Source organism: Squalius cephalus (genome assembly GCF_949319135.1).
Source record: "Squalius cephalus genome assembly, chromosome: 19".
In the NCBI taxonomy this organism is placed as follows: Eukaryota; Metazoa; Chordata; class Actinopteri; order Cypriniformes; family Leuciscidae; genus Squalius; species Squalius cephalus.
In genome coordinates, this window is record NC_137140.1 from 17,872,065 (window position 1) to 17,941,693 (window position 69,629).

At 38.7% G+C, this 69,629-nt stretch overlaps 1 protein-coding gene across 5 annotated transcripts; it reads right to left on the bottom strand.

The window, feature by feature from the left end:
- Positions 1–11,232: 11,232 nt before the first annotated feature.
- hectd2 (HECT domain containing 2) lies at positions 11,233–58,095 on the bottom strand. 5 transcript variants are annotated; one of them, XM_079850627.1, is made up of 21 exons: positions 57,642–58,095; positions 56,812–56,938; positions 55,870–56,008; positions 55,669–55,771; positions 54,666–54,755; positions 54,461–54,525; positions 54,303–54,348; positions 52,446–52,555; positions 51,929–52,077; positions 51,686–51,809; positions 48,036–48,132; positions 47,560–47,667; positions 47,141–47,273; positions 46,623–46,711; positions 43,869–44,027; positions 40,742–40,816; positions 40,483–40,570; positions 40,260–40,366; positions 36,846–36,961; positions 36,614–36,757; positions 11,233–11,544 (listed from the first exon to the last, which is right to left on the bottom strand). In XM_079850627.1, the coding sequence occupies exons 1-21, from the start codon at positions 57,717–57,719 to the stop codon at positions 11,292–11,294; spliced, it is 2,400 nt and encodes a 799-aa protein (XP_079706753.1). In that variant the 5' UTR covers positions 57,720–58,095; the 3' UTR covers positions 11,233–11,291. The 5 variants fall into 5 exon arrangements, with proteins under 5 accessions (XP_079706753.1, XP_079706754.1, XP_079706757.1 ...); XM_079850628.1 differs by having other exon boundaries at positions 56,812–56,941; positions 57,642–58,092; XM_079850630.1 differs by lacking the exon at positions 11,233–11,544 and adding an exon at positions 34,861–36,530.
- Between the last annotated feature and the right edge of the window lie 11,534 nt (positions 58,096–69,629).

Consider the following 69,629-nt stretch of genomic DNA (forward strand, 5'->3'; position numbering starts at 1 on the left):
TTTGGTATTTTTCGTAATGATCACAATGATTTTGGCATGGTAATTTTGTTAAGTAAACATTTCATACATAAATGTCGTTTTTTCAAGACAAATCCTAACATTACTCATTGGAGGAATGAGCTGAAACTTTTTTATAACTCTTTATTATTGATTAATAACAAGAATGCTGAGAAACTGGCTTCTTTTATAAACAATCTTAATGAATAATTGCCCTTTTGATTCATTTTCTTTTGAATATGTAAATGCCATTTTTGCCATTTATAACATGCTCCATGTTCTTCTGCTCTTTTTTTTTTTTTTTTTTTTTTTCTTCTAGGATGTGCACTGTAAGTTCGTAGTAAGATTTTTACATTGTACCTGATTTGTTTGTATTTGCTTCGTTAATAAAAAAAAAATAAAAAAAAAAACAAGCCCGGAGCCCTCTCCTTGGACAGCACGCCAAATATGCATTTATTCTATCTGACTTATTTGTGTGAACTCATGAAATCTCAATTCTCCAGCAGCAGTCATCTTTGTTGTAAACGAATTCAACCCAAGCGCTCTTTGGTGACATGGATGATTACGTTACTGTTGATCATCTGTCCATCATCGTATAAAGCTCGCCCTGACAATTTGATTGGTCTGAACAGCTTTTGTTCGGGCATAATAGCTCATCAACGGATCAAGTCCAGACCGAACTTCCTGACCTAAAAATTTTGTGGGCGGGGCTAAGTTCGGCTGGCATCCAGGCTAGCCTTTTCTAGAATCTTTGACAGAAAAGGTAGATTCAAGATCAGCCTGTAATTAACTAATTCTGTAGGATCAAGTTGTATTTTTTAATAAGCGGTTTAATAATAGCCAGATTAAAAGTTTTCGGTACATATCCTAATGACAAAGATGAATTAATCATATTAAGAAGAGGATCTATGAAAGAAGCATCTCTTTCAGTAGCTTAGTCGTAGTCATCTAACACACATGTTGTTGATTTAGATGATTTAACAAGTTTAGACAATTCTTTCTCTCCTATAGCAATGAATGAATGGATTTTTTTCAATACAATGCACTGTCTGATGCGATACTGTAGTAGACAGTTGCATGGTTATAATTTTCTCTCTATATAATATGATCAATCTTGCAAGTAAAGAAGGTCATAAAGTCATTACTCCTGTGCTGTTTGGAAATGTCTGGGGTTGAAGCTTTATTTCTCGTTAATTTTAGCCACTTTATCAAATAAATACCTAGGGTTGTATTTTTCTTCTAAGAGGGTCGAAAAATAAGCAGATCTAGCAGTTTTTGAAGGGGATGTCTAATGCTTTTTCATGCATTCTGACTTATTTACACTGTTAAAGAGTTGGATTCTCGTGCTGAACATGACCAAAGTTAAAAAAATAATAATAATAATAATGAGTTGGACATATGACAGAGTATTTCTTTGCCAAATATACTCCTTCAGGATTTCTATAGGAAAAAAGTTTAGAGTATGGCCTTGTATGATGTCATAAAGGGCGGAATTCCTTGTATGGGCACTTCTCCTGGAAGAGCACTTGCACTCATAAACGTGAGCGACGGCACACATAAACGTGAGCGAGGGCAAGTAGAGTAACGCCCATCAACGTGCTTCGTTCATGTTACGGAGGCCGTAGGCAACGCTGTCATTTTGCTTTTAGACCACGAAATCAACAATGTCACCAAAGAAGTGTTTTTGGTTATGAGGGAAATATAACCTTGTTCAGTTTCCCAAAGAACCCAGCGTTAGGGGAACAGTGGATGCAGTTTAGTTCCCTTTCGAGGGAACTCGCGATGTGTTGATGACGCTTTGGGAACGCCCCCAGCGTGATTGCATCTGAAGCATCTATGACAACTAGTCCAATGGAAAGAATGAACATCACGGGCGGGTGACGTCATGACCAGGAAGAGATAAAAGCGTATCCGGTGCAACCGGCATTAGCTTCTGTTGCCTCAGCAAGCGATCTGTGTCTATACTGTCTGTTATATTTACTGTTGTCTGTCACGTTACAAACACTATGGCAAAACAATTATACAAGCCGTGTGCTTCTCCCTTCCCACACTATTTAACGGGTGGGGATACACACAAACTTTGTGTGATGTGTTTGGGAGTGGAGTATGCGGTATCAGCCTTCGAGGGGGCTGATTGCCAGCATTGTGAGAAGCTTCCGCTTCGCATGCTCCGCTCCCGCCTGTCACTTTTTGAGGAAAGTGTCCAGGCTCGCGATCCTCAGGGTGCTGGACCCGCTGCTGCCAAGGCAGCACGGAGAAAGCATTCCTGGGGATCGCAAATGGATCTCTCAGCGGGGTTGGAGACGGGTCCGAGGGCCTTATGCGGCTTCTCCCGCCCAGGAACAGAGCCCAATGCTTCGGTGCTCTAGCTCCGAGGAGGTAGATGTACTGAGCATTGGCAGTGACACAAATAAGGGGGAAGAGGATTCGCCATCTCTTTCCCCAGCATATGAGGAGCTGGTGGAGGTGATTACTCGCGCTGTAGATAAATTACATATTGAATGGCCAGCAGAGAAAAGAGGCGCTCGTCCCAAAAGCAAATTAGACGAGCGCTTCCTCCCATCTAATGTTTCACCTCCATCACGAGGCCTTCCATTTTTTCCAGATCTGCACAGTGAGCTGTCTAGATCGTGGAATAAGCCATACTCGCCCCATGTTTTCAGCCCCCAAGTTCACGTATATTCACAAATAAGGGGGTTGAAAGTGTATGGCTATGGGACGATGCCACGGGCAGAACAGACGCTTGCGAGCTATCTGTCTCCCGGTTCAGCATCGTCCCTGAAGGCCTCGGCTTTGCCCACTAAGCCGTTGAAAACAAGATCTAATCTAGTGGGCAAAGCGTATACGGCTGCAGGTCAAGCCGGAACCTGCCTTCACACTATGGCAGTGCTTCAAGCATATCAGGCTGACCTGCTGGGGGATTTGGACAGAAGTGAGGGGGTGGGGCCCGATGAAATTTGAGAACTTCGTCGGGCCAAAGATTTATCTCTCAGGGCTACTAAGGAGACCGCCAGAGCAATTGGGCGGTCTATGGCAGCCCTTGTAGCCACTGAGAGATACCTCTGGCTCAATCTAGCAGAGATTAAAGAAAAAGATATAACTTTTCTGCTAGATGCTCCTGTGGATCATTCTAGCCTCTTTGGCGACGCCGTTAATTCGATCGTCGAGAGGTTCCAGGAAACTAAGAAGCAGGCAGAGGTTTTCAAAAAAATTCTCCCTCGCCGTGTCCAACCCCAGCCGTCTAGCTCCTCATATCGCGAACAGCAAAAGGAGAGTGTTGATTCTCGTGCCCCTCTGCAAAAATATTGGAAACAGATGCAACACTCTCAGCCGAAACCTAAGCAGAAGCCGGATCTGAGGGCCGTTCTTCAGGCTAAGAAGGCTTAGGCTCAAAAGAAAAGGTCCTGATGCCACCAGCGTCAGACCAGTGAGGACAGCCCCAACCGGGATGGAACGGTGTACACCTCAGTATACGGTGCCCGTTCCATCTCAGTGCCCTCAGGGGGCCGTTATGCCAACCCCGCCACCCTTGGTGTCTCGGGCCGCAGCGGCCTCCAGCGAGCTTCTGGCGCAGTGTCAACTCGACATTGCGTCAGACTCGCGCCTTCTGAGGGGGGTTCAAAAACAGTCAGTTCGGGTATTTCCTGCCAGTATGCTTCAGGTTCCTGAACTGGCTGTCTCAATTACACCAGAGGCCAGCCTCGAGAGGCTGGTTCCCTTAGTAAATTTTCTGGCAGAATGGAAGAATCTGCCAAACATATCTCAATGGGTCCTGCATATAGTAGAAAGAGGTTACAGAATCCAGTTTGGTTCTCGTCCACCACGCTACAACGGGGTGTTGCTCATGATAGTGCATCCCGAGCAGGCTCTGGTAATGGAGCAAGAGGTGAAAGCTCATTTAGCAAAGGAGGCTATAGAGCAGGTGTATTCACCCGACAGAGAATTGGGTTTTTACAGCCGTTATTTCATTGTTCCAAGTTCAAGATGCTGCCACTCAAACAGATCGTGACTCAAATCAGTATCAGACGCATACTTCCATGCCTCCATCCTCCCTCAGCACAGGAGGTTCCTGAGGTTTTCTTTCAGGGGCAAAGATTACCAGTATCGGGTACTTCCATTTGGTCTAGCTCTATCACCCCGCACATTCACGAAGTGCGTAGATGCAGCTCTGGCCCCGCTCAGGCTGCATGGCATACGATTTTAGTGGAATTTTTGTGGATTTTAGTGGAATCAGAACAGTTGGTGGTTCGGCATCGAGATGTCGTCCTTGCTCATATGCAGAAATTGGGGTTGAGGCTCAATGCCAAGAAGAGTGTGCTTTCTCCAGTACAGAAAACCACTTTTCTTGGTGTGGTCTGGGATTCGGTCACGATGCGAGCCGTTCTATCGCCCGCTGCTATCCTCACAGCCACAAAAGAGCTAAAGCTAGGCCAGTCACGCACTGTGAAACAGTTTGAGAAACTGTCATGAGAGCAGCGTCCAATGTGATACCCTTTGGCCTGCTGTACATGAGACCTTTGTAGTGGTGGCTCAGGACCAGAGGGTTCTCCCCGAGGGGAAACCCACTCCGTATGATCAAGATCACGCGGTGGTGTCTCCGTGCCTTGGTTATCTGGAGGAAACATTGGTTCTTGTCCCAGGGTCCGGTGTTGGGTGCCATCGAGTTGCGATCTCGACAGATGCTTCCCTCTCCGGCTGGAGAACGGTAATGGAAGGCCGCTCAGCTCAGGGTCTGTGGAGTAGTCATCATCTCATTTGGCACATAAATTGCCTGGAGATGATGGCCATCTTCAATGCGTTGAGACATTTCCTCCCAGACCTGAGGGGCCATCATGTGCTTGTTCGGACGGACAACACATCGGTGGTCTCTTAGATAAATCATCAGGGGCATCTGCGTTTCGCGTCCACTATGCAAACTGGCGCACCAGATCCTCCTGTGGTCCCTAGGGAAAATACTCTCGCTGAGGGCAGTGTATATTCCAGGGGGCCAGAATATAGGAGCAGACACCGAGGCAGTGGCTGAGGCCAGGGGATTGGAGACTCCACCCCGAGGCGGTGGAGCAAATTTGGGAGTTTTACGGCCAAGCAGAAGTGGATCTGTTTGCATCTCAGCACACGGCCCTGGGGCTGGATGCTTTGGTGCAGACGTGGCCGAGGCTACATCTGTACGCATTTCCCCCTGTTGCTCTGCTCCCAGGAGTTCTGGAGAGAGTCCGCCAGGACGGAATAAGTCTATTGCTAGTAGCACCATGCTGGCTGAGTCGAATTTGGTTTGCAGACCTAATTCATCTCCTCGACGGCCCTCCCTTGGAGATCCCGATCAGGAGAGACCTTCTGTCTCAGGCAGGGGGCACAATATTTCACCCCTGGGCAGAGATTTGGAAACTATGGGTTTGGCCTCTGAGGGGGCCCAACTTATAGAGAGTGGTCTCTCAAGCGAGGTTGTTGAGATCATTTTAAGCTCCAGAGCTCCTGCTACGAGGAAACCATATGCATTGAAATGGAGAGTTTTCACTTCTTGGTGTCACCAGCGTCAGTGGGATCCTGTTAACTGTTCAGTTAATACAGTCCTTGAATTTCTGCAAGATCGCTTTGCATCAGGTTTATGTCCATCCACCCTTAAGGTTTATGTGGCGGCCATTGCGGCTTTCCACGCCCCGGTGGGTAGTACATCTTTGGGTCGAGACGTTTCCTTCATGGCACTTTGAGGCTGAGGCCTGCAACTCGCACTAGGGTGCCGGCTTGGGACCTTTCAATAGTTCTAGAAGGCCTGTCTGGAGCTCCCTTTGAGCCCCTAGATTCGGTTTCAGAAAAATTTCTTACATTTAAGACCATCTTTTTGCTAGCTATTTCATCCCTCAAAAGAGTCGGAGACCTTCAGGCCCTTTCGATATCTCCCACCTGCCTTGAGTTTGCACCCGGGATGGTTAAGGCTTTCTTATACCCTAAACAGGGATATGTCCGTAAAGTACCGACCGACCGTCCCTAAAGTACCAAGGCCTATTGTGCTGCAGGCTTTCTGTCCTCCTCCATTTACCTCTTCAGACCAGGAAAAGCTGAACCTCTTGTGTCCAGTGCGAGCATATGTTCATCGGACTTCTCCGTGGAGAAAATCCGATCAGTTATTTGTCTGCTTTGGATCACCCAAGAAAGGTCTTCCAGCCTCTAAGCCAAGGGTGCCCAACCAGTCGATGGCGGACTGCTTTCCAGTCGATCACGAGAGTAAATTGTACTCTGGTTTGCCCTTTCTCTCTCTTCACCGCTCCCGCATCTCAGACCTCAAAAACATAAAATATTAACCTTTATAGACATAGTATTTCTTGAGTAAAGAAAACGCTGTACTTATTTTAAAAAACAGTTCTTAATTTAATCTTACAAGATCACTGATTAGCCTACGTTCAGCTATGCGCTGGCCGGAGGAGGAGGGGCAGAGCTACGAGGAGCTATGAGCTGTAAGGTTTTGCTTGACAGTCTAATCGAGTAACAAGATTTAACACAAGCTGTTTTAATGCTTTTCATTGGTTGTTAAATATTTGTAAAATTCACTGACATACATAAAGTTTGACCAATAGCATTGATTTATTAAAAAAATAACAGCGAAGAAATGATGGGCTGAATTCGAAATCGCATACTAACATACTCATACCAGTGGCGGATACAGAACGTCATAAATAGGTGGGCCTGGTGAATATACGGAGGGGCCTCGGGTTTTTTAAGCTTATACACACCTGATTCCCGGGCTCCGTATTAGAGCTTTCACACTGAGCGTGGATGCGGTCTGGCGATGCGTTCCATGTGCGGTGCGTAGAGGCTACAGCAGTGCAGAGATCGTTTCCACAGCGAGTCTATTTTTGCTGTGCTGCACGCGCTGAATTAAAGTGCCAGCGCATGGTTCGTGGTCAAAATGAACACAGATTGACATGAAAATATAATAATCTCACCATAAATGCGTTTAATTAAATAAAATGTAGTAATCTCACCATAAATGCATTTAATTTAATTATACTCTTTTTCACAGTCATCTTTTTAAGGCTAGCCAACTTTAAGACCGGGGTAAAGCAAGGAAAACTACAATTTACCTCAACAAGGCGACATAATGAACACTTGTCTCATTTGTGGAGGTGAAAAAACAAGTTCTTTGTGACATTCAAGATTTATTGTATTAAAACTTAAATGCAAAAGAAAAGGCATGAGAGACGGCTGTTTTTGTCAATTTTAAGTTTTAATTTAAAATCTTTGCGATTTTAATATAAGTACATGGTTAAATATTTTACCACTTGCTTGAGCAACTTAAAATATTTATAGAAGTAGCACTGAATGATACGTTGTTTAAATTGCGTTTATTAAAGAGTGTATGTGAACAAAGAGAATCGCAATGCTGACAAAACTTTTTTTAAATAAAAGTTGCTGAATAACTTCTGGATCATTTGAAATACAAATAGTGAGTATGTTTTTGATGAAAAAGCCACTAACGTTAAGTGTCTCACGACCATCCTCCTCCTCCTCCTCAGGTATGACATGGTCCAGAAGTAGCCTATATCATCATCTAGACGTGTTTTTTTTTTTTAAGTGTGTCAATGACAGCTGTTTAGCCATAGCTCAGTTAGGTTGCCGCTGCGACGGAAAACTTTTGGTCCGAAACGCGCCCGCGGTGTTGCGTGATAGCATCACTGGACTGACACGATATGTCAACATAATATTTTTATTTTGTAGCTATTTTTCGTAGTTACTGTACATCAATTGTTATATAAAAAAAAAAAAAAAACTATTAAACATTCTAAAAAACTATTACAATGAAATTATTTCATTGTATTATTTTCAAATTATTTCAATTATAATTCATTATTATTAAAATTAAAAATGTAAATTGTTTTTATTAATCTGATTGGGTGGGCCACCGATCAATCGTGCCCACCCATAAATCCGCGCCTGATACTATTTCAAATACATATCAGAAATAGCAAGAGTAGTATGTTAGGACGCTAATCTGAATTCAGCCAGGATTTTAGCTAGGCACGTTACATTATTAGTAGGGACTCCCTGGCATTCCGGCTCGTTGACTCAGCTCACTGAAAATATCTTTTGGGTCACAAACGGCTCTTTAGAAAATAAATGTTTTAACTATGACTTTGACTATGAAAGGTGTAAAAAAACAATTCTAATTAAATTATTAAACGAAATCAGACTCACAATGTTTAACAATTTTTTTTGTAATGCCTTGATTTGTTTTTTTTTTTAAAACTAAACCTTTCCATTTAAATTACATATTTTTAATGTATAGAAACAACATTCAAAACAATAATATAATAGAACCCATACTAAAGAAAAAAAATAATAAATATTCAGAAAAATAAATAGGCCTAGGCCTAACTGAAAGGATTAAACTGGTTCCGCTTTTTCTCTCTTCTTTATTGCCATGTTATAACCAGCACTCTAGCATTATAACTAGCATGAACACACACTATTATTTTAAATAAAATTATTCAATATTTAATTATTACATAATTATTTAATTTCTATATAGGCTATATTTTTAAAAATAGAGTCGGCTCTTCTCCATTATATATGGATTACAGCTACTTTTCTGTTTGTTTTGTGCATATTAAATCTGCAGATGCGCTGTGAGTAGCGACTGGCTTTCTGTTTGGACTGGTAGATCTTGGCACACTGATAAATCTAAAAGTAGATCTTTGTTCAAAAAAGGTTGGGCTCCCCTACTCTAAGCAGACAGTTAGCAAGTGGATAGTTGAGGCTATTTCTCTTATCTTGCTTATGTGTCCTCTGACCAGCCGTGCCCTTTGGTGGTCAGAGCTCATTCCACTAGGAGTATGGCGGCCTCTAAAGCCTTATTATCTGGGGTTTCTCTCCAAGACGTTTGCGATGCAGCGGGTTGGTCCTCACCGCTCACATTCATGAGGTTTTATAGCCTGGACCTGGATGCTGCCCCAGGGTCTCAGGTGCTTAGTGCTTAGTGTTAGTTCTGACAACATGCTGACACTCAGGCATTTGTAAGTTTGGCGATTTGGGTATTCTCGTTCCCAAAGCGTCATCGACACATTGCGAGTTCCCTCGAAAGGGAACGTCTCAAGGTTACGACTGTAACCCTAGTTCCCTGAGTAGGGAACGAGACAATGCGTTGCCCTGACATACTTCCTACATCCCTGTGATCGACTTGCTTCGGCAATTTTGAAGCTAATGCCGGTTGCACCGGATGCGCTTTTTTCTCTTCCCAGCGCTGTTGTCCCAGCGATAAAATATCCCAGTCATGAGTCGGAATTGCATTCAGCGCGTAAGTGCATATAATGTAAACGTATAGTGAATCAAAAGTTATCCAGGGATAATGCAACGATGTATTGTGCGTGACTCTTTGCTCCGCCAATCGCACGCCTCTAGGAGCACGGCTATTTTCGGAAAGAAACAGTGTATCTGTCTTTTATAAATCTGATAAAACTAAAGACTCTTCGGATAAATGAAGGATGCAATACTACTCTATAGATACTCAAGATTAACATGAGAGTGGCAAAAACTGTGTGTGTTATGTGCCCTTTTAAGGCCTTTCTGTATGCAAAATTGCTGTCTTTCCATGAAATGCGAAAAACCTGTAGTTTTGTTTTCTTAGAGCTGCGCTCCATTTTTCTGGCTGTTCTCTTAAGGGCCCAAATGTGGTCGTTGTACCACGGCATTGGACTATTTTCTTTAATCTTCTTTAAGTGCATAGGAGCAACTGTGTCTAAAATGCTGGAAAAGAGAGAGTCAACAGAGTTCTTCTAAGCTATATGGTGTGCTGAGGAGATTAAACTGGTTAGAAAGATTATTTATAAAACAATCTTTAGTGGTAGAAGTGATAGTTCTACTATATTTGTAACAGGAAGTTGGTTTTGCAGCCTTGGCTAAATGGAGAATACACGAGACTAGATAATGATCTGAGCAGCCGGAGCTCGTCTGTATGGGCAGAGCCCGACCAAAATATTTATCCAAACATAGACCTCTATTAATTAATTATTAACTGAATTAATAATAAATTATAAATGTGTTCAGCATACTGCAACAAATATTTTTCGGATTTTCTAGACTATTTTAAAGGAGAACTCGGCAACTCTAGCGAACTCTAGTCACTTCTTCGCTGATTTTTCCGTTTGTTGTCGCATGTTTTCCCCACGAGCTCCCCCTACAGCTGTGGTGGGGCGTATATTTCACAACACGGTCGTAAAAAACTCACTTGCGGCGGCCTCCTCCCCCTCTCTACCGCTGCTCATGGCGTTTGTTATGATCGGAGCAAGCCAACTGTATCGTGTGGAGCTATGTCTACCGAGGTGGGTAATCTGGTAATACATCATACATGCATGTGTGTTTATGTCGAATTGCCGTAAAGCAATTCTTGTTTCGCGCTCGTTCTCGTTCTCGTTCTCGCTTCTCACGAGACTTCCAATTTCTATCTTGCCGGGACGGTAGTCCCCAAGTTGCAAGGTTGGTTTTCCGCCTGGGAACGCTGGGGGGAGTGGGGAAAGTCACCAATATCACCAGAACAGGTTGTTTAATCATCCAAATGAATTCTAGACAGTTTTATTAAGTTAAAAAGTTACCAAGTTCTCCTTTAAGTCGTAAAAGTGAGCAGGATTTATTGAAATGTTCAGCAATCCGAGCTATATCATTTGTTCATCTCTATTACATCTGTTTTTTATTTGTTGATCAATTACATTTTTACCCGTAAATGGGTGAAAATTGTCTACTTTTGGGGAATTCATTACAAAGCCCCTAAAGGAACATGGAAAAAAAATATGAAATGGGAGGGGTATATACCTGTATATATATTTCAATACTTTTGCATTCTCTTGCAAAAGCTTTGTGAAAAAAATGTAAAACTATATTTCAATGCTTTTCAGAGCAAATGCAAAATGTAGGAGGAATGCAGCATTTTGTTAAGAGAATGCAAAAGTTCTGAGAGCAACTGCAGAATTTCTAGGGGGAAAAGTGGCTTCATGGCTCCAGAGACGGCCTATTCAATTCTGAGGCCCATCTCAAAGAGACAGTTGGAGGGAAAAAAACAAACAAAAAAAATTCACTGTATTCAATGAAACTGCAATTACTTTATCTCTGCTGTATGTTTACAATGTTATCTCAGATTTCACTCTTAATAGTCCATTTATAAACACATTGTCAGGCTTTGTCACAGCAGTCTTATGGAGAAAGAGGACTCAGAGGCAGAATGACCAAGATACTGAATTTTATTGACAAGACAAGGCACAATAGTGATGGTTAGGAGTGAGGATGATCCAAACAGTAGGACAGGGCAGTCAACAGGAGAAAGGGAAGACAGATGAGATCCGACCCGGGCAAAGGTAGGCAGGAGAACCGCAGAGATGGAGTAGCACCAGATAATGACAACACTGGAAATCAGGCAGTAGTTTGAGGAACCAGAGGCTGGAAACTTTGAGCTGCAACTGAAGCTGTATCAGTCTTACTGCCTGGTCTAGGGAGCAGAAGCCAGGGTGGATCAGGATGGAGGACATGAACAAACACAACAAGACAACAACAGCAGCACAGCAACTAGAGAAAGGAAAAGAAATAAGCTAATTTAATAGTAGATATAAAACAATGATACACAGAAAGGAAAATACTAGGAAGAAATAACTGGAACAACAAACAGAGAAAAAAATAAATAAAAATAAAAATAGAAAGCAAAAATAAGGCTTGGGAAAACAAAAGACTGGAACTAGACTACAGCAAACTCAGAAGAATAAAATGTAAAATCATAGAACTGGCAGGGAACACTGTCTATATTATTCTAAAAAAAATAATTAAATAAAAAAATAAATTAAAAAAATATCAGTAGACAAGCAAAAAAAAATCTCACACACGCAACAAACCAGCAAAGACACAAAGACAGGAGCACAATATAAAGGGATCAGAGCACATGAGGATCAGGTGAGCACAATTAGTGAAACAAGGACCAGACAAGGACTAAACAAGGGGGTGTGGTAAAGGGAAACAAGGAGGCAGTACAAGAGGAGCAAATGGTCAACACAAACAAAGACAAAGCCATGTGCTCAGGCACAAGACAAACAAAGAAACATTGAACAGAGACAAGACAAGACTGACAAGACTCTCAGGGCAGAACCCTGACACACATATTTACCACAATTCCACACATTCTTGTCATTGGTGAAATAGAGCAAAATTAGACAAATTTCCAAGTCTAAAATATAATATTAACTTGTTTATTAAAATGTCTTAAAAAAAATTATATCACATTTGAAAACAGTATTCTTGCTCGTGTGGTATTGCCTAACTATTTTGTCCCATATCTTGAATTTTGGGGACATTTTTATTTATTTTGGTGACATTTTTACTCCAGTAATTTGCGACCCTGGTGTGTTTGCGACCCTGGCATGGTGGCAGAGGGAGGGGCTCTTTTTTGAGAGCAAGCTGAAGCCCCTTCTGTTGCAAGACCCATTTCAAGTGAAACGGGTGGAACATAGAAAAGGCTGCTAGACCTTATTCAGAGCATCACCATGACAGGTATGAAAGCGAGGCTGTGAGGGATAGACTTACCACGTTTTCAGTGGTATCCACTGTAAGAAGCTGTAGAATTTTCCACAGCTCATGTTGTCTAGAGTTTTTTGTCTACTGAGATTTCTTGGAAGACAAGGAAATATTGTTGCGCTCAGATGAAGGCTAGTTGTAAGTCCAGGTGCATGAAAACCAATAAAATGTAGAAGAGACTGTAGATGGTTCGCACTCTAGACAAAACTAGACAAAGTAATTATGTATAATTATCAAAGTTATCATAATTATGAGCATTGAGAATAGCTGGATGGCTGAAACGTCTGCTCTTGCTCTATTAAAATAATTGATTCTTTTTGTTAAAGACTTTGTCTAGTTTTTCAGAGTGCGAACCATCTACAGTCTCGTCTCTACTGAGATTTCTTGGAAAGATATTTTAGCAGTGTTTTGTAAGCAGAACAATCCAAAAACACAATAAATAACAGTACAACCCACTGAAGAGATGTACTGTAGTCTAGCCCTCACAGCCTCACTTTCATTCCTGTTAAAAATCAAAGATGGCACAGCTGTGAAGGTCTATTGTGTGGTTCATAACAGTTATTACTAAAATCCAGAGGAAATGGTACATTTAACACAAAAAAGGGCATGTTAAGTACAGCAATTGTTGAATCTTGAGCTTTTCCTAATCCGTAAACTTGAACATTCTTATCTTCAGTATGACACTGAACATATTATCAACACTGGGTAGCATATGACCTTTTGGAAGAACTCCAGAATTTTCCACTCCCCTTATGACTTCAAGGGTCAAGCTCAGGCTTAAAAGCCCAGTTGAGGACACTGAGCCCAATTTTACTCAGCACTTGAAATCCCATGCATATGTGTATCTCTGATTGGCTTGCTGGGTAAGTATTTGCACAGGGAGAGCTGGGAACCGTTCCTCTCTGTAGATCATATCTATTCTTAGTTCCTAAGCTCATACCTCTTCTGCTTAACATGCCAGCAACTGAACTAAATGTCAGGCATCTTTCATGTTATACTACAGAAGTTAAACAGCTTTCAATGAATGCAGGTATAATGACCAAAACAACCAGAGGGTGGGAGGTGACATGCATGTCCTAGATTTGGTTGTGTTTATAAGCTTGTGTGGAAACTGCACTAAATGTCTTCTATGATATTCTTAAGTGTTAAAATAATTTCAAGGAATCGAGGGCCCTGTGTTTAACCAACAGAATAACTGAGATGTGACACAAATAATAATAATATTAAAATAAAATAAAAACATTTTTTGGTTTGGGTCTGAAAAGTTATCTGATAAAAAGCTTTGCACAAGTTCAGATTAAAATGAACTCAATAGAAGAGAAAAAACGGTCCAGTTATCAACTGGTTTCGTTGTATACCTTGATTGCAGTTGCGTTAGATAAAAGTGTCTGTCAAATGCATAAATGTAATTGTTTGAAAATTAACAGCATTTTTATTGTATTATTATTTGTATTATTATTATAGTCAGACGGAGACCTAAAAATTGGTATATCAGATAAGCAAAACTTGAATTAAACTATGTAACTGAATACATTTTGAAGTATGTACCAGACTTGAACGATGATTACAAAGAACAAAGGGAGGTGCTGATCACAGTGATAAATGCCATAACTATTATTGCATTTGAGTTTAGCAGAGATGACAGGCATGAACAGACACACCTGTCATGTTAGCTTGAATTCAGTGAGTCAGACATTTCTGTGCACAAATAATCTCACACATTCAGCACAACAGCCAAAAAGAAAATGCATTAATAAACAAATAAATTGTGAAAAAAAAAAAAATATCTTGAAACTAGTTATTAATGCAAACAATTATAATAAATGTAATTCCAAAATGTAATATTTTAGCACATGCAGTGAAGCACTTGTCAGTATTGAGAGAAATGGGGAATAACTGTGCTGTCATATGATGATTTGTAATCATGAAAGGTTGAGTAAAGTACATAAATCAAATACATGCAATGGTCTTTGTTTAAACAGTGATGATCCAGGGTTCAGAAAAGTCTAAATCAATTAAATCAACATACCTCTGACCTGTCAGGCAACTTTTCCTGTATTTACCTAAAATATACAAGTTTTTGTTTCTTGCATTTCATTAATGCAAAAAATTATGTACTTGTGTAATCAAGAGATAATCAGCTATGCTGAATAGGAAGATATTAAATATATATAATAATATAATTAATAATATAAATATATAATATAATTATTATAGCCAGTGTTTATCTCACTAGTATGAAGCCTATATACCCTGACCACTGTAACAGACATGTGTGCGAATCACTGCACAATTCAAAGATATATACAAGCACACATAATCGTGAGATTAAGCAACCATTGTGTGCTGCACATATTCACCACAAAATATACTGATTTTCTCAATCAGTATTTTGTCACGGTTTTCAGTAAAAATAACTAAACATCCATAAAACAATATTTACTGTCTGATTAGCTATTAAGAGTTGTTTCCCGAGAATATACATTGAATTTAATTTATTTTTCCTCACCCAACTGAGAAGAAAGAAAGAAAGAAAGAAAGAAAGAAAGAAAGAAAGAAAGAAAGAAAGAAAGAAAGAAAGAAAGAAAGTATTTGCTTGCATTGTTTCTCTGCCTTCTCTGCTATCTAAACACAGACACTGGTTATGTGTACATAATTAGAATGGAAACGCCACTTTTAAGTTTGACCGTATTTTCGTTTTTAGGTTAAATGCCTTGTGAATGGGAGTGAATGGGGCACTTTTATGATAGCATCAAAAAATCGCTATTTTTAAAACACTAAGAAGGCATTAAGAACATTGTTTGTGTACAAAGAGTTTACTAAAAAGAAAGATTTTGAACAACTCACTGTGTTTCCGTACGCCGGCATTTTGTCATTGAAAAAATAGTCGATCTCCGTAACAGGGAGGAGAGTAAAGATGGAAAGCTCCTAAAGCTTAGTTCAATATAAATTCACGGATAATTTGTTGTTTTCTCGTTAGTGAAAATCAGTATTGACCTTGTATTTGAAAAAGGATCCTCATATAAGAAACAATACTAAAATTCAGAATCAGTTCATTCGCATTCGGAAATCGACTATTTTTGACTGTCAAAATGCCGGCGGACACAGCTACAGTGAGTTGTTCAAAATGTTTCCTTTTAGTAAACTCTGTGTACACAAACAATATTCTCAATGCTGTGTAGTGCCCCTGGTGATACTTTGAGCAAAGTTTCATGTTGTATCGAGCCTCCTTAGTGTTTTAAAAATAGTGATTTTTGATGCTATCATAAAAGTGCCCCATTCACTCCCATTCACAAGGCATTTTAACCTAAAACGAAAATACGGTCAAACTTAAAATTGGCGTTTCCATTCTAATTATGCTTTTAAACGAAAGTTTGCCTCGGGTAGATTAACAAAAAGAGTATACTGTAGGTTGCATTTTGGAGAGAGTTACCCTTTAACAATCAGTTAATTCAGTAGGAAACAATACAAGGTACAGGTTTCAAATCACCCTCGTGCTGAATTAATGTTACTTTACTGTAGAACTGTATACAAAGTTTATAGGTACTAGGTACTGATTTCAGTCAGCCGTATGTCATTCCTTGCCCTGACCATTTCCACCACAGCCAACTCCTACTGGTCAGTCAGAACACGTGGGCGACCACCACCAGGTGTTTCCTGTTAATTCTGAGAGTAAAGCAGTATGCTGTCAATATTTTACTACTATAAATGACATAAAACTGTGACTACATGTTGTTCTTCTATGCAGTAATGCCATTTACAGTACTATATTGTAAAAGTATAGTGAATAGTTACTGTAGCAAACTTACTGTTTTTTTTTTGGTGAAAAGTTCTGATGATAGAGCTGACCTTACCTTTGTAAGTTAGGCTGAACTAACCTGGCAGCCTCTTCCATGGTAAGGCCTCTGTTAACCACATGGTCAACAATGATGGCCCAGACTTCATTTGAGATGACAGTACCCTGTCTTCTCCCTACATTTCTCTGAAGACCACCTCTTTGTTGAGGAGCACCACCACCTCTTTGTCGAGGAGCACGACCACCTCTTTGTCAGAGCACCACCATCTCTTTGTCAAGGAGCACCACCATCTCTTTGTCGAGGAGCACCACCACCTCTTTGTTGAGGATCACCACCACCTCTTTGTCAAGGATCACCACCAGCTCTTTGTCAAGGAGCACCACCACCTCTTTGTTGAGGAGCACCACCACCTCTTTTGTCGAGGAGTACCACCACCTCTTTGTCGAGGAACACCACCACCTCTTTGTCGAGGAGCACCACCACCTCTTTGTCGAGGAGCACCACCGCCTCTTTGTCGAGGAGCACCACCACCACCACCTCTTTGTTGAGGAGCACCACCACCTCTTTGCTGAGGCACACCACCACCTCTTTGTCGAGGAGCACCACCACCTCTTTGTCGAGGAGCACCACCACCACCACCTCTTTGTTGAGGAGCACCACCTCTCTCTACAAGTCTATCCTGCTCCATGTTTGAACATTGCAAAATCTCACACACAGTTCTACTTATATGGTATCTAAATGTGACCATCAGGTGAAAGTAATTAGTATTTGGTCTTTCTTGACTGAAAGCTCTTACAGCAATTTGTAACTTACAAATGATCAGGCAACAATCAGACTAGTTGAAAATCTATGGACATAATAAATAATTAATTGATTAAAAATTAAGATCAGTTGAATTAAATGATAGACAAATGTATTAAACTGAATGATAAGAGATGCAAATCAAAAGTTTGATATTATGAAAGGCAGTTACTGTGAATGAATAGTTGAAACAGATGCAACACATTATGTGTATTGAAAAGGATACTTTGTAATTTTGTGTTTTGTACTAACACAATTAAAAATATGCTGACATGTTTGAAAAAAGTTCACTTTCGATGATCTGTTGTAATATTAGTACTAAAAGATTTGAAAATTTACCAATTGCTTGTGAAAATTGTGCCAAAGCAATAAAAACCCCTGTAATATTCATATATTTTGTCTTAAGGAAAAATGCAAATGAAGTTAGAATAAATTTCTAATAAACTAATATATGATCTGATATATAAAGATTTGCACACAATGACCTTTTTGACCACATGCACTTTTTGATCCCATATTGAGATTCAGTTCAATTCGATATCTATCTGTATTTGCAGTCAAGACCCCCTCAGGATTGATTTTATACCACAAATATTGTGCAATCAAACTATGGCGGTAAAATCACAGAGCAACGAGAAGAACAAATCCTAGAAACTTAACCTGCATTACTTGCTTTTGAAATATCTGTATGTGACCTGTATGAAATTGGACTTAGAGAATCCAACAGAATGAAATGCTCTGGGCAGTTTTTTTTTATATTCCTGCTAGAAACTTTCTTTTTTCCAGCAAGCAACCATAGTTCTTAACAATAACAGCATGGCCTTAATAGAAAACACACAATTCCTTCACAAACACAAACATTTGAAGGCCTTGAAAATGGCGAGCCACTGTAATCTTTAGAAGATGAGACGGAAATTGAAAAGTTGGGCAGTAAAAGTCTTTCCTGAATTCTTATCTTAGTCGCACGCTCCACAGAGGCTTCCCAAATCCTTACTTTAAGGAAGAAAATCTCTCTCCATCACCCTAGTATTTTACACAAAGAGTAACAACCTGTAAAGCCATGCCAAGGAAAAGCACCTGATGGCAGGGCACACAGAGGTCAAAACTTTCCGCACCTGTCCCAAACTTTGTTGTGTTTGAAAACTGACCAAACCTAAAACCTGTCTCAACTTATTCTACAATATCCTTTTGTTTCTTCCAGCAAATCAAGGGCACTGTGACCTAGCCAGGGGATATCACGAGATAAGAGAAAGAACTTGACCAAAACAAAATAAGGGGTTGTTTATTGTGAACTGGGGCATAAGGGAAAAGAAACCACTCTTCTCATACCTCCTGCATATAGCACAGGGACAGTGTTGAAATGCATACCCATATCATATGTGACACATACCATGTTTTGACATCTAGATGATTTGATTGATCACAACTGTGTTCCAAGCTGTCAAGCCCACCAGAAAGGTCAAGGTATTTTTTCCCAGGACAACATATTCCAGCCCATCAACTAGCGCTGACCTTACTTGACCTTCTGAAATACAAACAAATGAGGAATGTTACATTGCAGTCATCAGTATCCTTTTGCTATCTGTATGAATGAAGATTAGGAACAGCTCTGCAGGATTTTGCTAATTAAATAATGGCCTGTTGTTGCACACAATAACTTTATTTTTCCTGGCATCGCTTCTCAGTCTGGCTAGCTAAACACTTTGGTAATGTGTGCATAATTAAACTTGTGGCAGCATAACATTAAAAACCCATAAACATAATAAAAGCTGACATGAGAATTGGTTTACATTTTTTATTTTTTTATTTTTTATTTTTTTTCACTACAAAAGGACTGTAAATTATTGGTAATACGAATAGAGAATTAACAACATTCTAATTTGTCCACACAATATTACTGCCATTGCTTATTTTGCTGTTTTGGGCAGTTTTAACAGTACACAAAGAGCGGTCATTTCAGAATTACCGTAATTACGAGATTCTGACTTGTTAAATGCATTCATGTCCACGTAGAAATCATAATTGCAACTTGTAAACTGAGTTTTCTGAGAACTGAGACTTGTACCTGTACTTGTACTGATCACGGCAACATCATGCAGAAACACTTGAAATGGCAACGGTTTCAGCAGTATAATGTAGTTAAGCAATAAGCAGTTAGTTTGTAATATTTCTGTTGATTAATTCCTGTATTTAGGGGCCAAGCACCGAAGGTGAGTAAATTAGTGTTAGTGTTATTCTTCTTCCGCTCTTGAGTCTATGGCAGTCCATAGTCTCAACATTAACCACAGCAATTTTGGTGTCTCTATTGCAATCACTTTAAAGCCATCAACTGTCCAAAGCTGCACTTAATGCTACTAATTTTTATGCTAAAGCTACTCTGCAATGCTTTGGCATATTGACACCAAACTTTGTACTGCGTGTGTCATTGTCACCTCACTTTCTTCTTTCTTCTGTAGGACTACAATAAGCATACAATACAGTTTAATGTTTAGCACAGAGTTGAATAAATATATAATGTCCAGCTAAATAAACTATAACTTTCTTAATGCATTTGTATAATGACTGTTGCAGTATTTGTTGTATTTTGGTTTTGTCTGGTGATTACTCAAAATACACAGATTCATTCATTATAGTATTGCACAGAAACTCATAATTTCAAGTCCTAGGACATGAATAGCTTTGAGCAGAACGTCCAGGATTGTTTATAAGGAGCCACAGAGTAGCCTATTTTTGGGAGGGTTTGGTTTGTAGACAGTGCCACCTCAGTGCCTGCGGCACTGGCATGGCCAAAATGTGCTGCTTCATTAAACACCAGTACATGATTGAGTCTGACTGTAGCACTGAGCTCAAAAGAGCTGATGAATGAGGGATGACAACAGCACCATCAACACAGATTCCTCCTGACAAAGGTATTTGTTTACAGGACTCGGTACATAAGAATAAAATAATGTTTTATAAAACTAGAGAAATTGGAATAATCACACAGCGTGGATCATTCTGAAAGAATAGATTGTAGCAATATCCATCTGCATTAGCAAGATCATAGTCTACTTGCAGCATTAACGTAGTTATCAAACCATGAGGAATATTCACGAGAAGTTAAATAAGGATGCAAAGTGATTAAATGGCTCTTATAGTCCAGTGTTTAATAAAGAGTCTTAAAGAGAGCTCTGTATGAGCTTTAATTTGACAATAACCTCTCAAAACATAGACATAAAGTTCAATGCTAATCTGTTGATAGACTGATGAAAATGTTGTAATCACGATCAAAAAGCTAGAATGGCATCAGTAACCTTAACGCATTTACAACCTTTCAGCTGTTTGCATCTTTCAGTCTTGCTATGTTGATTTTACCAATATGAAGCTTTTGGACGAATTTCATATGATCTCACAGGAAATGTGTTCAAAATCCCCACATTGCCAGAGGCAAATGACAAAGATGATTTGTGAGGACATTGCTTTGAAGGAATGCATTTCACAATTCAAGCATACATTTCTTTTGAAATGTCTATTATGGTGGGAAACCATGTCTGATGCCATGAGCATCAGCATTCAAAGCATGTGCTCATTTAACACTACCCTTGTAAAAAAGAAGTGCACTTAATTGTAATGAATGTGCACATGAGGTATACTTCAAGTCTTAAAAGTATATTTTATGAAAACTGTACTTATAACTGTACTTATGTACTTATACGTAATAAAAGGCCACGCAACACACTGAAGTACACTTTTAAAAAGTACACTTTGTAATACTGTCAAATTAAAAGTTTTACTTTAAAGTACATTTTAAATCATTGCGTTTTATAATTTTTGTTGTGCTTTAAAGAAGTACAATTATTTCGCTGTGTTGACTAACAAACTAAAGCACATGTAAGGTGTGTATTTTATAATACATTTAAAGTTAATATACTACATTGCAACATCATTACAAATGTTTAATGAATTTAAATATATGACACACAAGTTTGAATATAAATGATAGTGAAGGATATTTTAGTTTACCATAAATTCTAAAATTAAATTTTAACCATATTTAAAAGACTATAGAAATAAATATGAAATTACACAAAGATGTACTTAATACCTAATTAAGTGGCTCAAAAAAACAATCTTAATTGCATTTAGTATACATTTTAGCTATAAAACTTTTTTTTTTTTATTGCAAATAACATGCAATTAAGAGTCCCGGAATCCTTACATCAAGTTCACACCTTTTTATTTATTTACTTTCATTAATAAAAGTATGCTAAAGTGTACTCTTTAACAATAATATGGAAGACCGTTTTAGTAGACATGGAGATTCTATAATATACAGAAATTAATAAAGTATCTGTTTTAACAGTTGGTATCCACACAATTGTATCAATCAATCATATACAGTATAAGCACATACAAAAATGCATGAAATGGATATCTATACTGAGGTGAAGGTGGGATTGGCCCTAAATAGAATGACCACCATGTCACAGGTTTCCAACAGGAGACTCTGCATGTGTTGACATATAGCCATCGCACCATTTCAGACTGGAATTCATGGGGACTGGCATGTACCAGAGAGAGGTTATATAAGTTCGCTCTAAACTTAGACTCGGACAGAGCTGTTTGGTCTGCCAAAGAGTAACATGTTTGACATAATCTACAGGTCTATAATTTAAATACATGTAAAGGTCAATATTTTAAGGATACTTTAGGACCAAGGAAAAGAATGTCCTTGTATCCATATTTGTAGACTGTATTTGTTCCTGACTAAGTAGGCTACTCTTCTCATTGTATACATTTTGAAAAGAAAGGCTACTTTAATTTTCTATACTCTGATACAGTATCTTCATCAAAAAATATTTATATATTTTCTAAAAAGTATCATGCATGAACACAGGAACAGCTTCTTATGGTTGTACAATCTCACAGAAGAACCATGTGATGATTAGAAGCATGTGCTTATTTAGCACAGAATATCATGGCCTCTGTAGGTCATGTTTCTGTTATAAACATATTTTGCACTCTAATCTGATGTAATGATAATGTTAATATATTTAACTCTAATATATCTTACAGTAGTGGACTTTAGGGTCAGAAGTCCAAACCAGACTTAAAGCAGACTATTTTGATTGAGCTATAGAATGGCTAATATTTCAGAATAACCTTCATATTTGCAGGAGAAATTACCTTTAAAGCCATGCACCCTTGAGCAAAGATCTACACTAAAGCTACAATAAACAGCTTAACCAGGAAAGACGATTCTATGTAAATAAATGACGGCTTTGGTATAAAGCTATATCAGCTACTTTAAAAGCTGCATTAAAAAAATGCAATGGCACCCTTTTCACATAATGTGGTGAACATAATCTCTGATCTTAAAGAGATAGTTCATCCTTGAATTAAAATTCTGTTGTCCTTTACTCCTTTTGGACTTGTAGGACTGTAGGACTTGATATGTTTAGCCCCCTATTTACTCACTGCATGGAAAAGGGGAGCTTGGACATTCTTTAAAATATTTTATTTTATCATACGGAAAAACATGAGTAAATGATGACAGAATTGTAATTTTTGGATGAACTATCCCTTTAAGGCTTATATCTCTCAGTGTTGCAAATCAGACCGGACACTCTTTTTTTGTAGAAGGCTGTGTGTCACAGACAGAACCAGGCCACATAGCACTGCATTTTGGTATGTCTAACAAGCCCTCTAGTACTGCAGCCATAGTTTTTATTGCACCACAGGAGTGCTGGATATTTAAAGCAGGGATGTTAGCAATACTTAACAGCATCGAGCCATGAATAAACCACTAGCAGGAGTATTTTGTATTGAATATTAAAATTGGTGATAGTAATGGTGATGATCATACCTTAAAGGGACACTTCACCCATTTGCATTAAGCTTTGCATTGTTAGAAACCCAGTCATACTATTGAATGGTTGTGCAACACTCTCTCATTTTCCCCTGAGACGGGAGAAATCCGTTATTTACCTCTTACACTTCCTCCTACAATGACGCAAAAATCGTCATTTTGCGTCATTGTAGGAGGAAGTGTAAGAGGGGGGGATTTCTGTTGAGACTACAGACACTAGTTCCTCATCTTTCCCAGGGGGCGGGACCCGCTCACGCTACAGACCTATTACAGATCAGTGGGTGGGACTTTACTCTCTGAAACTGAAAGCAATATCCTCCATCTTGTTTGAAGCTAAGCTAACAGGAGCTGTGGAGACAGATGTAAAGTTATGACAATAGCGGAGGAGAGTGCTCAATATGATATAGAAGAAGAGGATTTCGGAAGTCTGATGCTTGAATCAGGTGTTTGTGGCTACCTTTACAAGCCGCATTATAGCGAAGACCAGCCGAGGCAGAATACCTGCCTGCCGCGGACGAGGAGCCCGGACTGGCTCGAGTTAGGGCGGACTGGTGGCGCCGGTGATCTCATTATGCAACTACGAACACAGAGATAGAGTCCGTCTGCGGCAAAGAATTTCAACGATGACAATTTCTCCTGGACGAAATCTCTGAATCAGACGAGGACACGGACGTTTGTGTTGTGAACTATCCTAGTTTCGCACTGCATATGTTCTGACTGAACATCCAGGTACCATGCAATAATTCACCTTTTCGAAAGAAATACAAACGAGGAGTAATGCACTAATGAGTTCGCCAACTAACTAGACATTTTGTGTGAAATGAATTTCAAGCTCTGGTGGTAGCTAGCCTTGTAGACGGAAGAGTGATTTCTCTTATAGGCAGATATGCGCTTTCTGGATTAGTGGGAGAGGCTTGCGGAGCTGTGCAATGTGGTGCATTGTGGGAGTTGTTGTCTTTCATACAAATGCGTCCTGAAGTTATTTTTTGTCTTTCCTCGGTCACGAAGGCACCAAATTCAAAATTTATTTTACATTTCGACTACATATATGACCCACTTTAAATAAAAAACAATGTTCAAATGGGTGGAATACCCCTTTAAAATAAGACGGCAGTTAAGCTTAATGAAAACGTTTGATTACAGACACAAGATAGAGTCGTCTCGTCAGATGATCATGGGTTTGATCAATGCCCTGCTGTCATGGAAAATCAATCTATGCATTTAAGTTGTGCCATAAAAGACAGATTACGATTTCCATTTAATGTTAAATAAATGCATCCTTTAATGATCTGACCAAAACTACAGTTGCCCCAAACTTACTTAAATTTTTATTTTATTTTTTAAAATTATGATGTGTATGTATGTATGTATGTATGTATGTATATTGAGCTTGCAGCCTTGGGAACACTGGGAAATAGTGGTGATTTCCTTCATGTTTTCTATTTATGTTTTCCATAGTTCCATAGTCCATAAGCTGTAACCAAAGGCTAAATCACTTTACCGTGTGTTCCTTTGTACTCTCCTACCAAGCAAAGATCATGCCTGCATATAATGACAATCCCATGAGGAAAAAACAGAAACAACTTTTAAATGATGACCCAAAAATGACAATTATGTTTACTCGCCCTCAAGTTGTTCTAAACCTGTACATTTCTTTCTTCTGCTGAAAACATTCTTCAAAATATCTTCTTCTATGTTTTGTAAACAGTAAACCTAGATAGAACAGATTAATTGATCCCACTATTGTGTGCATGGTACCTTTAAAAGTGTACCATTGATTGATACCTGTCAGTGTACCTTTTTAAATATCAAGACACACAGCCAAAGCACACAGAAAATGTCTCAGGTTACGCATGTAACCATGGTTCCCTGAGACGGGAACAAGACACTGTGTCCTCTAGAGGACACTTTGGGGAACACCTTCAGTGTAACCGGTGTCTGAAGCATGTGTAAAAACGCGACAATGTCATTGGCCGATGACAGTCTGTGACGTCACTACTGGTGCGACCTGAATTAGACGTCATCAACTTGTTTGTCTGAAGGAGACATAAACAGGCAGGCCCAGTGCATGGCAGAGAGATGCATAACCTGAGACATTACATGCGTAACCTGATATGTTCCCTTTCTAATGGGCACTTGCACTGTATCCTCTAGAGCAGTGGTTCTCAACTCCAGTCCTCGGGACCCGCTGCTCTGCACATTTTGTATGTCTCCCTTATTTAACACACCTGAATCAGATCATCAGCTCGTTAAGAGAGACTCCATGATCTGAACTGAGTGTGTCAGATAAGAGAGACATACAAAATGTGCAGAGCAACGGGTCCCGAGGACTGGAGTTGAGAACCACTGCTCTAGAGGACACTTAGGGGAACAAATGGCCAACACCACCATGCTAAGGTAATGACTGCCTAAATGGCTGTAACAAGCACAAAACAAAGCTCAATGGACTTAGAGTCAGATTCCCTCACTCAGGTCCATGGAACTGTCAGTGACAGTTTTTCAGGGCTTTTCACACTGCGCTTAACCCCAGGTTATCATTGTTCTAAACACCGCTTTTAATAGAATTCATCCATTTTTATTGAATTCATCCATTCAATGACACTGAACCCGCAAATATGCAAATAAGAACGTTAACCCAGGGTTTGGGAATGAACAATGTGAAATGTCAGTTTATGAATACCCAGGATTAATTGTTAACCCCGGGTAAATTATGAGCAGTGTGAAACGAAAAGCAAGATAACTCAGGATTCAGAATGACTCAGGGTTAACTATTTCAAGTGTGAAAAACCCTATTACTCCCTATGGCCACCACCCAAGCTCCATGCCTTCTTAATTTAGACTCAAAGATCTGGTAATGCTAGCCTCTATGCTAGACATTATCTTCAAGTGAATACTCACACAGGAAAACAATAGTTTCCTCACCTGTCACTCATAACCTAATGGAGCTGTTTACTTAAGGGACCCGCAATCAGAGGGAGACGGCTTCGACCTTGTTATAAACTTATGAAGGGACCGTCTGCTTGTAAAACCCCGCCTGTGGAGAGACAGGACATAAGGATTACATAAGGAAGCTAGCCTACTTAGAAACCCGCTATAGGGGGAGGCATGAACCTTATAAACGCCACAGGGGAGCATTTTCTAATGAAATACTCCACCCTGCCTGACCTAAGGTCAGCATCTTGCACAGCCAGCATTCCTGAATTAAGAGTGTTCAACCAGTGAGAAGGAAAGCAAAGCTCAGGAAAAAAGCCGGTTCTCACCAGGACCAGATATGGGGTTTCTGGGGAGCCAATGACTCAGCAGAAAGACCCTCTTATCGAGAGGAGTCCAATGCTCACCCAAGACTGTGATCCCCAGATTAGATCAGGCTAGGACCAGGGACGATTGACCCTTGAGGAAGGGTAACTATACCCACTAGAGGAAACTAGAAACGGCTACATCAAAAAGCTGTCCACAAGGAAGCTGCCTACTTATAAGACTCAGATAGGGAGAGGCAGCTACAACCTTGAATGTTGAATGGCACTAATGATGTTCGACTCCGCCAGTCGGAGATCACCAAAATTAATATTAAAGAGGTGTGTGAACTTGCAAGTACGATGTCAAGGACTGTAATTTGCTCTGGCCCCCTTCCTGTTCGCAGGAGTGATGAGATAGTTAGTAGATTGTGTTCGCTTAACGGTTGGCTGTCTCGGTGGTGTCCGCAACATAATATAGAATTCATAGACAATTGGAAAAGTTTTTGGGGCAAACCTGACCTGTTGAAAAGAGATGGTATTCATCCCTCCTGGGATGGTGCTGCTCTTCTCTCTAGTAATATGGCTCATAGTCTTAGAGCTCAAACATGACAATCTGGGGCTCAGGTCAGGAAGCAGACAGACTGGCTAAACCGACCGTCTGCTAGCGGCCTCGCGTCACCCAGGTCAGATAAATCCCATCACATAGAGCCTCTTTCACCTAGCTATCATCATATAGAGACTGTGTCTGTTCCCCGAATTTGGAAATCCAAAAAACGTTTTAACCCATCTAAGGTTAAAAATTTAATTGATGTTCAACAAATAAAAAACAGCTATAATACAGATGAGCAAATGCTAAAGCTTGGGTTGCTGAATATTCGATCGCTTACTTCAAAAGCACTCATTGTTAATGATATGATTTCAGATAATAACCTAGATGTGCTATGTTTGACAGAAACCTGGCTAAAACCAAACGATTACATTACTTTAAATGAATCAACCCCGCAAGATTACTGTTATAAACATGAGCCTCGTCTGAAACGCAAAGGGGGTGGTGTTGCTGTAATTTATAGTAATAGTTTCAAAACCACTAAGAAATCAAGTTTTAAATATAATTCTTTTGAAGCATTGGTGCTTAATGTAAAAATATATAGTGTAAACGATAAATCACGTTTGAGATTTGTGCTGGCTACTGTATACAGGCCACCAGGGCACCATACAGACTTTATCAAAGAATTTGCTGACTTTCTATCAGAGTTAATATTGACTGCAGATAAAGTACTAATTGTTGGTGATTTTAATATACACATCGATAATGAAAAAGATGCATTGGGATTGGCATTTAAAGACATTGTAAATTCAATTGGAGTTAGACAACACGTGTCAGGACCTACTCATCGTCGTAATCATACTCTAGATCTAATATTATCACACGGAATAAATGTTGATGCCGTTGAAATTCTGCAGCAGAGCGATGACATCTCAGATCATTATCTAGTCTCGTGTAATTTGCATTTAGCCAAGGCTGCAAAGCCAACTCCATGTTTCAAATATGTGAGACCTATCACTTCTGCTACTAAAGATTGCTTTATTAATAATCTTCCTGATCAGTTTCATCATCTCAGCATCCCAGATAGCTTAGAAGAACTCGATATTGCAACAGAAACTTTTAACTCTCTCTTTTCCAGCACTTTAGACACAGTTGCTCCGTTGCGCTTAAAGAAGATTAAAGAAAATAGTCCAACGCCGTGGTACAACGAGCACACTCAGGCCCTTAAGAGAGCAGCCAGAAAAATGGAGCGCAACTGGAAGAAAACAAAACTAGAGGTATTTTGCATTTCATGGAAGGAGAGCTCTATTGCTTACAGAGAGGCTTTAAAAGCTGCTAGATCTGCTTATTTTTCAACCCTATTAGAAGAAAATAAACATAATCCTAGGTATTTATTTGAAACGGTGGCTAAACTAACGAAAAATAAAGCTTCAAGCCCAGAAGTTTCCAAGCAACACAGCAGTAATGATTTTATGAACTTCTTCACTCATAAGATTGATAATATCAGGGACAAAATTATAACTATGCAACCGTCTACTACAGTATCGCATCAGGCAGTGCATTGTAGCCTCCCTGAGGAAAAATTTGATTCATTCGTTGCTATAGGAGAGGAAGAATTTACTAAACTCATTAAATCATCTAAATCGACAACATGTATGTTAGACCCTATACCAACTAAGCTACTGAAAGAGATGCTTCCAGAGGTCCTAGATCCTCTTCTTAATATCATTAATTCATCTTTGTCTCTAGGATACGTACCAAAAAACTTTAAGCTGGCTATGATTAAACCGCTTGTTAAAAAAACGCAACTTGATCCTACAGAATTAGTCAATTACAGGCCGATCTCGAATCTACCTTTTCTGTCAAAGATATTAGAAAAGGCAGTATCCTCACAACTGTGTTCCTTTCTTGAAAGAAATGATATCTGCGAGGATTTCCAGTCAGGATTTAGACCGTACCATAGTACCGAGACTGCTCTCGTTAGAGTCACAAATGATTTGCTCTTATCATCCGATCGTGGTTGTATCTCGCTATTAGTGTTACTCGATCTTAGTGCTGCATTTGACACCATTGACCACAACGTTCTTTTAAATAGATTAGAACATTATGTTGGCATTACGGGAAATGCACTAGCATGGTTTAAATCATACTTATCTGACCGTTATCAGTTTGTAGCAGTAAATGATGAGATGTCTCATCGATCACAAGTTCAGTATGGCGTACCACAAGGCTCAGTACTAGGACAGCTGCTGTTCACTCTGTACATGCTACCATTAGGAGATATCATTAGGAAACATGGAATTAGCTTTCACTGTTATGCTGATGATACTCAGCTGTATATTTCTTCAAAACCTAACGAAACTTATCAATTCACAAAATTAACGGAATGAATAGCTGATATAAAAAATTGGATGACTCGTAATTTCCTACTTCTAAATTCTGAAAAAACAGAGTTTCTAATTATTGGACAAAAAACTTCCTCACGTAATAACCTAGAATACTGTCTAACACTTGATGGCTGCTCTGTTAAGTCTTCGTCGTCGGTTAGGAACCTGGGTGTGCTCTTTGATACCAATCTTTCATTTGAAAGTCACGTGTCTAGTATCTGTAAAACTGCATTTTTCCATCTTAAAAATATATCTAAATTACGCCATATGCTCTCATTGACAAATGCGGAACAATTAGTTCATGCGTTCATGACCTCAAGGCTAGATTATTGTAATGCTCTACTGGGTGGTTGCCCTGCACGCTTAATAAACAAACTACAGCTGGTTCAAAACGCAGCAGCTCGAGTTCTTACCAGAACCAGGAAGTATGACCATATTAGCCCAGTTCTGTCAAAACTGCATTGGCTCCCTATTAAACATCGCATAAATTTTAAAATATTGCTGATTACTTACAAAGCACTAAATGGTTTAGCTCCGCAGTACTTGAGCGAGCTCTTAACGCATTATAGTCCGTCACGTCTATTGCGATCTCAAAATTCCGGCCAGTTGATAATACCTAGAATATCAAAATCGACTGCTGGCGGTAGATCCTTTTCCTATTTAGCACCAAAACTCTGGAACAGTCTTCCTACCATTGTCCGGGAAGCAGACACACTCTGTCAGTTCAAAGCCAGATTAAAGACACATCTCTTTGACCTAGCATTCACATAATACATTATAGACTTCTATAATTTAATGTTAGGCTGCATAGATTAGGTCAGCCGGAACCGGGAACACTTCCCATAAATCCTGATGTACTCGTTACATCATGAGAAGAATGGCATCTACGCTAATTTTAGTGTCTGTGTTTATCCCAAAGTTTTCCTGCAGCCTGCCGGATCCGGGCCATATCCAGTTCTGACGAAGGACCTGCGCCTGGACCCGATGACAACGCAGTGCTGAAGTGCCAACTAGTCTCTCCCTATGGAGGATCCCTCTACCACTCTACAGATAAGGCGTTGTCGGGAAAATTCGTTTCGCGTTCCTACCCCAAAGCAACAAAATAAAATAAAATTCTTTATCAAAATTTATAAGGAAAGACAAGTACTTTGTTTAGGCTTGGCTTGTAGGGAATTCCAAACCTGCGTATTTTCAAATGCTATAGAACCCATTCTAAATGCGCATGTGAACGCCATCAGCGTTTCTCACAGGTTCGCGCTTAAAGTCTGTGTAGAGGGAATGGTGTCGTCTTAGCGGACCCTAATTTAATAACAAATGATCGTTGCGACGGAAGCAAATCAATCAAAACTAACTTTAGATGGAAAATAACTTAACTCTGCTATAAAGCCAAAACAATCTCTGTTACCTTAAATTATACGCTTATCTCTGTGAAGCTGCTTTGAAACAATCTACGTTGTTAAAAGCGCTATATAAATGAAGATGACTTGACTTGACTTGACTTGACTTGAACTTTAGCATACTAGAAAAAGGGAGCCCCCTGCTAAAAACTTGAGGGAGGCGGCTGCCCATGACAATCATAAGGGGGCTACTTGCTCATAGATGATCTCCCCTGACCTTGGAGATCGTGAGTGCTCGAAAGCTGTGACAAGGACCTTGCTTAGAACCCATTATGTTAAAGGTGCAGTCATTCTACCAGCCTCAAGGTGGCCTTCCTGAAGCTTACGCAAATTTGGCGAGGCCTACACCTTGGCAATACCCAAGGGAGCCTCCTACTCACTAAACCCGACACAAGGGGGAGGAGGCAACCAATGATTGGTATTAAGGAGTTTCCTACTTAAAAGGAACCCCTTTAGGGGTGAGGATACTCCATTAAATACCCATGAAGGAACTTCCTATTTAATAGATAGGGAAGGAAGCTACACCTCATGAGCCATAGAATATATTGCAATGACTTTGTGAAGGGACCACCTGCTTAGGGGAGGCAGCTTCAACCTGAAAGCATTGCAGTGGCTCATGGATGGGCTGCCTGTTTAAGGCCCAAACTCTGGTGAAGGCAGCCACAGCTTCAAAAGGCATAAGGGACCCATATTAGGTGAGACAGCTTCCAACTTAAATATATATGAAGTGGCTCATGAAGGAGCCACCTGCTTAAGGACTCCAACTTTCGGAAAGGCAGCTACCACTTCAAGACCTAAGGGGGCTGCCTGCTTAAGGAATCCGGTATCAGGGGAGGCTTACTTTAGTACATAAAATGACTCGTGAAGGGGCCGCCTGCTTAGGGACTCAGCATCTGGGGAGCAGCCGCAACTTCACTAAAACATGAGGGAGCTGCCTACCTAAGGAACCCACCATTATTACAAACGTTGTCCTGCTCCACTTCACAGACGTTGAGTGAAAGGAGAATATAGAATGACGAGACACTCATTTTATTATAAGACACGTCATACGTCATTACACTATTTCTACGTCATTGCACATGGGCAAACCACCCCTTTCAATTCGATTGAAATTTCATTGATTAACATGTTTACATGAAGGCTTTTCAGTCCGATTGAGCCGTCAATCTGATTACTAATGGATTGATGATGTATGACGTGAGGAACGAGCTGTTCTTCCTGTTGAATAAAGTGTCATATAAATGAGTGTCCCTTCATTATAAAATTCTCCTTTCACTCAGCGTCTGTAAAGTGGAGCAGGACAACGTCCCACCAGTCCTTGTTCTTTCGGATTCTCATTCACAGACGACTGGTTTTGGGTGCGGAGAGTGGCATTTTTACTGCATGATAAATATAAGCAGCCAGGCACAATGGTTCATATGTTCATTGTCTCCAAATTATGACCAGAAACGGATACATTTTAAGTCTGCTGTTTAAAACGAATAAAAAAACAATGTAGGAGAATGGTTATCATGCACAAACAGCGAGTAAATCTGTATATCTGTGCAGTGTGCGCATGTCAAAAAATCAATTCCGATTTGAAACTTATAACATATAACTTGTAACATATAAACGCGCACATCAAACAAATCACTTGTTTGGCGTTCATGTAAACACTACATTCAGATTCATCAATCGGAATGAATTCAGTCCGATTGAAACAAAAGTTGTGCATGTAAACATAGCCATTGTGATTACCCGTTACCACTGCTCAGAGTATGAAAATCAAATTCCCTGCTCTTAGCAAAGCCATCCCATAAATGATTCAATGATCGTGCTCGTCATGGTGCGGCGCCCTGGGCAATTGCCCAGTTTGCCCAATGCTTTCGCCGGTCCTGACCACGACTATGGGGGCCCATTTCCCCCTTGACTGTCAGCTCATCCATCCACGCTGGATAGCAGCCAGGCCCTCAAGAGATATCTGGCAATCGTTTGTAAATGTCTCATATGTTGACAAGTTATATAATTATCTACCTAGTTTCCTAATATGACAACCTGATACAATCGTGACCTTCGTACAATTGCGATCAGATCTCTCTGAGATTTCAGGAGTATTTTGTTTCAGTGTCAAAATAGCCTCGGCTGAACAGGTTGAACCTAGCACTTCTCACTTTAAGTGCCGGAATTTTTATAGAAACGGATCATTGTCTTGAGTAGCAGTGTGTTCCAAAGCATGGGCCGGAGCACCATTAGATCGCAGCAGTTGCAGATTATGCATATTATTTTCTTCTCAAATATTAGCCTGCTTGGTCATGCTTTAAACCAATATGTATACATTATCTATATCTGAAAATGTGTGCTTCCCTACTATGATACAGTACACAAACAAAACCCAAATGACCTGTCTGCATCTAGTAATATTCAGAAGAGTGCAACCAGAATCAAAAAGCTGAAAAATTGTGTGCTGGGAGGCTCATTTTGACTGCTATAGGTACCAAGAAAGTATTCCCTTGTGATGAAGTTATACTTGTTTAACAACACCTGAGTAAACTAAACCATTGCATTAACAATTAGCATTATTGGGTGAACCAATAGCATGACTTTGGGGAAGGGACAACCTGGTTGCCTACTTACATTCAAATTTGAGGTAAGATTGTTTTTTTTTGTTTTTGTTTTCAGCTAGCATATATTAAAAGTGACATTAAAGGCACGTATAACCAGTGTTGGGTGTAATGCATTAAGTATTGAATTACTGTAATTGAATTACTTTTCCCTTGAACAAGAAAAGTAAGGGATTACTCTTAATTTTTCTGTAATTTGATTACAATTACTTCTGATGTAACTGCATTAAAGGGTTAGTTCACTCAAAAATGAATTTCTGTCATTAATGACTCACCCTCATGTCGTTCCAAACCCGTAAAACTTTTGTTCATCTTCGGAACACAAATTAAGATATTTTTGATGAAATCCGAGAGGTTTGTTTGTTTTTTTGTGCACAAAAAGTATTCTCGTCGTTTCATAACATTAAGGTTGAACCACTGTAGTCACCATGGACTATTTTAACGATAGTCTTTACTACCTTTCTGGACCCTGAAATTTGCTGCCTATGGCAGATTCAGAAACCTCTCGGATTTCATCAAAAATATCTTAATTTGTGTTCCGAAGATGAACGAAGGTCTTATGGGTTTTTGACGACATGAGGGTGAGTAATTAATAACAGAAATAACATTTTTGGGTGAACTAACCCTTTAAATACTGTATAGAACAATTCTAAATAAAACAATAGTGGATTTAACATCTAAATTTGTTTTTAATGTAACCTTCTCCCTTTAAATACATTGGTCAGTTCAAGAATAATTTATGCAATTTTATATTATTTATTTGAAAGAATTAAAAGAGCAATTTCATTTACATCCTTTTATTGTTTAACTGGCAGAGGTTGAAATAGGATTTAGAAAGTATTTATTAATAAGCAATGCAATTCTTTTTATATAGTGTAATTAGTACTCTAGTAATCTAATTACACTGACAAAGATGTAATTAGTAGCTAGGAATTAATTACTTTTTAAGAGTAACTTACACAACACTGTTCATAACGTTAAAGATTTTAAATTCAATTTCAAATAAATGCTGTTTTAGGATCCACCAAAGAATCCAAAAAAAAAAATATTGGTTTCCACAAAAATAATTAAGCAACTGTTTTCAACACTGAAAATAATAATTGTTTCTTGAGCATCACATCAGCATTTTAGAATGATTTCTGAAGGATCATGTGACACTGAAGACAGAAGTAATGGCTGCAGAAAACTCTTTGCCATCACAAGAATTAACAATTAATAATAGTTCAAAATATTAGTTTTTACTGTATTTTGATCTAATAATTGCAGCGCTGGTGAGCATAAAGGACTTTCAAAAACATTAAAAAATCTTACTGACACCAAACTTTTGATTGTTAGTGTATATAGTGATTTCCACCAAATAAATATATTTTGCATAGTGAAGATAGTCATTCATTACCTGTGTTCTACTTTTGTACAAACAATTTTTTAAATAAAAAGACTATGCATAAAAACATCACTCATAACAGCAGAAATTATAACAGTTAAAATATAGCAAATAATAATTAGTTCTTTTAAAGAGCCTAAGGTGAAATGTATGCAGCTCTTGTTGTGCTCTCTGTAGTTCTTCATTTGACCTTCAGATTCTTCTTATGACTTTTAAGAAATGCTCTAGGCTCACATTCTAGACAGGAGGTGGCAATAACTCCAAGCTAACTAAAATACAAGTTAAGGGATCTCTCTTTTATCACAGAACAAAACAAAATCTTTGCAGTATAACTTTATTCATTAAAAATGAATGAGCAAAGTTGAAATAAATACATGGTAAATACATTTGTATTCAGTCATTGGAGAAGATAAAACCATAGCATGAACACTGGAGTGATTCAGACTGACAGACGATATAAATACATATAAAGCCACTTCACAAGTCCAAAGAAAATCACATGATGAGCCACAAATATGCAAAAATACACCACTTAAAAGTATCCAATTACGCAAGCCAAACCAGGATAAGTAGGGTGACTGATATACACCCTACTAGTTAGAGGCCATCTACTAGCATACTGCAGTATCACTAGACCTCTGATTGTGTCCTAAATGAATCATGAAACTGATGGCACAAAGCAGAGAATTAATTGTAAAATAAATAATGTTTTTGTTGTTGCGACCAATACTACTGTCAACCACTCTATTTAAAGAATAATAAAAAATAAAATAAAGTTCATCCATGTTATGCCTAGTCAACAAACATGAAACATTCACTGACACACACAAAAATCACATTACCTAACTTCCTTTCATGCCCAAGAGAGGATGAGAAAGGGTTGTCGACAATTACTAAACTACACTAAAAAAAGAAAAAGAAAAAAAAACCCGACGTTTGAGCTCAGACACAAACCTTTACTTAAAAAGTTTACAGTTTATCAACAGCTACAATTTAAAAGCCCATCAGAAACGGAGAAAATGCTTGAGTTAAGTAATTTTAATAAAATAAGCTTTTATTAACTGTGGGCTTCTGTAACCCTGGAGACAAAGCGCTGTCTCTTTAAGAATGCTGGGTTAGTTTGACAGCCTGATTGCCAGGCTATTTTAGCTGAGACCAAGCCCCTTACTGACCTACTTTCAACAAGAGCATGGGACATTAGACCAGGCCCATGTTGAAGAGAAAATCCTAAAACATTTTAGTTTTCATTTCATATTGCAGCACAATTGAGCTTCTTGAACAAATATACACTGTATTATCCATAAAATCCCTATATTCTAATACCACATAAAATGGTATTAGAGGAGTCCAAATTACATAACGACTAAAGACGAACAGCTTAACTGGGTTCATCATAGAACCCTGGTTCACAAAAAATAATACTACACTGTACACACAATCCACAATATGTCATATTGCTGAAACTTTACATCTAGAGCTTACATTATCACTGCTGTGCGTTTTCCTCCAATGAATTGTTTCATGAGTGTGAATGTGAACTGAATTGACCACAATCGCAGGTAGTCGATTTGGAATTGGAATTGGCATGACAGGAAGTGGAATTGATTGATATTTAACACAGGCAATGCATTCTGGGAAATTAAGTCTATAAACCTATAATTTCAAAAAATTTCAAAAAAGGTTTTAATGAACCAACAATGCTACAATTACAAATACATCTTCACCACCATTCAAAAATCTAAATTCAGTTGATGCACAACCCTGTTGGCTGTTAATCATCATATATCAATATCAATATCATTGCCCATTGTCTTTCAGTGAATGCAGGCTGAATACAGTTATAAATTGTATTATCAGATCTACAACTGTAATCTACTCCAATCCGAAGCCCTCTGCATTTGAAATGGCAATAGTTAACTTTTGCCGTAATTCTTTCTTGCTCTTGTATGGAGGTAGACAAATCTGGTTGAAGCATGTATGCGACACTGGAAGCCTGCGAAGAAGATGAATAAATAAACTGTAGAGAATGAACATGCATGCAGTCGTTTCACTGCAATCAGCCATTGTGATGATTACCAGTCAGTGGAGACATCAATCTTGGAGATCTTGAAGTTGAGGTCGGCCATTCCACCCACAGGAACGCGGTCACTTCCTGTGGTAAAGTGGAGCAGTTTCTTTTGCAGCTCCAAAGGAAAGGCCAGAACCACGTCCCAGAAGGCCCTGCAACACCAGAGAGAACAGTCACTTTTCTACTAATAGACATGCATTTGAAAGCATGACTATAACAAATTGTATACAAGACATGTACCGGATGGTGGGGTCAGTCTTGCTGTAGCCCTCATACTGCACCACTCGCTGCAGAGAGCCCATGTCCAGATTAGGACTTCCACAAACCAGGATCTCAACCTCTTCTGGCCTCAAGAGCTACATAAATGACAGATTTAATGAGTCCTTATATTACTTCTATAGTTATAATTAGATGCATATTTGTGGAGAAAAATTGTTAATTTAAATAACGTATAAAAATGATGCATTTATTTACACACAATCACCTGCACATAAACATTGCAACAAAAAAGTATGGGTAACACTTGATAGTAAAGTTCTATACATGAACATGAGCAATAATTAACATTAATTACAGTTATTTAGCACAAGCAATAGCAAACATGAACTGACAATGTATAAATGTACACTGCCATTCAAAAGTTTGGGGATTGTAGGTTTTTGTTTAAATGTTTTTTACTTTTTTCATGTTACTTTGGTGAATAGAAAGTTCAAAAGAACAGTATTTAAAATGATATAAAACAGAAATCTTTTGTAAATGTCTTTGTCATTTTTGATCAATTTAATGTCTTGCTGAATATTAATCTCTTTCAAAAAACAATTTGAACGGTACACTGTAAAAAATTATATGATCAGTAAGTCATGACAACATTTTATAAATTACTTTAACTCATGAAAATATTTGTTTTAACTATTTTAAGTTATATAACATTCAACTCATTTTTCAAAGTCAGTTTAATATCATTTAAGTTGAAATTACTTATATAGCCAAGTTGATCAATTAATGTCAATCCAGGTTTAAATAAATAATTGTTATTGTTAGTTTATGATACCTAATATATTAATGTTAAAATTAACCACATTGAAAAGGGTTAATAAATTATCCTACAAGTACCAACTGACCAATTTATGCATTCTAGCATTTGCATTCCTTATACTTTTAATTTGGCACAGCATCTTAAAAAGTCATGCTAGATGCTGAAAAACAGCAAGACATGACAAAATAAACCAAATTAAAATGTTCAACAAAATAAATGCTAATTTATTAACATTTAATAAAAAAATATGTCTTTAATTAAAAATTTCAATTAAAATAAAGGGTTGATTGACAGCCCTAGAGAAAAAAAAACCTTAATTAAAGAAACAGTCAAATCTGCATATTAAACAATGTTTTGCATGTGTTTGCATCACACATTTCATACACACCAAAAAGAAAAAAGAAAAAGTAAAGTAAAAGAAAAGTAAAGTAAAATTACTCTGTGTTGGTATTAACATGAAACCCTTTCTAATGCCACACCCTGCACGTACATAGACTGTGCTGTGCAGTGTGTTGAGAAACAGACAGACAGTGTGAAAAACAGAGAGGACGAAAGATAAAGATAGGTCTTTAAGCCACAAAATAGGTAGCAATGGTCCAAACCAATCTGCCACGTTCTTCCCTGCCCCCCCCCCCCCTCCACCTCCACCTCCACCTCACCCCTCCCCGTCTCACACCACACCAGGACCAGCGAGTCAGATATTACCGTTACAGAGCCTCTTACATAAGCAGCCAGGGACACAGTCAACTGTTGCGTAATCACTAAAGACAGGGAGGGTCTAAAGTTGATCATGGTTAGTGGAATCAGGCCAGAGGAGGTCTGAAATCATGTTTATTTCTTCTCATTGTTACACTATTTTACCACTGTAACACTGTTAACCAACTAGACACATATACAGCTGATCCTACAACATACAGAGAGAAAAAAAAAAAAAAAACTGAGCAAAGCATCTTGTGATTGTGCAGTTCAGTGAACCCTGAGAGAAACAAATGATTCACAGGCTGAACATTCCTTAAAATGGTCTGATGTATTTACTACCCCTCTGCTTTTCTTTTTTTTCTGTGTGCATCTCTTGATTAAGAGAGCAGTCTGGGGTATCACCATATTGGGAAGTCTAAATCGAGGCTGGATCATCACCAAGATAAACATACGTGCAATTTATTATTTGCCCTGGTGCATAGAGAAAAATATCCAACAAATACACTTCATCCAGAACACTGAACACATCATCAGTAGTTTTAGGTCCAATGAAGTGTTGTTTTTATAAAAGAAAGTTTTGCAATAAGAAAGAACATGTGTATTGGTAGATGTGGTTTCTTATGCAAACTATTCCAGGGCACAGTTTGAAACACACTCCTTTAACATGCATTAAAACACAAGAATTTTAATTAAGAACTATTAACTCAGCAAACTGCACGAAATCTCAAATAGTGCCAACGTGCAAAACAAGCAACAACAAAACAACTTCAACTTCTGCTGATACAAAACACTGTACATCACAATAACGACATTTTCCCACCGTACAACAGCTTGGCATGAAAAAATAAGCTCAGGAAGTCTATAATGTATATCAGTTTTGGTCTCTTTAAATTGTACTGGATATTCTTTCAGGCAAAATATAAATTGAAACTGATATTCCAATTTGAATAGAAATATACTTCTTCAAGCATAGCTCATTTTGTAATCAATATTTATTTCCATTATTATTGTGTTTTGTTCAAAAGGAATTTATAGGTAACATTAATAATTAGTAAATAATAATAATAACTATTTATTATTATTAATAATATATTAATTGTTATATTTTATTATAAATATTTTTTTATTTTGTTCATATTTTATTAAATGTCTTTTCTTACAGACTACTTTGGAGTAACGTATTAGTAATTACAATAATAATATTTATTTCAATAATATGAAATGTATTAAAATCTCATAAACTAGCCATTAATTTAGTCAGGATTGGCTGTTTTTAAACAAATGGAAGAGAGCATGTTAAATGACATACTCGTGAGCTGTGAAAATTCTGCAAGAAACTGCGCCTTTGTTCAGGTTCCAATTGACATGCTAAGCAGAGCTAGAGACTTGCATTTTTCTGGGGGTCTCTATGTATTCATTCTATTTGACCTTGAATCCTGAGGTCTCTCCCAGCCAGTAGCAGAAGAGCCTGGATATGGTATGGAGATTGAACAAACAAAGCAGGCCCAGTTACACGGCACCCTTCCAACAGAGGGGGAAGGGATGGACCATACACAGATGTAGCCTTCACACAGACACACACACACACACACACACACACACACACACACACACACACACACACACACACACACACACACACACACACACACACACACACACACACACACACACACACACACACACACACACACAACGGCCCACAGACCCTGCCCTCTCTCCTGCCTCTGAAACTCTCTCTGTCTGAGAGCCACTAGTAGAATATTGCAGAGCTTGCTTTGCTAAAAATGATTAGTTGAAGTGAAATGTTAAGCTGTTTCTTGGCTTCTACTCACTTGCTTCCAGAGTATTCCCCTCAGAATTCCTTATTCATTTACCATGCAATGAGGATTTTGACGAAAACTATACAGCAAACTTACCATCAGGGCATTTGAGGCACAAACGCTGTGAAAACCATGATAGAAAGCAGCAAACTGCCTGTAGATGGATTTATTCAGCAGGAAATCAATGTAGAGCTGGACGTATTCTGTGCAGGGACAAACAGATCAATCCTTCAGTAGCGGGAATAAGACAATGAGGCAATTCATGTTTAAAAGTGAAAACACAGTCATGCACATAACTAGAGAGTGGAGACTCTCTCACCTTTTCTGTTTAGGTTGGTAACAGGGATCTTGTCCCCTCCTGGTTTCAGATTATATGACTTGACCACTCCAAGTTCTTCCTGAAAAACCTAGAGGGAAATGTACAGAAATGACCTCTGCTTCCATTATCTGTAGAATTGATCGTCTAGTTCAATCAGACAAACATGCTTATCTATTAGATACCATGGAATGAGAGGAAAGTCTGAGAGCAAACATCCTGATTGTACAGGTCAAGTTTAGAGACTCACCTAAAGACTCACCTGAAATGTGGTGTAAAAGTCCTCTTCAACGTTTCCTTCATAGCTAAGGAGTTCCCCAAGCCCATGAGCAAGATCCTGAAATGTACACACAAGCACTTACATTAGACAAATATTCTGAATTTGCAACTTTTTATATGTGTATTTCTCCTTTGCAGAGGAAGGAACACTTTTCAATACAAATCATAAAAACCTGCATTGAAAATAAAATAAAGTAGAGATGATAATGTCTCAACATATGTGACATTATGTGAAGTATCTGTGACTGTGTGATCATTAAATCTTATGTTAAAGGGCTGCACTTCATTTTAGTTTGAAGTCTGTGTGGCTAATAAAATAATACCGTTAATAGCAGATGAGATGTTGTACTGTTTGAGGCAAATGGCGGATATCTTGCTTTTTTTTTTTTTCATTTTAAGAAAGTAGCTTTAGAGGTTCCACGTCCACATTACCTTTGGAAAAAGTTTGAAACAAGGAAGCAAACAACGCCCGCAGGCAGTTATGTAAGTTTGGAGGAAGCCAGAGACCGTTAAAACAGAACATCTGGCTCAATTAAATCTGACTTAGCAGTAACAGGAGAGTGAAGGGAAATCAATATGAAAGCGGAGCTTAACTATTTTTTCGAAATACAATCAACCTCTTGTACATTATATTTCAGCATATATACTAGTCTGTATTATGAGAAAGAGTGTTGCTTCAGAAGAAATAGCTAATATTGGGCGCCCTCTGCTGGACACAGGAGAGGAAACGGCTGAGTCTCAAAGAAAACATAAATTAGCTTTGTAGTACACTGGAACCATTCAGTCATGATTACCCCATGTGGTTCTAATTAAAGGTATTTAAAACTTACTAAGTTTAATAATATACCATTTAAAAAAAAAAAACTGTAGGGGAAAGTGGGGTGAGTTGTGCCAGTTTTTACTCAAAGTGACTTTAAAGTGAGGCCATGGCAGTAATGCCTTCAACTTAAGGATGTACATATATTTCAGGATGTGGTGAATCCCTGAGAACAATAACTTCGGATCTGAAATAAATTGTTTCAGAAATATAGCTTTTGGGAAAAAAGTGGTCTCATGGCACAACTTGCCCCTGGTCCGGCGGAAGTTGTGCCTTTGGGGGAATACATTGGGGTAAATTGTGCCAGTGATTTCTGAAGTAAAACAGAACATTTTAATGTTATGAACCGTAATGCTATATGAAAGCAAGATAAATTCAATACAAAATTACTCATTTAAGGTTTATTTAGATATCGTCACCCTGGAATACCATAGCATGCGTTTTTCCTACTATGGTCAATTGCATAGGGATTTTGTATTGAACATAACTCTGGATCACAGTGTCATAGAGACAAGGGGGCGGGCTCATTTTACTCAGACGACCAATCAGTCTCTCAGGATCATTGTAAAGCTATCAAGCTACGCCCTAGCAACCATTTAGAGCACCATAGCAACACAATATATGATATTTGTGAATCATTTCAGGCAAAAAGGCTTTGGCAATAGATGCCTGTTGACATAGCGCTCTGTCAATTAAGTAACATATAAGAATAAAGTGACTAGGCTAATTTCTAAACATCCTATTGTGACATAGGCCACTTAAAAACGGAATAAAACTTCTCTTTAATAACATAGTGCAAACTCAAGACTGAAATCAGTGTTAGCTAAATTAAACAATTAGCAGGCAGGCCTAAGTCAAACAATGATGAGGCATGCCCATCTCCTCACTTCTCAAGATTATCCCCTGTGAGTATGTAGGTCTTGGTGGTCTGGATCTGGCACAACTTAACCCAGGCCCCGGCACAAATCACCCCAGACCCACAAGTTTGAAAAACTACCATGATCCAGCAGTTAAGAGCTAACATCATGCTAACTGTATAGACTCATTGTGTAGCCTACTAAAGCACTAAAACATGTGTGAAATGTTTTCAAACTTGTCTATAATTGTTCAGACACTACAATCAAAAAACCTTAATCATAGAAATTTTACTTTGAAAGGGAAAAAACTGTTTTTTGCACTAAAATGTGCTTAACTCTCATGCCATGTGTCTCTCTTCTTTGGAGGATGAGTAAAATTGATTGGTTTTCAAAATTATGTGGTCACATGACCAATTTCTTCTATGGTTTTCCAGAAACAAGGGGTGGAACTACTTCCCCCCCCCCCCTTGCACAAATCACTCCACTCTCCCCTAATGATGTAGGGGAGAGCAGGGCTAGTTGTCAAACAGTGAAGTGGCTTGCTACAATGTTTGTATCTCATTAACTAGAGGGTTTTGAGTCAAAAGTCCATTGCACAAATGTGTGTTTTCTTCAGCGGTGGCAGAAACATTTCTTATTAATATAAATGTTAAAAACAGTTGTGCTGCTTAATATTTTTGTCGAAACCATGATACATTTTTTTTTTCAAGATTCAGTATTCTTCAAAAGAACAGCATTACTGACCTTACTGAAAAACTTACTGACCCCAAACTTTCGTAAGTAAAATCAGACTTGTATACATTCAGACAATTTTGTTTGCTACCTTGTTTGTTTCATAATTAACAGTAATAAGTAACTGTAATTGAAAATTTTGTACTTGATATTTTGCTATATTAGAAACAAAACATGAGAAACTAACATGTGAAGGATTAAGGAGTTCAAAAGAAGAAGAAGAAAAAACAAGATACTTCAAAGGGTGTTGTGAGAATCACAAGACAGGCAATGACTTAACCAGCAAAGCTGTAAGCCAACAGAGTGCTATTACCAAACAATGCATCATCTGAGGCTTATTAATCACATCCAGGAAACTAGACAACAGGAGTGTGTGAGCCTGTGATGGCTGGGTGACACCCTGGAAGTGCAAACGATAACGCAAAAGCTATTTCTGCTTCCAGTGACTATTCTGTCAGCCATCTACACTGTTTATACATGGCTGAGTGAGCTCAATGTAACCATATAATGAGAAACACATCCTAAATAGTACATATAAGCTATATGGGCTGCAGAATATCATTACTTTATATTGGAATAATAATGTTACACTGCACAATGAAAGCTGGTGGTTCACTCATCAGTGACTTACAAACTCTGTGTTCATCAGGATTGGACTGGATTGAATATTATGCCATGAGGGGTGTCACAGCTTGTGTACATACAGGCATAATCTGCTGGAGGTCCTCCAGGGTGAGGGTCGCCATGCCAACGGGGGTGTCGAGGTCACACGGCACAATGGGCGGGGTCAGCAGCTTCTTGTAGACACAGGGGGGGAAGCGGATGTCCAGTGTGATGCTGTTATACACAGCCAAGCCCATAAGCTGACAGATGGAGTTAAGTGCACACAGCTGGAGAGATTCACAGACCTGACACACACCTATAGACTTCTGTTACACAATGGCTGCGTCCGAAACCAAAGTCACCGCTGTCTGTTAGTATGAAGGCACCTTTAACAGTTTGCTTTCCATTATTTTTATGTCTAATGATCTAAATCAAGATCAAGTGAGCTTGCAAGCAAATATTTAACGGTTGCAAAGCTTTTTTTAAGAGCAGAAATTAAATAAATGTTTTTTTTTTTTAAATTATACAAAAATGCACATCTTTAAATTAGCCTACCAAACTACACAACCATTCAAAAGTTTGGGGTCAGTAATACTTTTTTAAAGAAATTAATACTTTTTTGCACAAGGATTACATTAAATTGATTAAAAGTGACAGTGAATACATTTATAAGGTTACAAAATATTTATATTTCTGTTCTTTCAAACTTTATATTTTATAAAGAATAATGAAAAAAAGATCATGGTTTTGACAAAAATTTAAGCAGCACAATTGTTTTCAACATAGATGATAATAATGAGAAAAGTTTTTCAGCACCAAATCAGCATATTGATTTAATCCATATATTGATATACTGATTTTTGAAGGATCATGTCTCTGAAGACTGAAGTAATCGCTGCTGAAAATTCAGCTTTGCCATCACAAGAATTAATTACATTTTTAATATTAAAAAAAGTTATCTTAAAACATAATATTTCACAATATTGCTGTTTTTTTTTATCAAATAAATGCAGCCTTGATGAGCATTAGAGACTTTGAGCAAAAGACAATTCTTACCAATCCCAAACTTTTGAACAGTAGTGTATATGCACAGGATTGTGGGATATCAAAGGCCGATTGATTAGGTGTGTTTGATTTTAAGGGTTAAGGGTTGTAACTTAAGTCTGCAGGAAAGTGGACCTTGAAGGCCAGAGCTGCTCTATATGCTAAAGTACTAGTGCTTATTTGAATAAGAACGCCCCTCTCCTAAACCCACATGTATTTGACTAGCAATAGCAAGTAGCAAATTATGATTTATGGCTGTAATGGAAACTAAAGCCTACTGGCTTTAAAAAAAAAAAAAAAAGTTTGAGCCCTTTGATATGTCTCACCCCAATTTCCTGTTTCAATATGTCAACACAAGAACAAAAAAACAACAACTTCATTTTCCTTTAAATTTGACAGCCATAAAATAAAATAAAAATGTACCATATTTGTTTTCTAAATGCACATATTTTATATTATTGTGAACAATTCATGCATGTTTAATATATCATAACTCAATCTCACATGTCAGACTTCTCTTTGGTGACGTATTCCGTGCCTTACACTTTTTTCCTTTTAAATTTTTGAAAAAGTAAAATACAAATTCCCAGATAATGCATTTAATTAGCCAAAAAAAGTGTGGTTGGACTCTTCATGCACTCAACTGTCACCACTTTCCTTATGTAGCTGAGGGGGAGGGACTATCAGACTGACTATCCGATGTTGGATGACATAATAACCTTAAAAAAACCATACACTAGATGGTTCAGTACATAGTGCATAGTATAATTGCATAATGTTTAGTAAGTAATTTGGGGCACAACTTATCATTTCTGTGCAACTAGTGGCAGCAAATGGAATTGTTATCTGTTTGAGCGTCCCAACTGAATACCAATTGAAGATGAAGAAAGCTGTTGAAACGCTTTGGTGCCACAAGTGGTGCACAAGTTCTTTCATATTTCCTAATATCACAACATCCCCTAAAGTATCACAGTAAAGATGCATGGAAGAACACCCAACAGGTGTATAATACATTTAGAGGAAAAAGTGAAAAGCCCTGTGAGTAAGTGCTTTCAGCTGTAGTTGACAACTCAACCCCATGTGCTCTCCATATGTGTAGTGAGGGCAATGGAAAAAAAGTCCTCAGCTCAGGAGAGAGAGAGAGAGGGGAGAGAGCAGACAGGCGGGACAGTTTCCATGAGGACTGCAGCGATGAGACAACACAAACCGAGCTCTGGCTGTTCCTAACGGGACAAAACAAAAGAATCTTTATTTCATAATTTTTCACTGATGTGACACAGCAGTTCTGTGCTGCAGGAGAGAGAACTCAGGCACAGGCTAGGTCGTGCGCTGGACCGGCAGCCAGATGTATCAAGAAGCCCGAGCCAGGGGGACAATTAGAGGGGTAAAAGCAGGACATGGCAGGCTTTGGCTGCCACCGTGTCTCTCCTTACACATTCCCAAGAGCACCGTGTGGACCGGGTCTCCACACTGACACGTGCCTGCCCCTGCACCCCATCATTTACAAAACCATTTCATAACTATAACTATATCTGTGCATCTTTCATTAGTGTCAAATTGCATTATAACCCTGTGTAATTAACATTTAGAAATCACATGGCATAAAAATAGCATATGCTCCATTTTCACATCATCATAGCACAGATTGGTGGCAGAAAATACATTTCCCACCAGAAAACAGAAGAACGAGAATGAACCTCAGAAGTGTGTGCCAAGTGGGAGCTGACTCTATATTTATGCACTATTTTAAGTTTGTCACACCCACACGTGACCACCTATACTGTATAAACTGCAGGAAAATGAAAGGATACGGCTCCAACCAATCGGAACTCAGAGTAGTTGTCACATTTCCAGCTGCTGAACCAATGACACTGGGACTCCTTCACATATGTGAACATGCCTGAAACATGACACACAGACACAGAATAGAACAATAAACATTAACGAGCAGAATGAGCATGATTGTGTTATTTATTTACACACACTGTCAATATAAAATAGGCAAATGAAGTAACAACTGACTTCAAAATATTAATAGAGTTAAAATAATAAAAATTGCTATACCATTAGAAAAGCACTTAATTTTAGGGTATAAATTCTCAACTATTGGGAATTTTTTTTCAACATATACCTTTCCGAAGTATGTTAGTGAGGAGACATATTTGTTAAGATAAGTAAACATTTAATATTTTTTGCCATTTTGTCTCTCAAGGAACTGTATTTGTAGAAATAGCTTAGATGTTTTTATGGGAAAACAAGACTGCTTTTTTGCAGCATATACCAGCTGTATATCATCCAAGACTGGCACTATTTGTCCTGACCATCTTACCGTAGTCTGGGTGAAAAATCTGTCGAATCAGGAGAAGAAACCACTCTTTTGTGAGTCCACCCATGTCCAACCCTGCTTCCCCAACAAACGTCACTTTCAGTTTTTTCTTCAGGTCTGCTCGCTTTCTCGAAAGCTATTAAAAAAGGGAACACATTTATGGAGGGGCCATTTTTCCAAATTAAGTCTTAGCCAGACTCAGAACTTTCCAGAATATAATGTAAATGCTTTTGGCTGAAAGTCCTTTCAGCCTAAGAAAAAAAATGTAGATTTGTGCTACTTTATCCAGAGTAATGCAGCCCATAAAAAAGTCTTTCCTCCTATAGAGCTAAATAGTTTTCAGTGGTTCAAAGGAACTCATGGTAACATCTCCAGGAACAGACGCAATTCTACGTTTACAGATCTGGACCGAGCAGTATTACCTCATCCAGTGAGTCACTGACCAGCTGCAGACGCCTAACTTTAATGTTGAGAAACAGCAGACTCATATCCACCCTTTGCCTGCGAGAGACCTTGTCCACCAGGGTTTGCTGCATTAGACATACAGAGCATTTATCAGTAAACATCCCCCTGAAAGAAACAAGTTTGCAGAACATGGCTTCATCTAGGTTTTATTTCATGCCTCTAGATGTCTTGTTTCTGAGTAACATTTCTTATATGAATGATGCCTATTTGCGGTGTATGATGATATTATTCTCTAGCCACATGTCTGTTTATCCTACAGTCTGGACACATATGTTTGGGAGGGAGCCATAGGAATGGCGATTACGCTGCCCCACCCATGCTAGGATTGTTATCAGAAAATACTCTCAGACTAGAAGACATGTTCTCTTAAACAGAGACTAGCTTTTTCATCTTAAGGCTATAGTGAGAGCTCTTTAGGCATGTGAATTCTCACCCTGGCCATGCTGATCATCTGCTGCTCAGAGTCTCTCTGGATAATGGCCTTCTTCACCACTGTGGACAGGATGAAAGGGAACTGACAGAAGGTGAACCTGAGAAAATATAGATCAGAAATGACTTTGTCTGGGGGAGGAGTTTAAAGTGTACCTTTAAAGTGTACACTAGTGATAGACCAATACATCGGCGAGGTTGATTAATCAAATGATACTGGTTGACCACTAGTGTATACTGCAAAATAAAAAAAATATATATTTGTACTTTGTTTTTCAGTAAATTTATCTTAGCATCCTTACAAGGTCAATTTACTTATGAGACAAAATTGCATGATTTTATTAAAATAAAGACTTTAGATTCACATAATTTATTTTGGGTTCACATCATTTATTTTGAAGTAAGTTTATTTTAATAATCCCATTAAAAATAGTTATTTCTTTTTTTTTAAGCATACACTACCATTCAATATTTGGGGTGGGTAAGATTTAATAATATTTTTGAAAGAAGTCTCTTATGCTTAAAAACAGTAATATTGTAAAATATTATTACAATTTAAAATAACTTAAAATGTCTTTTTGAATATATTTTCAAACGTAATTGTCATGGAATACAGACTCATGGAGAACGGTGAGTACAATGATGAAACAGCTTATTAACCAACAGGGTGAAATGAGATGGCAAATGTAGCAAATCACAACAACCAGAGAAAATGAAGGAATGAAACAGACCAAACTGGTGATTTGCACCACACCAGAGTCATTATGGTCAGTGCTGCACTCTCTGGGCTTAGCTCTGGAATTTCATTCACTGGAATGGACTGGAGAATTTCACTCAATGGAACAGACTTGAGAATTTCTCTCATTGGAACAGACTGGGGAACTCCTCTCACTGGAACGGACTGGGGAACTCCTCTCACTGGAACGGACTCGGGAACGGACTGGGGAACTTCTCTCACTAGAACAGACTCGGAAACCTCTCTCTCGGGAATGGACTGGGGCACTACTCTCACTGGAACTGAATCGGAAACTTCTCTCTCGGGAACGGACTGGGGAACTCCTCTCACTGGAACGGACTCGGAAAATTACCGGACTCGAGAATGGACTCGGGAACTTCTCTCTTGGGAACGGACTGGGGAACTCGTCTCACTGAAACGGACTCGGGAACTGCTCCCTTGGGAACGGACTGGAGAACTCCTCTCACTGGAATGGTCTCAGGAACAGACTGGAGAACTTCTCTCTCGGGAACGGACTCGGGAATGGACTGGGGAACTTCTCTTTCGGGAACGGACTGGGGAAGTCCTCTCACTGGAACGGACTCGGGAACTGACTCGGGAACAGACTCGGGAACTGACTCGGGAACAGACCCGGGAACGGACTCGGGAACTTCTCTCTCTGGAACGGACTCAGGAACGGACTGGGAAACTCCTCTCACTGGAACAGTCTCCGGAAAGGACTGGGGAACTCCTCTCACTGGAACGGACTGGGGAACGGACTCGGGAACTTCTCTCTCGGGAACATTACTCACTGGAGCAGACTCAGGAACATCACTCACTGGTGCAGACTCGGGAAGATCACTCACTGGAAGCATTGTGACCATTGGAATTGGCAATGCTATGATCCTTGGAGCGGGTTCTTGGTCTCGGGAAAACTCTCGTACAGAAACAAGGACCGAAGGGGAGTTTAGAGTAGACTCACAGGTGGGTACGGACTCTGAAGCAGACTTGGGAGTTAGATCAGGTTCTGATGCAAGCTTAGGGGTTAGAGTGAGCTCCAATGCAGACTCAGGAGCCAGGACAGGCTTGATACTGAACTCTGGGGCTGGAACAGGCTTGTAACGGAATTCCGGCTGGAGTGGGTTGGGGAGATCTGTCCCGTCTTCCGCAAGATCTGTCCCGTCTTCCGGAACCTCGCCAACGGTGAAGGATGAGCCACATGCTGGTGCTTGGAGAAACAGCTGGTTGTCCAAACCACTCCAAAAGAAATCCTCATCGTAGAATTCAATTGGGCAGCCATCTTGCATTATGGAGAGAATCAGAGTGGCTAGATCAAAGGAAATGGAGCTCACAAATCACAACAACCAGAGTGGATGAGGAATGAAACAGTCCAAACAGGTAAGTTGCACCACACACACCTTGATGATTGCTGAAGATGATGATAATAATGTCTCTTATTTTTGTAGGAGCTGAACAGACAATAATGGAGGAGACAGGAATCCAGGGAAGCAGGAACACAGATGAATGGATCACAGGAAGACGATACAGGTAAGTAGATGCAGATAAGTAGTGATGTGACATTTGGACCGAGGCGTCGGAGCTCGTGTCGAGCATAAATGGGCGTGCCAGATGAAGCTGCGATTCGAGGGTTGTGTTGTTAACGTAGAAATCACGTGACCAATTACAAACGAAGCCTTACTTTCTGTCCAATCATGTGCGCGATTCATTTTGCGTGTCGGAATGTTCGAACCCCCAGATCTTACTTTACGAGTAAGTTTTCATTCAGACTTATTCAATTACATTTTAAAATACCCAGTCATACAATTAATATGAAGAATGCAAATTATTTCAGGAAAATAAAATATTTGCCATATGCAATTCACATGTGTGTGTACATTATTCTTCTGTTACATCATATTGATATTCATACTGGCATTAAATACCAGAGCTTAATGGCTAAATTCATTTATCACAGAGAGAAATTTAACACACACACACACACACACACACACACACACACACACACACGAACTGTAAGGTTTTTATTTGTGCACGTAACATGAAACTATCTAGGAAATGCGTGGTGACTGCTTCGTCCGACGAAGATTCTTTCACAGGGTTTTGGCTACTTTATTTTTTGCTAAACACCAGATGGCGCTGTTTTCGACACTCTCGAAGCTTTGAATCTATTCCCGGAACAATCAGGGGAAAGCCTCAGTGCTTCATGAGGCTTCATTTGCCCATCCCTACAGGTAAGTAGATGCAAGTAAGTAGCGTTTAACAATAAAAACAGTCCAGGTTAGCAAGGACAAGACCAGACAACCACTGTGTGTGTGGTGCTGGCTTTTATGGAGAGTTGTTGAGCATGATTACAGACAGGTGTGGTGATTAAGAAGGGTTTGCAGGTGATGACCAGGGAGGACTATGGGAAATGGAAACAGGTATGGTGACTGCCTGACTGGTGATCCTGACAGTAATCTACTCCTGTTGAAAAAGATAAATTTTCAGCAGCCATTACTCTAGTCTTCAGTGTCACATCATCCTTCAAAAGCCAATTTAAAATGCTAAATTGGTGCTGAAGAAACATTTCGTCTCATTTTTATTATCAATGCTGGAAACAGTACTAATATTTCTATAGAAACCATGATAAAAAAATATCAGGATGAAAGATTGATTTATATAAAATTTATTTAAAAAAATTACATTATAAATGTCTTTACGGTCTTTTTTAATAAATGTAATGCATTCATACTGAATAAAATTGATTTCTTTAAAAACCTAACCTAATTGTAGTTTATTTTAATTATGTTTCACACATGAATCTTACTTTTGCATCATTGTTTGTTAAAACATCCTTTAAAAAAAGGCAAAATTGCATAAACAATAAGACTTGGTTTCAATAAATATTTTATTTTGAAAATATATTTTTGCTGTCACACCTGTTTGAATTTCCGTGAGCCTGCCACGTGTGATAATCCTCCATAAAGTCTATATGGTCCAGGGTTAGGTTGTAGAAATCAGTGAAAGGGACGATAGGGAGACAGGAAATGCTGTTTGCCGCATCTGTCAAGATCAATGTTAGAATTATTTTTATTGTTCGGAATTATTACAGGTAAATTATTACGGGAAAGCATCTTGACTTTCGCCAAGCCCTCTCTAGTGGCTAGCACAATGGTACTCACTAAGAAGGGAGAGGACTTTAGTGGCTGAGGGAATCCACCAAGAGCATTTGGCCATGGATGGCAGGTCTTCTGGCTTGGCAGGAAATAGGCGGGTGGTGATGAAGAGCTGCAAGCGCTCCACCAGCTGTTTGAAACGCTTCTGAGGCAGCCTACAAGATGAAACATCGTAAACAGAGAGATATAATCCATACACACTTCTTTTTTTACTGTCAGTTTGTGTAATGCCTTGACACCAGCTGCCTTGACTGTTATATAGTGCACAATTCAACTTTATTTGTTGACTTTATATATTTCAGAATTAAATTCACAACTACTTAAGATAAAAAAGGCAAAAAGCTAATTTATTTAAAAAAATCATACAGACCACAAACTTTTGAATGGCAGTGTATTATAATGACGTTTCACACATAAATTGTACAAACTGCACAAATTGTATTTAAAAGAAATAAATTATTTAAAACAAAAAGATCTAGACTTTTCCATTGTTAATTGCTCTCTTGTACAGCGTCAGACTCACTTTTTAAACCAGTGCATCAGGAAATGGTGGTCCGCTTCAGCCAGGGCCGCTATTTGCCTCAGTAAGTGTGCATAGATGACATATGTGGCAGGGCTGGTGTACTGAGGGTTCTGCGACACAGAGAAGCATTTCAGCAAACTTCAAAAAGGAAATATAACTTTTCGTTTAGGAGCAGAGAAAGAAGTCTGGCTTTTAATAAGAAGTGGCATTGCAGCGGAAACCAGCTCTTTTCCTCTCCAGCATGATCTCATCCCTTCCTTCGGCACAGTGAACGCAATATACAGAGGCTGCCTGACATTGGTGGCAGACAGATCAGCCCAATAATTGCCTCGGCTTTTCAATTTCACCGTGTCCTCCATGGAAATGTAGGTCAGGGAGCCCATCAACAGTCTGGAGATGAATAACGCTATATGCGAAGGACGACATCTGTACATGCTTCTGTTTATGAAAACGTCTAAACTCCCACCACAACTGATTCCCATCAAATGGAGAGAAAAAAGCTGAACCCCAGAACAAACCGAATCCTTGCTAACCAAGCCATCGTCTCTCTCTCTGCCCACGGTTTCCCAGGCTCAAATCCAGTTGCTGTTTCCTTATTTGGACAGTCCCAGGCCAGCCTGCGCTGGTCATGTGTGAAGTAAACACTTAGCTCACGATCTGTCTGCACTAGAGCAGAGCTATGTCTAGAGTCAATGGGCCATGTGGTAAGAGAGGAGATCAAGAGTTTCCTGCAACTCCGGTTCGCCTCTTACTCAGTCTGGGGTGTTTAACATGGCTGACAACACAAAGGGCAACTCAAAGACAGATTAGAGCAATTTTGCAATCTATAGGATTGCACACAGATAACTGCTTTGGTTCACAAATGGAAATTACAGGTATTACAGAAAAGAATCACATGTCTGTGGGTTCTGTGTAATGAAGGCAATTTTGAATTAATGCCATGGGTTTGGTCACTAGTAAGAGGAGTGAAGAAACCAGCAGTGTATGAGTATCTAAAAGACTAAAAAGTAACTAAAAGACACTAACATAACTAAATTTTCGGTAGCGTGACATCAAAACTCAACACTATATTTGTTAATCACATTTTATTGTGCAAGAAGCTTTTTAAGCAAGTTGAGGCAGTATTCAGATACACTCTCCTCAACTATCTTTTCTCTCTCTTGTATTTTAGTTAGTGTTAGGAGACTGATTAATTATGATAAATCAGTTTGTTTATTCGGTTCACGTAATTAACCAAATAAATACATAAATCGACTACATTTCGCAGATTAAATAAATTAATCACTTAAAAGTGCAATCCCCACATCTTTTTTGTTGCACATTATTTAATTACATGTAGTGTTGTCAAAATTACCGACTTCGATACCAAGTCAGTACATTTGACAACACTAGTTACATGCTGATATCAATGTTTTCAAATTTATATAAATTCTGGTACTGAAATATAATTAGTTGTATTTTTCTGCCAGTGTAATATGACAATAAATATAATTGAGAATAAATACTGCTCTTATCAGAACAAGAAACAATATTATCTTATTGTTATACATTTAGAATTGTATCCTAATAAATAGCTTCAATGTAGTTAGCTCAAAGTAGTTAGCTACTTTATGTTAGTAGCTAGTTTTGAAGCTACTTTTTTTTTAACAGTACTGTATCTTGACTCTATTCTAACTTAAATTCTGATAAAGTAGTTTCAAAGTACCTTCACTAAAACTGAAGATCAACTCATCGAGCCAGGATGTTATAGTAAAAGAAAGCATTGCTTTCTTGAGAGATGAACAGAAAAAAAATATATATCATGAATTTCTTTATGAACAAAAAGAAAACCCAAATGTGTAAAAACAATGGCATTACCTGCACAAGAACAAAATACGCTCTAAGGTCATCCTTTGTGCGGGGCCTAAAAATACAGAAACAAAGCTGACAGTGATTCTTTTTTAATCACAATTTTCCGCAAAGACTTCATGTCCTCTTTTAGTGCTTCAGTGAGAGAACACAATTGCACTACTCACCCTTTCCATTCTCTTAATAAGCTATTAATAATTCCCTTCAGGACTGATTTCTGTGTGTCCGCAGGCTGAAAATTAGCCAGATTAAACCAATTTAGTTAACATCAAAATTAAAACAACAGAAAGAGCCTTGTGCACTGGCTTACTGTGTAATTCAATTATAAGAGAAGTTCAGTCAGTTTGTGTTTTGGAAAGTTTCTTTACGTACCGTGTGGAGCAAGGCATCATAAACAATATTGACAAATTTGATGTTTATTCCTGAGTCTTCAATAGTGTTGAAGGGAGCATTTGCTTCTTTCTAAGGAGAACATTACAACATAAAAACATTAAGCACACTTTTTATCCACTTACATTTTATATATACTTCCCATATAAAATGGTTGGTAAAACATTCACCTCATATAAAAATAATATTTTCTGATGAAACCATATGCAGATGTTCTTTTTTACTCCCTCAATGAGCTCATTGATTCATTTGGAGATCAAAATGTTTTCCTCCTTTCCTGACTTTCACAGTTATGTTTTCCACAGATTTCCAAGAGTTCTTATTAAAAACATTGGCAATACTTAAAAGGATGTTCATTCATAAAATGACTATTATTCAAAAGTCTAAATAAAAACACATTTAGATAGGTCAATTATATGCTATTAGTAATTGTGCAACAAGTGAAATATTTTTTTAAAAAGTGTTATATATTAAATGATTGTTGTTAAATTTTACACATACTAAATTAACAGATGATTTACAGTGGGCTGTGATTTGGGCCCTTTGGTAAATTAAACTTATGCTCAATAGATATTTCAAGCAATATGAAAACAATCAACAGCGACCTGTATTAATTTAAATTAATAATTTGACACAATCACTTATTGTATAAATATATGTTTTTAAATTGTACTTGTTTAAAAAATACCATGTAATTACAACTAACAGCTGTAATTAATTTCTGTAATTACATCTATAATTACTGTGACCCTTTCCTTACATCTTAGCCTAGCCTTAAACCTAACTATACCATGAAACCTGTCTATAACCTTACCCATATCCCACAGTATAGCAGCAAATGTGTTTTGCAATGCAACATAAACACAATAATTACATTGTACAGTTATTTTTATGTAAGTACATTGTAGTTAAAGACACCTAGTATGTGACCAAAAAAACAACAACACTTGAAACCAGAACAACACACTTGGGAGCTTCAACACACCTTAAAGGCACCATTGAGTTCCAAAAAGGAGTCGAATGCGGTCAAGTAGAAATCATGGACTTGCTTCCAATCCCCTGAGATAGTTGCCCTTTCAACATCGTCCCTACAGCCAGACAAAGACATGGTTAATCATACTTCACTGTATCAGTATATAACTGATCTGTGAATCTACGGGTTACTGAGGGAAGGAGAAGTACGTACTGAAACTCTTTGACGGTTTTGGTTCGAATGGGAATAATGGGTTCTGAAACAAAACGAGCTTTCACCTCTGGAGGGAGAACATCAATAGAGATACGATGCTTATGTCTCACATCTGGAAATATTGGGGGAAGCTCTCTCACTGAAAACAAACACACACAAAATGAATTACACGGCAGCTCACAATATCAGCAAGGTGGGCCGTTCATCATGCCCTCTAAGGGGATTTTTGCAATCACTCTCCAGCTAACAATTATTTGTCATTATCTTATCAGAAACAACTATCAAAACAATGACTCTCAGCATCCCAATAATTACCTGGTGACATGCAATTACCATCAGCACAAATTGTTATTCTATTTAAAGGCACCCTAGTCCTTTCATTCTCAACAAATGCACTGAATTAGGCTGATCGATGAGTTAAAATTCACAAAACTATTTGTACTTGTGGACTAGAGTAGGAACAACTGTTTTCATGGGTTCGGCCAGTGAATTTACAAGGTAAAGTGAGATATTTAACGAGCTTTAGCACTGCGTCAAGCCTCCAGCCCATGTAGTGCCTTCATAGCGAGTTCCCAGCTCATCTGTGCTAAAGACATGTTAGACGTGAACACACTTGTGCCTTGTCAGAGACTTGAAGATGAATGCATCACATAGACAACATCTTTGATCTCCAAGACAAAGAAAGGAAAACATCTGCTTAAAACAGTGAAGTGGTTATTAATTCAGAGCAGCCGAATCGTCAGCTTTGAAATGCAATGAGTTTTTTGCCATGTTGTAAAAGGGAACTACCTTTAAATCACTCATGCATATCATTTTTAAGCCATAGTAACCTTTGCTTGTGTTACCAGCTTGTAGACCTGAAGCACAGACTGTGGATGTATTTGATAATTAAGATATCTAACAAGAATTAACCAAAAGTGGCATCACTGGAAGGAGTCTGACCTTGTTTAACTGCAGGTAGCAGGAACGGAGAAGAAAAACTATGGCTGCCTGACTCTCTTTTGTGATTCAGGGTGGAGATGAAACTTCCGTAAGATGGGAAAGGGAGCTTCGGTCCACGATCCAAGCTCTGCTGATGAAACAATCCACGTTATATTCCGATATTTCTAGAAAATAAACGGTGCTGCAGTACACCTGTATATGTGCACATGTGGCACTGAAAAACAGATACTACAATAAACTATATGTAGGCTATACTACACAAAACGGACAGATTAACATAAAAATAAAAATAAATAGTACTAGTAATATGCCCCTCCCTCTTATTCAAATATTTGAATAAAAAGAAGTATCAGTTTAAAAAAATACAAAATACATATTAAAACAGATTCAAACAATAGTGGAGGTAAACAAAAACTTGTTAATTGAGATTCACTCATTGCATAACCAGAAACATCAGTGTTGTTTTGCATAAACGAAACATTAATGTCTGATGTATTCTGTGTGCTTTCAACACTAAGATACACACTCACTAAGATAAAATACACTGCAGTATGTTTGGCTAAATATTCCATCAATATTTAGTTTTGCTGACTTTTTACACTGCAAAAAGTGTGTTGTCTCAGCTGTAGGCTAATTTCACGTAGGATCCAGTCTAAATAATTAGTCCAATTCAAAAGCAATGATGCATTAAAAAAAGGGAAAAATTAGATAAAGATAAGATAAAAAAAAAAAAAATGCTGCATTCATGATAACGTATATATTTTGTATATTGTATTTGTAAATTGCAACCAGTCTGCAATAGCCTATATGAAATGCAGAAAAATACTTACATGGTTTAGTATAGGAGGAAGTCTGTCTCTATCCCTTTCCTCAAGTGGACAGATATTTTCGCTCATGTTTAGATGCATGTCCTCTGAAGAAAAGCCTTTCGAGCACAGTTACATGGCTTATCTTTCTGGAAAAAGTACTTTTCCCGTCTGCGTAATCTCAGTGCTCACTTTCCTTTCACTTTGAGAAATACAGTAACGTTAGTGAGTCTAGTAGGCTACTGTCTGTTCTTTTTGCCAAGCAGGTGAGTTTTTGAGACCACGATGACCAAAAGGGCTGATCTTTGCTTGTCAAAGAGAACAAATGAACTGGATAATAAGAAAAGTAAAAAGAAAAGCAACAAAAATCTTCGCGACGCTGCGTTTAGTGAGTGAAGTAACTTGTTGAAGAAGTGCCGTGGCGTCTGTGTGCAGTCCAGCTGTACGCTGGCGCCATGTTGTTGAGGATGATGATGATGATGAGGTTTGTAGTTACGGACTTGGATACGGCCTCTGCCTCGACGTAACACTGGGGACGTGCTGCTGAGTCAGATTTATTGCACACCTCTAATTAAAATCTTTTCTAGAAGTAAACATACACCCAGCGAAAATCTATATTTGTATGTAACACCACAATCACAATTTGGTGGTCGAAGAATGAAAAGTAGGGAATGATGTATAGCCCACAGAAAAGTGAACACATAGCCTGTCCACTATAGTGGATATGTTTATATCTTTTTTGTTAATATAGGCTATCTGAGACCATGCATATCACTGTGCTACTGAATGTTACATTTAAAAAAAATTTCTCATAGGCTACCATATTTTGGGGGGTGTGGCCAAATGTGCTAAATATGACCTAAAGATGAAACGTGATTATGGCTAATATAATATAATATAATATAATATAATATAATATAATATAATATAATAAATAGGCTAACGAATAATGTAGCCTATTGTAATTATGCTATTACTGTATCAGCATAAGTCGTGTATTATTTAAAACATTTCACCACACCACCAAAAATATTGTATGAGAGAAACATATTGGCAGAGGTCTGTCAATATCACTATAAAGTGCCTTTGGTGTCCTCATCAGAATCGCTCAGTCATCATGAACATAATGCAAAATAATGAAATTCTGAGGTTGTATTATAAATGGCCAAACACTTACACACATACAAGAACAATGATACGTCTCTTGAAATGTGTTTTTCTGATTTTATACCATTTTCTTTGATTGGATGTATGCGATTTTGGCATGTCCCACACGCTGCTCAGCTAAATTCAGTGAGTGTAAAAAGTGGTTAAATTACATAAAATTAAAATACTTTTTTAATGTACTTATTGTCCTCAGCAAGCTATTTAATAAAACAAGTCATTTTGATTATTTATATTTTATGTTCATAATAATACTAAGCAGTTTGCATGTGTCCCTGAAATTGCTGTCCACCCTGTCATTATGGGGTAAACGCCCCTTTAAGAAACCAACTTATGTACTCAGTGACATCCCCTCCCCCATTTGGTCTTTCTTCAGTGGATGTTAAAACATCTGCAACACACACAGTAAGTATCTACACTTATATTTCCTAATTTTCATCATATTGTGTTTGTAGTTGCGTGTTGTCAAGCTTAACATGTCCACCCTGTCATTGTGAAATATTAGTTAATATAAAAACTTTTCAGAAATTCTAAATATACATTTTAAACAGTGCACAGTCAGCTTCAACAGTGAATCACTTTGCTAACTGCTGTACACCATGTGCTTATTAAATACTAATTTTAGCCAAAAAATGACCACCCTGTTCCATGACAGGGTGGACATTTGCAACTCCTGAAAATCAGTCTGAGCCAGGCCCCTCCTTCTTCTATATTGGTTAAGGGTTTCTTGAAGTTCCTGTTGTTTTTCTAATGTTCCTCGTTCTAGTTCACCCATTAAAGCATTTGTCCACCCTGTCATGCCAAGTTCCACCCATAGACTGTAAAAAAATATGGACGTAGTGTCCGTGACGTCACCCGTAGGTTTCTGAAGAGCATTTTTGAAGCCTAAAGTGGGCGGAGCCGGCCGTCGCCATCTTGGCCTTGCGTCACTCCCGGATAACAGAAAATAGGCAAACAGGCGGGGCGTGAGTGGAGCTGAGGAGCCTGGCCTGGCTATCTGAAATCACCTAGCTCGAAGTGATCGAGTTAGCTGATGATGTAAAGCCAATTAAACGTTCCTATTTTTGCCCTTCGAAATATTATAATTGTTAAAAGACATGGCTACAAGTGAGACTGTGTATTACTTCGAGAGTGTTTGTGTGTGACAGTGATTTATGTGCACATGTCCGTCACTATTTCATGGTCCGTCAGCGCGGCATTGCTCAAGTTCGTAGAGAGCTTATTCAGTCCATTTTAAATTCTGATTTTGGCCGTCTCTCAAATGGGTTAAACCATAGATATATTGCCTTTGAAGTGCAAGTAAATGCGCTAGAAAATCCGCGCTCATTCATACGCATTTATTGCACGGACGGAGAAAGCGCCGACGCCTGCATGATTTCATCTGACGGTACATAAGCATATTATAATCCATCTGTTCCGTGAGAGCAGAACGAACGAGCCTTTATTGACGTTTTAAATTTGAAAACCCCAAAAAGCAACGAAATTGTCAGACATCCATTAATGCATGTTCACAGAGGAAAACAACTGAAATACAGCGCTGGTTGTTCTCTCGAACGATAACGACGGAATCCAAAGACGTGGGCTTTGTACCCAAGTATTAAATTGTATGAAATAATCCCGAAAAAAAGCACAAACACTGCAGAGATGGCAAGTTCAGCTAACATTTGCTGAGGTGAAGTGACGGCTAGTAACAGCAGACAAACGGCTAGCACTGACAGCGGCAATCCATCTGTCACTCAAGTGGCCACTGGCCACACCCTTAAATTTAAATATTAATCAACTAAACGGACGAGTTATAAAATAATTCACCCCCCTCACAGTTGTTATGAAGGGCAAAATTAGCTGTATAGACCAAAGCCACATAGAGATCCAGGCTGTAAACATATTTTTTTCTGCTGTAAAGTTGGTAATTTTAACATGAGGGAGATACAGATTTGACTCACTTCTGCAGCCAGGCCAAGCGGCCAGTCAATGAATTGCAGTTTAACTCACTTCCGTGTTGGTTTCAAGAGAGAGACGGGGAGGTTGCCGCTTGGTTCCACCCTGTCACTTTGTTGTCCACCCTGTCATTTTCAACTTTTATGATGAAAATAAACTAATTATTTTAACAAGTTACCAAAACCTTGTGTGTGATTTCTTAATAAACAAATGAGGGCAGGTTAGTATTGTTTTAAAGTTTGACTAAATATCTTTGTTGTTAGATTTTATTTAGAATAGAATGTGCAACTATCGCATATTTTATTGGGCAATACATATTTAAGCAGTAAATTCATTATTATCAAAATACTTTTACCATTAACTAAAATGTTTTGTTGGGAAAGGGACACATTATCTTTCCACAGATCTACATTTTATAATCACTATGCAATGAAAATTTATTTATTCTACTATGAATTTGTCCATGACAGGGTGGGCATATTTTATGGTTTGCTCGTATATTGTCAGCTTGCAGTTAATTTATAAAAAGTGCTGGAGCTTGACCAATATGCATTTCTAACAGCCTAATGTCTCCTTAATACAACACATATGAAGTTAAATGGAAAATCTCAGATTTTTTGGGGGGAAATTGTGAAGTCTCAAAGGCACTTTATGGTGATTTTGACCCAGGTACATTTTCTGAGTCTGTGAATTTAGGGAAAGAGTTTCAAGTCAAGTGTGTAATCTGAGCATTGTAAGGTTCTTGTGCATCAGCTTTCTCTTATTGTGACCTTGACGAGAGGTGTCAGAATGAACAAACCACATATTTTGCTTCAGTACTGCTTTGTTTTTCAATCTTTTATAACCAGTGAATAGGAGTGTTACATAGACATAGATTAAAGTTATAATCTAAGTAATATAGATTAAAGTTATAATCTAAGTAATTTTTACATATGCTTTATATAGGCTGTATTTAATTTGACAATCTATAATTCAAAGTAATGATGGATAAAACAGCTAGTCGTATGACCATCAATAATTAGCTCTGCATCTAAGCTCATAACAACATTGCATTGCTAACACACTTGGCCAGTAGATGGAGGAAGAGATCTGTCTTTGTAAAACGTGAAACATGTTTACATCAATTGCAATGAAATGGATCTTAGTATAATTCTAACACAGCATAACACTGACAGGTTAAGGGATTTAATTTGTTTCAGTGAATCTCAACAGGATATTAAAATGATTCAGTTAAAGACGAAAAAAACAAACATTTTTGGAGAACCACAGAGAACACAAATAGCCTATAAAACTAAATAGAACTAAAATAAAACATCTCAGAATTGCATTTAAACATGGCAACATTTATTTCCTCAATGGAACAGTTAAAATTATGTATTTTGAAGTACAAACAAGGTCCTTCTTTTACTCAGACCACACAAGAGCATATTCCTTTTGAAATAATCTCTGGCTTTCAACTTACACTAAACCATCACTAGATTTCAAAATGTGATATGTCCAGCACTTGTGACCATGTCAGGCATCCGCCTTCACTGTCTCCCGCCAGTCAGACGAACATTCATGTACAGTAACATGAGTATTTGAGTACACGACTTGGATTCTGCAGTTGGTATTGACAAATATGGCTCAGCTCTTAGAACTGGACACTGTGACGTATAACTGATCCTGACAGCATGGCATTAAGCCATAGACTAACACCATGCTTTACTGTTTGATTTGTTTATGTCTTAAGATTACCACGTTTGAAAAGGCTCTTCTTTATTGATGAAACAGACATTGAAACCAGATCATAATGTCTTAATTAACAAGACAGTTTGTACAAGCTTTCCATTAATACATCCAGCATGGACTGAAGATAGACATGTTGGGTGATTGCCTTTCCTTCAGTGTCCTATTTTAATGTGGTTAATCTCTTAGGACACAATTGACTTGGACACCAAAAAGCACATTCAGCCCTTTTGTATTCTTAAGAAACTCAGATGTTACTTCAAAAACATTTGGAAACATGCCCTTGACACTGTTTTTGAGTGTTTGCCATCAGAGATTTATGCATGCACACACACACACACACACACGCACGCACGCGCACACACACATTAGTGAACCTATCATTATGAGGACATTCAATAGGCGTAATGGTTTTATACTGTACAAACTGTATTAAATTGAATTGAATGCCTTTATTGTCATTGCACTTAGTTGTACAACGAAATTCTACCATAGTTCATTGAATATTATGAGTTTAGTAATTTTATGGCACTTGGATAAAAACAGTTCATAAGTCTAGAGGTGCAGGCCAAAAATGGACCTGTAGCGCCTCCCAGAAGACAGCAGTGTGAACAGATTGTTTCCTGGGTGAGAACAGTCATGCGTGCTGCATGACACAGACATCTGGCTCTTCAGTGAGGGAAGCTGTGTCCTTATAATGATCTGTGCTGAATTTCTGACTCTCTCCAGAGCCTTTTTATATATCCCCCTACACTAACCCTATTCCCTGTACCTACCCATCACAAAAAACTGTGAAAAAAAAATTAGTTTTTACTGAAACATTATTTAGTGTGTTTTTAAGCCATTTTAATTATGAGGACTCGGGAAATGACCTCATAAACCATTGTTACTGTGACTTTAATTGTCTAACACCAGTAAACTCTAAGGCCCAGTTTCACAGACAGGGTTTAGACTAAGCCAGGAAACAGGCCTTAGTTCAATTAGGGCAGGGGTGCCCAATCCTGCTCCTGCCGATGGACTGTCCTGCACAGTTCATCGCCAACCCTAATCAAACACACCTGAAGCAACCAATTAAGGTCTTTAGGATCACTTGAAAATAAATTAAAGGCTGGTGTGTTTGATTAGGGTTGGAGATGAACTGTGCAGGACAGTCCATCGGCAGGAGCAGGATTGGGCACACCTGAATTAGGGCATTAAACCCTTTCCAATAATGTTCTATAAAGCTTATAGATTTTATAAAAATATCTTTAAAATACAGTATTTTGAAAAAGGGATGTTCTTTTAACATTTAAAAATAAATCATTTCTTTTGGTGCCGTAAGTACCCTTTCTGCACAATACAAAGGTTGGTCCATTTTTCTGATTAATGTCTCTGAATTGCACAAACTCTTATTAGAATTGTACAAAAATCAATACCAAAAAAGGACAAAAGTACATTTTGAAATGTTCATTCACCATCTGAGATTCTTTCAACTTTTGAGGCAGTATGAAACATTAGTTCTCATTATATGGAATATTTTGTTAATTTCTAATGACCTTATTATAGTTTGTAGACAGTATGACTCACTGCTGTGACGTAACATAGGCTACATAACTGTTTAGAAGGTGATGATTTACTTGTCCCAGACAGCATCAGTTTCATATATGCCATCTTCAAACACATCTTCTATTACACCACCTCCCATATATACGTTTCAGTAATCAATGTGACTGTGAGGAAAAGAACATAGAGGTCATATCAGTTTCATTAACCCCAGAACTCACTGTTCTGAGATGCTCATACCCTTTCCTTTAGGATCCATTGTTTAAGTGAACAAATATGTGGATGGAAACAACAAGAGGACTTCAGCTGTGTGTTCTTGACATACTGACACCATGCGTGATGCATCACAGCTGTTTTACATGGTCCCTGTGAACACATCATTAATAGGACACAATGAGCATGTCATGAGGGTCCCGAGAGTGACCGATAGCCTCACTCATTGACTGCATCACATAAGGAATCTCACACCATGGATGACCGCGCTGAACTTTCATCTATATCCTGCTGGCTGGATGCCATTCCAGAGTCATGCTGGACACTGGTGGAGCGAGCCAAACCCAGCAGGAGGCTTCTGTCAAGGACACATCCTGACAGCTATCAGTGGCCTGCCTGAAGGTTGCTACATCATGCGCAGTGGTCATAGGCGCAGGTCCACCATCTGATCTGGATACGGCCCAGATACGGCTGATTAAAGCAAACCTCGGAATAAACAGAAAGACTGACATTAACGTAGATGCCATTCTTCTTATGATGTGACGAGTACACTGGATGTTATAGGAAGTGTTCCCGGTTCCGGCTGACCTAATTTATGCAGCCTAATAATCATTTGACCGATATGAATAAAAGGAATGTACAATGTTCTTTGTGTATGCCAGGTTAAAGAGATGTGTTTTTAGTCTAGATTTAAACTGACAAGAGTGTGTCTGCTTCCTAGACAATGTTAGGAAGACAGTTCCAAAGTTTAGGTGCTAAATAGGAAAAGGATCTACCGCCAGCAGTCGACTTTGATATTCTAGGTATTATCAGCTGGCCAGAATTTTGAGATCGCAATAGACGTGAAGGACTATAATGCGTTAAGAGCTTGCTCAAGTACTGGGGAGCTAAACCATTTACTGCATGTAAGTAATCAGCATAATTTAAAAATGTATACGATGTTTAATAGTGAGCCAATGCAGTGTTGACAGAACCGGGCTAATATGGTCAAACTTCCTGGTTCTAGTAAGAACTGCTGTGTTTTGGATCAGCAGTAGTTTGCTTATTATGTGCAGACAGCTCAGTCTGTTGTGATTGGTCTACCGTGTTAATCGCACATGTCGAAATCAAAAACGCCCATTGCCATAACTGAATGTCAGCTCAGGGATTGTACACCCTATCAATAACAGAATTTGTACACCCTATGTACACCCTATCAATAACATACATGTGCATACATTAGCCAAGCTCTAGCGTGAATGACTGATGTAACATAAACAGTGGACAAATCCGTTTCCATGCTTAATCTTTACTCAAAGTAGTAACGACAGACAATCTGCATTAATAGACAGTTTTAAGTAATAGTGGCCCACAACTGATTAGCAGAAGTATTTCAGTAAGACAGTAATAGACAGTAACGTGAGTTAGCCAGTTAGCAGGAGACCTACACAATATAAAACTAAGTATTTTGAACACCGGTAGAAAATATATACATAGTCATAGTCATACTTACAGGTTGTGATTCTGAGGAGCAAGTTTGTTCAAATAAACTGGGTACTGACCCGTCTTTCAAGAGCAAGCATTTTGCGAATCCTGCATTGAACTCCGAGATTTGAGAAGCAGTTGTCAGTAAAATGAATGGAACACAGCTAAAGTTTATGATTATACTGCTGTGGTACCGTGGTAAAGATGAGTTTTAACCACTGACTCTTCACATGCTTGTCCTTGGGCAGTGTAAAAAAACTGTCTTTAGCTTCACATTGTAGAGCAGTGTCTTCTCGACATGATGCTATCCAGTATCCACCATCCGCCTTCATGATTTTAGCAAGTCTGATGAAAAATGGTTGAACAACATTGTTGTTTGAAATTGGCCACTATTGGTAAACGGCCATTTTGGTTTTGCATGTGCACTTCTCAGTAGTCTAATTGATGCTTCCTCATTAGAGAGAAAACACAGGTGCATCCTATACAGAAGTTGAGAAGTTGTTGAAGCACCTGACACACTTACATGACTTCTCTAGCACAGTTTCAAACAATGGTGCATCTACCTTATTTCTCTGTTTTGCATGCTTATTTGCATTTGATTTGTGCTGTACCGACTGTAATTACATTAAAAAGTTATTAAAGTGTTTGAATAAAGCATCTATTTTCTACATTCTTAAAGGGGTGGTATAATGCCCTTTTCACAAGATGTAAAATATATCTATGATGTCCCCAGAGTGTGTGTGTGTGAAGTTTTAGCGCAAAATACACCACAGATATTTTTATATAGCAAGTTAAAGTTGTCACTTTTTGAGGGTTTGCAAAAACGCACCATTTTGTGCCTGGCCCTTGAAATGCAAATGAGCTGCTGCAGAGGGCGGGGTTTCAAGAGCTCGTGTCTGTAAGCAGCTGCTATTACCTCACGCAGACACTAAAATGACAGAAACTGTTCTGCCTTTAATGTTAAACGGAGTCAGATAAGGATGGAGAGACTCAAGAAGAAGTGACAACATGTAGAATGCAACAGGACGTCTCTGAATGGTTAGTTGATGAATTTGCTGATGTGGAGTTAACTATCTTCAATTAGGATATTCTGTCATGATAATCTATAAATTGCTCATATATGAACTGTTGTGAGATGCACACAGAGTGACTTTCTATTGCATGTGAAAAGATGGATGCTAAAGTTTGAGCTGACTCACAAATGTACTCTTTATACAACAACTTTTCCTCTTCTCAACATGGACTGCGTGTTCCCGGGGGCGGGGTTTATGTAAATTCTAGGGTTAGTGATTTCACTAACCCGAGAGGAATGTCGTGCTGTAGTCCTTTTCTTTAAAAGCAAATATCTTCCTTTGCTTTGAACTTTGAGCGTTAACTTTGCAGATGTTGTTTATGCTCAAACAGCAACATTACACACTAACTAAAGTTAGAAAAATGAAATCACACTCAACCACCCCTTTAAAAATGCATCTTTCTTTAATAAAGTTTATTAGGAATTTCCTGAATAAAGTTCTAACATCATTTAACAGATTTCTTGAAGTGCTGGAGACATGAACATGAGCAAGAATGTTGAACTGCAAACATAGCCCATGCTTGCATCCATCAGTGCTTGCAGAGCACATTGCTCCTTTGGTAGGAGTGAAGGCAGATGAAGATGGACAATAAAAAAACAAATAGAGAAGCACCCTCCTGATAATGCTGACATTAGGTGTGTTCGACATCGGCTGCGGCTGGATGCACCCGATTGGCGAGAGTAGCCGCGTGCAGGCGGCATAATTGCCAACCTTGAGACCTCAGAATTAGGGAGATATATATCACACACACAAACGGAAAGAAAAATGTAATTCATTTATTTGACAAATTAAATTCCTTAAGGCCTCTCCTCAGGAGGTTAGACCCTAATTTGTACAATAACAACAACACTCCTCTACTAGGGGTTGCACGACTACTACTAGTCGATTTCTTATCAAAACAATACTCGAGTTACTCGACTACTCGTGGTTCATGCTACTGTAAATGAAAAGACATGAAATAGCTAGGCTAGATCTTATCAATAAACATTTATTACTTCATAGCCTAATGCAACAATTACATAAGTAAACTCTCAAAACATTATAATTATGACATTTCATTTTTAAATTTTCATGTAACAGTCTAAAGCTAAATAAATAGCTGTTCTTGCCCTTCATTTCAGACATCTGCTTCTAGGGGCCGTTCACATATCGCGTCTTTTTCGCGCTCAAGGTCGTTATTTCAACCGTAGGCGCGCGGCCGCGGTGAGCACGCTCATAATGGAAGCAACGTGGTGCGCTAGTTTTTCCAGGCGGGTTTTTCCTTCTCATCTCCAGAAATATATCTAGTAGTAAAGCTAATGCGAGGGCTAGAAATCAATTCGCCTTTGGCTAAGCCACACCCTCGAATGTAGATTGACCAATCACAGCGCAGCCAATAACGAGCTCTGACAGAGGTCCGACACTTTTTCACAGCGCTCCATTGACTTTAACCAGAGACAATTTATATGAGACATGCCACTTCCTCAATCCTCAATACAACTATATAAGGAAAACCCGTAACGGCAAAGATGGCGGTTGTATGCACATGTCCCGCCCCTCCCGCTGGAAAGCCAATCATCTGCTTTTAACAGTCAGCAGCTGACCACTAAGGAGCGAATGTAGAGTGACGTGACATAACTGCCATATTCAACCTGTGCTTTCGCGCTGTGGCTGGCGCTGAGCCAAAGACGGACGCGCTCAGCGCTTGTCATAGGCTATATCACAACTGTTCAGTGTTTTAACCACATAATGTTTATTTTAGGTTTCAGACATTTAAATACATAATTGTTTAAGTGCTTGGCACAACACCGGCATTCTGGATAGAGACGTAAATTAAGTTTGGTGTCGTGAACGTGAACCCTTGCGCATGCGTAGTAAAGGTATAACCTGTGGGGAAAAAGGCATTTTAAACCTTATTTTGGGGCAAAGTCATCAAACTTTTTCAGCGATTTTTATCATATTTTACTGCTGTTTCTATACATGCAGTTTTTATGTCCCGGTGACCAGTGAAAAGTGCAGTTCTGACTCTCTGCCCATTCATTTAGATAGGAGCCTGGTCTTGTTAGTCCGAAATAGCTGCCCGGAGGCGTTGCCAAGATGGCGGCCGAGTGGCACGACTTGCCTAAAAGGACTTTGCTTTAACGCAGGCGTCTCATATTTTTGGTCTCGGTAGGCTATTACCGTCGTAGTTTTATCAGAAATATGGTTAAACGTTGTGCCTGGGGCATTTGTAACACAGATACGCGTTTCCCAGAGAAGTTGGAGGGGGGTGTCCGTTTTTTTCCCTTCCCAAAACCGAAGTCAAATCCTGACAAGTGTCGTCTTTGGATTAAACTGTGTGTGTGGACGTCCTCACAGTCAGCTAAACCCCTCAAGGATCAACAAGCACACTTTTGTGTGCTCTAAGGTAAATTTAGCTTTTAACCTTACTGTGAAGTTATACTAGTTAGACAGTTTTATGCTGTTTGTTTTAGCTAACTTTGTTATTCAAGATACTTTGTTATTAAGTGTTTGTATCTTGAATAACAAAGTTAGCTAACATCCAGCCGCTAGTCAAAACATACAATTCTGATTTACGTGATAACTAAACTATCGCTAAGCTTGCTTGCTAGGGTAGAGAACCGAAATCATAACCTAAAACAGCATAACTGCTAACTAGAACTTCACAGTAAGGTTAAAAGCAAAATTTACCGTAGAGCACACAAAAGTGTGCTTGTTGATCCTTGAGGGGTTTAGGCTAGCTGACTGTGAGGACGTCCACACACACAGTTTAATCCAAAGACGACACTTGTCGGATTTGACTTCGGTTTTGGGAAGGGAAAAAAACGGACACCCCCTCCAACCTCTCTGGGAAACGCGTATCTGTGTTACAAATGCCCCAGGCACAACGTTTAAGCATATTTCTGATAAA

Bases quoted from the DNA above. Each gene is read 5' to 3' on its own strand.
- hectd2 (XM_079850628.1), bottom strand. From the start codon at position 57,719: ATGCATCTAAACATGAGCGAAAATATCTGTCCACTTGAGGAAAGGGAT. The intron at 55,772-55,869 runs GTACGTACTTCT...GTCTGGCTGTAG, and splicing joins AAAACCGTCAAAGAGTTTCA to GGACGATGTTGAAAGGGCAA. The intron at 40,817-43,868 runs GTATGTACACAA...TGTACATTTCAG, and splicing joins ACCTCCAGCAGATTATGCCT to GATCTTGCTCATGGGCTTGG.